We start from the raw sequence: 60948 nt of genomic DNA, 5'->3' as shown, positions 1-60948 counted from the left end.
AAATCTTCCAAAAAGGTTTTGGTTCCTTTGAAACGGTTAACAAGTAATTTATTAAGCTGACGTGTTCTGCACAAAAGGCGTTATTCAAACTAAAACAAGTGGAGCTTTCTGTGACCCCCATCATGCTTCCTCCACCCTCCCTTTCTCCAAAATCCAAACAGTTTATTAACACCCCGACAAGCGCTTTGGTTCGGCTCTCCTTTTCTGGAATAACAAGCCAAAACAAATCTAAGCAGACATGGCCCTTCTTCAGAGTCATGCCGGAGGGTGGTTGCTGCGGTAACCGGCTCCAAGATGGATGCTCCATTGTGAAATGTAGGCCATGAGGGAAGGAGCTTGGCATAAACCAAGAAAGAATGCATGAATGGATGTCAGCATTCACTGACATGCACAAACTCAAGGGACCTGACACGGGAAAAAGAACATGCAAGCTTACTCTATTCTCTCCATGGACAATGGGGGAGCGAATGCAGGGGGGGGGCAGGGAATGTTTTGTATGCTGCATGATTTAGGATGTTGCTGGGTAACCGTGTTTCTTTTCATACCCTTCCTCACTGGCAAATAAAAGAAATTGTGACAAAAAAAAATAATAACTAAAAACATCCCATTAAAAATATGGAAAATTATGTTTTACTAAACAATTGACAATATATTAAAATGTATCATATTACATGCTGTGGTAATAAAGACAGAAACGGGCGATTCCTTTGTTTCTATTTTTCTTTTGCTGAGACGCGCCATACTAGCCCCCAGACAGCGGACCTCAGTGTTTGACCGTGGTTCCGAAGACACTTGGACCTCCGATGAAGAACTATTGTTGGTGGCACTCAGAACGGTCTATCTGGACCAAGTCTTACGCTGTATGTGCCCTTTGTTAATGGAACTGTTTTGAGCTTAATAAACGATCCTACTTTCTAAGCATTAGATATCTCAAGCTCTCTACCGGACAGGTCCTACAGTTCTATATGTTGGTCGAACGTCACTCAAGAGAAACAAGTCTGACCCGGATCTAAGATCAGCTCGAAAAAAACCTGAAAAAAAAAACTTGCGCTGTGATAGATCTAATTTGAGATGCAGAATGAAACCGCTTTACTAAATGTAACTTCTCTGAAATGTTATCATTGTGTTATTTTCTTAACTCCAGATACCAGTAAATGAAGAAATGAAACCAGCTTCTTCATTTTTTATTTTTTTTCTGGCCGCAGCAACATCTCATTTCCCAATAACATTTGACTCATCGGCAGATGGTATTTTGGTGATTTATTTGAAATTTTAATTTCTGCTTTGCTCAGGTTGCCGCAGGCGGTAACGTGCTGACTGCTGACATAGTCTTACTGATTTCCGCTCCGAACATGCAAGATGTGGGCATTTTAAGAGGAAGTAAGCGGTTAAGCCAAAAGATGTCGATATGTCGCCATTTACAGCTTTAAAGGAATAGTTCAGCCTCATAAATTAATGTTTTTTTATTTATTTTCTTAAATCAAGCTGCATGTGAAGGTCAACTTGTTCTTAAACACAGCAGTCCCTTTATAGATGCAGGTTAACACCATTTTGGTCCTGGTAATTACCGTATTCAGTATCGTAGACGTTATACATAACGTCGAGACCCGAAACCAAAAAGTAACCGACAAAAAAAATGTGATTTCACGGCATATTATGTGTTTGTATTCTTTATTAACCGTTTTAGGTTTCTTTGCCTATACCTTTAATTACATTTGTATCAGAAATGCTATAAATTGTTATAAATGTATTCACAGCACCAGGGCGTGTTACGAAGAAACGATGGTAAGAAAGTTATTGCGGATTAATAATTTTAATGGAGCCAATCTGTCGCTAATAAGCCAACATTTTACACCCCCCCCAGCTTTCCCTTATGCTCTTTGTAACACATTGTATGGTTGTTGCAGGAAACAGGAAGTAGCAGGTTGTGTAGATGAATGCCCAAAGTGTCAAACGTATTATAAAGGAAATTGGCTGTTTCACACCTTTTGCTACAGATCTCAGCTTCCTTGAAATTACCCCTCAATTTTACAAGCGCAGCGTCTTCTACTTCTGACGTGCTTTCATCTTTTTTTGTAAACTGTCAAATTTTTGTTAATTTTCACGATTCCGCTCTATGGAATCTGCCGGCACTCTCAATATAATGTATCGTAAACATGCTCCCCAGTATGTTAATGTATCGACCGAGAATAATGTATTAACATAAAATAAATTTATATATACACATATATATATATTTATTGCATTTTAGGTTATTTATGACCCACTTGAAAGTAAAATAGACAAAAGACAATTTCAGCAAAAAGAAAATGCTTTATTTTTTTAAGCCATAATAGACCACAGAATCACCCTGACACCAGGTATAATTCCCTGAGCACAATTGTTAATTATCCATTTAGACATAAAAATCCATCAAATTATATATATATATATATATATATATATCAATAAAACCCCAGATACTGGGGCAATAAAATACAAACTCTTTTAAAAACGTATAACAATTCTTAATTCATCGGCAGTACGTTTTCTGATCCACAGAAAATAAAATCATATGCATAAAGAAAATTTGTTCTTATATTACGCACAGTAATAAATACTGTTTCTTTAAACTATTTACAGACATGCCCATTATGGGCAAATTATTCTATAACCCTGATTAAGTGTCACCTTGAAGTTGCCAACTTCTGTAAGAAAATGTGGGTTATGCTATTTTGGTCAGTCGAACAAGTGCTGAAAATAATAATAAGAATTACAATTTTTAATTAAAAATTAGAAAAAAAAATTAACTATATTCCTGTATTATTTCCAGAGTGGAAAGGTGAACCAACAGGTATAGTATTTTTTAACAAAAAACCCACATTTTCTACAGATTTATTTTTTTTTTTTTCCACTGAAAGAGGTGATTTTTTTTTATATTTTTTAAGCATCAAAGGCTTCTGTTTCGGTATAATTTAGCGAATCTGAATTTCAAAGTCACCCCCCCCCCCAATTGACACATTCTCTGCCAGAGAGAATCGGAGGCTTGTTAGCAAGAGAATTATAGTCTCTGAACCATTGTCGTCACCTCTTTCAGGGCAGGCAACAAAAAGGTGCTGTTAAAGAGCCCAGCTCGGAATTAAATCGCATACACACAGTAGCTTTGTATATCAAAGTGCGGCAAATACTTTAAAAAGCTTACTATCAGTGGGGGGCCAGAAAAGGCATTACCCCCCCCAAAAGGATGGAATAATGCCACCCCAGAGAAATACAGTTTCCCTGTTTTCTGGTAGATTACATATATTAAGTTTGTTTCATTTTTTTTTTTATACCAAGCAAACAGTGGTTATATTGAACCGTATCCCCCTATGCAAGCGGTAAATTAACGGTTAACAATATTTTTTAAAAAAAAACGGGAGAGAGCGATGAAGCCTTCATCTGGATGCCAATCCGGAGTCTAGAGAGCCTTGGCAGTAAAGACGGAGAATACATTTTTAAGACCAAAGTCTTGTCTTCCATAGGCAGGAAAAATAGATATTTTGTAAATTTTTTGCAACGGATGTTCTCTCCCGTTATTTGTTTTTTATATTTCTAATAGTATCAGGGTTTTTTTTGTGCATAATTGAAATCAGGATGCAAAAAATATCCCTGATTTCAATTATTAATCCCCTCGTTGGGTTAAAACCCTCTTCTTGCCCTTGTTGGGGAGGGGGGTGCATTTTCATTTAACCCTTTAAGTGCTATAGAAATAGTGGGCACCCAAAGGGTTAAAATCAGCACAGATAAATGTAGCTATGGGTAGCACACAACAAAGATAGGCAGTAATTTTAGCACGCAGGTCCTCAGCTTACATTCTATGAGAATTGCAGACACTGCTAAGCATATATGTATGTATATACAAAAATATATACACACACATATACATACAAACATACATAGATATAAAAAGAGCATTTAAGCTATCGATGAGCAATGTGGCCCTAAAGGGACCGTAAGAGCTTCAATATTCAGTCTCTCTTCCAGGAAGTCCCATCTCCATCTGCCACGGGAGGAGAAGCCACTGCTCTGTAGAAGCACAATCCCACCTTCTACGCAGGCAGAGCGAAAGAGCAAAAAAATTAAAAAAAATCGGCCGCACAGCAGCCTATGGACCAAAAACGCTGTGTGTTACGCACAGCATTAAAAATAAAAAAAAATAACAAAATCACGTGACGATCACAGCAAGAACGACGTACAGGTCCCACAAGCCCTTTGGATACCAGGGAAACTTGGGACGAGGTTTTCAGAAGATGTGAAGTCTTCTAATAAGTTTTAGTCTGCGGGCACCAGGGAGTATCTGGATATAGCAGGCAGTGAATAGATCGGAACCTAGAACAGATCAACAAAATAACGCCAGTTAGTTTTGGTCTGGGTGCACAGTAAGATACAAGAGTTTCTTGCCATATTCAGCACATTTAGGGCCAAAAGGGCACATAGATTCACTCCACCAGCATGCATTCAGATCCATAGCGTAATTCCAGATGATCTAGAACCCTGCTTATTGACTGACCAAGAACATTACATTCTTTGTCGTTTTCTAAATACTCAAGCATAATATATTTATATAAATTTAGTTTAAATTATTTATTTTTAAATTAAATAATAATAATAAAAAGGAATGGGTGTCTTACCGTGAAGGATCTTCTTCAACAGAAAATGCTCCCTTCATCAGAATGGCGTTTGTCTTGTTTTCAAACATTCCATAACTTAATGTGACCTGAAAGATCAAAAATATGCGTTGGGTTAATTTTTCTGGGTTTTGCTGTGGTTTTCTCACCCATCAACTTATCATTAGCCACTGGTGTTCCAAACTAACACTTTATTCATGAGAAAATTAATATTTGTGCTTAACTCTTTTATTATTTTAGTACTTTTTTAAAAAGTGTATCTGATTCTTGCTTTTTGTGGAGTTTTCTCTAGAGCCATCAATGCATTAGTAAAAAAAAAAAAGCAGTTCTGATATTTTGTTACAAAAGTACTGTTCTTACCTGATTGTGAATTTCACTTTGAGGAACTTGGTGCAAATTCTCCAAGTGGGAATGGAAGAGGTTACTGCGGATTAACTTCACCCCCAGGACAGACTCGATGATGTAACCAATCGTACAGTCATCAGGAAGACGTATCTTTTCGGCAGTGTTCATGAAATTTCCTCCACTGAAAAAAAAAAGAAAAGGAAAACTTCCATAAATAAACTGTTTCTGTAGCTAATATCCAATGTAAACATAAAAAAAATAAAATTTATAATTAAAAATCTGTTAGCCATTTGCTTACCTTGCCCAAGGACTCATTTTCAGTGCAAGCCCACGGCTAATGCAGAAGCCGGCACCTCCAGTGGCAAACCAGAAATTGACCGGACGCTGTAAAAATACAAAAAAAATAAAGTTTAAAAAGATGTTCCTGGTTTGCTTTTAGAGCACAGCTGAAGGCTTCACAAATTCCCTGGACCTCCAAGTCCCACAGCAGGTACCCCTTCCTTACCATTTGATTCTCGCTGATCCGCTCAGTTGCCTGAATGGGACGGTCTAAGCTGGGCTTCCCAATATAAATGTCATCGGTGTGGGAAAAGCGAGAAAGGAGTTTCACCAGAGTTTGGATGTTAACGTAGTTATCGTCATCGACATGGCAGAACCACCTAGAGTAAGAGAAAAAAAAAAGAACGTTAGATTGGAAGAAAAATAAGTGTCCGCCATGTTTTCCTTGTAAGATATTGGGTAGGGGTTAGCAAAGGTTAACCAGAGAAGGGAGCAAATGTCATAACTGCTTTATTATATCTAATTATGTAGACCCACGAATCTACAAAAGTTAGACTTAAGACACTTACTTCATGTTAGACTCTATGAACTTGTCATACTCCACGGCCATTTTGCAGGAGAGAGCCTGGCGGCTGTGAGCGGCAGAGCAGTTTGTGCTGATCACATTTCCTACGAGAAAAAAAAATAAGCAAAAAACATGAGTTTACGGCACGTGCATTGCTGGTGTTAAGAGCTAGGAAGAACCGATTACACACAAGTCAACTCAGATTTCCTCGGTAGCTAAACATCCATGATTTGGACTACAACCCTCATAATCCGCATGCTAGCTGCTGAGAATTACACGTTTCACGTTTGGGGACAATCAAGGCTTTTCTTAATTTAGAATAATTATATGGGAAGGAAGCACACAAAGGGTTAATTAGTGCTCCCCCCCCGCCCCAATTCCCTATGGTTTATATTCAAGATATAACTTTCCCGGATCAGGCCACCTGTTACTAGCCGAGCGCTCTCAATAGAGACGGCTTCAGGGGTCTGAATGGGATTCATTTACATGAGAAGAATGAAGGTCATGACCTAAGCTCAGTGGGGGGAAAAAAGTACACACACACAACGTGCATGAGTCCCAAATCCTCCCGCTGCTGGTGTCCCTGCCTCACTTTTCAGATTACTCCCCAGCAGCGTGGTTAAGGGGCTCATATAAAAAAAAAAGACGATAAGTAAAAATTGCACTAGATTTCAGGAAAGGGACAAGATACAGCCCCAAAACAAAACCCATCTATTATTAATTCCTTATTATTATTATTTGTACAAAAAATGTTAATGATTGTTTTTCAATTTTTAAAGCTAATGTAAATTTTCAAGTATCCATGAGTTGGCTACCAACAAGGTAATCCTGAAACACAAGATATCGAGTTCAGAAAAGCCATAATAAAGAATTTTCTTTAAACGCTGTGCTTACCTGTCTTATTTTGAAGCTCTTCATCCTCTCCATCCGTGAAGATAAAAGTCTGAAAGATACAATGAGGGTAGAAGGAACATTAGGTTTGTGTGGCTTAGAACATGCACCTGGGGCAGTATGGAAGAGAGCAGATGGTTAGAGGGGAAAAAAGGCATGTAATTTGCAGCTACCCAGTACAGCAGCAGCACAACCAGTTCCTTTTGTGTGGGATCTTAAAGGAATGACAGCTGCGTTGGTTAAAGAGCCTGGTATTAAAACCCTCTTCTTAGGGTGAATGAATGAGCGTGTTAAGGGAAGACGGGCAGGAGTGTGCACGGGAGGAGGGGTGGAATACCCCTCAATACATAGAGAAAATCTGCTGAATCGACTGTATTTTTAGGAGACCATCGCATCAGTTGGAACACCGTCTACATGTCCCAATGTAGCACTGATGGGGGTCCGTGTCATGTTAGACACGGACCCCCATCAGTGCTACATTGGGACATGTAGACATCTACCTGTGTAGACTCAAACCACCAAGGTGCTCCAGGGCCTCGAAATACCTGGAACAACCCTCCTTTCTAATTTTTTTTTACCTTTTCCACCTGCCTGGCAGCACTCCCTTGTTTACACAGCTAATGCTCAGCAGATGCCGGCTGTCTTTTGCGGTTAACAAAAAAAACACAAAAAGTAATTTTGATCAATTGTTGTCCTGCCAGATGTGGCCTGCTTTTTGGTTGTAAAGACTCAAAAAAAAAAAAGTGGGTTTGCTAAAGAAAACATACACACAAAGAATTGAAATAAGAGGTATCCTAACAAAGTGCATCGATGCAGCTAAAGCGAGGGGATTCAGTGGGAATTCTTTTTTGTAACCGACATGAATGATGGGGTGGAAGAAAGACGAACAGAGGAGTGGAGAATGTTCCTGGACAATAGCTTGAGTTTTCCTAGCTGACTTTACTCATTGACGTGCGGTTTAAGCCAAGACATGTCCACTCTTATTAGCATACAGCTGGCCTGGTTAAGCTTTTTGAATGGGGAGAGGAAGGGCCTGGTGGGGGTTGATTGATGTGTCTGTCTTTTCTTTTATATCAATTGATAACCAAAAGGAAGAAAACAAAAAAAGGGGAGCACGGAATAAAGGATTATTTACAGAAAGGGAATTTAACATAATAGCCGTACTTTTTTTTTTTTTTTTTTTTTTACAAGGAGGGTATTAAAAAGGATGCATTAACTCATCTGTAAACTGTTTACAAATGTCGGTTTACTCCATTCAACATTTGGTAGGAGCCGCAGAGATAAAACGTTGGCAGAAGAGCCGTTCTCGATGCAGTTAGAAGAGATGGAAATGTTCTTAGAACTCAAAGAGCTGAAGGCTGCTTTTGGGCAAACGCTTTTACGCTTCAAGATGAAAAAGCTGCCTACTCTTCTAAATGGAACTTTAAGCTCACCGGGAAGCTTTGTTACTGCTATTTATAGATTAAAGCAAACTGTTTATGACCCTTCCAGCTAGAAGGGTAGGAGACAATAAGATGACTTCTAAGCAGGGAAGAAGACTCCATCTTTCCCTTTTGGAAGTACAGGAAAGAAATAATGTGCACCCCCCTAAACTGGAAGGAAACTCCGGAGGTTTTGTATCTGGCCTGCTCGCACTTTGCTCTCTTGGAGGAAGGGACAGGCTGGAACAAAGGCCACCGAGTGTCACCTCTGGGGAGATATCTGTGATCTGCAGGCTTGCTGCCTCACACCCCTTCCTGCCAGACCCATGTCTTCAGGAGCCCGTCCAGGAAACCCAATTAAATCCAAACACAATTAACCTTTATCTGATCCCACTCCAAATAGTTTTCAAAGAAAGGGGACATCTCCTGGACTATCTACAGGGAGAACATTTTTATGGTAAATGAGGGTTCTTAATATAGATGCCTTCTTACTGCTCCCCAGAAGGCTCTAGGTTGACAATTAGATCTGGGTCCTGAACATTTAACGCATTAATTACCAAAAGGTACAGTAGAAGCTGATCGTAGGGCCTATAAAATCTTTCTACCGGCAGTAAAAAATCCGGTGACAGTCAGTCATCATATGTCATATGACATACAGGGTGTGTATCTGCGGTGGTTTAAGAAGTAACAATTTCAGTTGCAGAATACAAAGTATCTAGCTGACAATTCCAATCTGTTAAGGTCTTGGTTACTTTAGTGATCCACTCTTCTCCTTCCAGTAAGTCACTTCTGCTTATTACAGACGACTTTCGAAATCTGTTTTTTTTTTTTGGTAAAGTTAAGGTTTCAGTTACAACCAGATCAGCACAAAAAGTGCCCCTTTCTTTAGAGACTAAGCTGAAGGCAGAGGAAGCCTCATTGTTCTAGAAATCAGCGGTTTGAAGAAACACAGGATGTCTACTCCTCTTGTAACAATAGGGACCACCAGTGCTGTAGGTGTGGACAAAAGAGAGCCCCCCTCCCCATAAGGTCGCCTTCAGAGACGCTGGCACACAATGGATGGAGGTCCCAGTGTGCTACATTGTAAAGAAGAATAGCACAAGAATAGCTGTACCATAAAAAAGTTTAGTACTCCTTCCTGGGTTGTATACTAGAAATGAGTTAATTCTCCTGTAGATTGCCCCATTCATCATTGCCCAATAACCGATGAGGTGCACTTTAAAATATGATTAGGTGTAATCAGCAGGTGTGTGTCGGGCAAGTGATTTTTAAATTTGAATTTCCCGCTGGGTCACGGCAGACAGGTTTGACTGGATGATACCGGCTTTTTTAACTTGTTATAGTTCGAGCAAGTGGTGTGGGAGGAGTAAGGAAGATTTGTACCTGGAACACGCCGCGTACATTATCACCTGTCAAACAACCACGCACTCTCCTGTGTACGCAGAACACTACCTCGCCCCCCAAAAAAAACACATGACAGATCGCTTACAGTGATATAGAGCTCCCCACCTAAATTATCCTCATCTGATTCCTATATAATCAAAATGCAAGGCTGCTCAAAGCAGGATTCCGAGCGCACCTTGCCGCAGGGTCATCACATCTCTCCGCTAGATAGCCTCGTGCTATAGAACATACGCATAAATGTCAACATTATCGCTATGAGCGACCTTTGAAAAAGCATTAGCCATCGGAACGCCAGAGGGTTCAGACACCCATTGGGACAGATGCAAAGGTCTATCGGTAAGCTGTTTTCGGGCTAACCTGCAGGCTTAAGTAGGGAGGTAATAACCAGTTATGCCCGGATAGATCTGACTTCTCTGGACCACAAACACGCACCTGTGTTTAGACTATAAACACTAAGGACTCTGCTGATTCTGCTTTGTTGATATGTAAACAGAGAAGCACGTCAGGAGCATGTCTGCCTAGGACACGCCTTAGCCGTTACACCTAAGGACAACACTTGGCACACACGTTACTATCATGCCACGGGGGTCTGGATATGCCGATTCTGGGCAGATCCATCTCATGAAGAACCCATTTTTTTGGGTCTTCACATATTGAAGAATAAGAGACATAATGCAAGAATACTCTATAGACTGCAGTATAGTGACTTTCCCTTTCTATCCCTAAAATGACAAATACACGGTTTCCTGGCACACCCTTAGGGAGGCATCACGCTGCAGTCTTGGCATCAAAACTCAAACCGAATGAACGTTATAAACTATTCCGTGTTCCGAAAAATGCATTTGCTTTTAAATACAGATTCTGTGCCAAGTCCCTGTTCCCTAGCAAGAAAAAAGAATAAATAACGCAAATAAAGTCTCCAGCTGAGGTGCCCATTTGCTTTGTTTCATGTGTGGTCACAATGGCAATTGAAGACGACTTTGGACAACCTTATCACTGCTCGATAAGGCATAGAATACCTTAGCTTATAGGGGTGATCAAAGGGGTCATTGTATTCGTGGCTAACCTCGTTCCTCATTACTTTCGCATTTACAGATAAAATCAGACAAAAGTGAGATGGATAACACTAAATTAACCGGTTAGCTGCCAGAAGGTCGGAGCCTAAACAATACCCACCATATCTAGGCCTCTAAAAATAAACACCCAACTCTTATCAACTGATTCTTTTGAAGACAGAGAGTGTATGTACTTAAGGCTTTGCAACTATTTAATTAAAACGAAATAATGATTCCTAGAAGTCCTTCGGATCGATCCATTGCCAATTGATAGCCTTGCGAGGCTACCGTCTGGGCGTTATTAGGAATTACTGTAGAGGCTGCGATGTGAACCCTTTGGCGAGGTTAGAGGGTGGTGTAGACACGCGTGTGTCGGTGAGTTAGCGTGTCTGTTTTGGGTTAAACAATAAATGTTTTCTACCCAGGGGGTTATTGGATGTGAACAGACTGGAATTTCCACTTATACCCTCCGGTTTTGGCAAAAGCGAGTATTTTGAAAGAGTTGTTTACAAAACATACATGATTGCGACCATAAAAAGTTACTTTGAGCAACCACTTGTTTTAAGCGGATTTATTGGCTGGATCTCGTTTAACCAGGTTCTACTGTAGCTTTGCACAATAAAGATAAATACTGATATTTATTATTAGTAGAAACAGTAATTTGGGCGACGGTTAAACTCTTGACTCACAGCAGCCAAGATGCCTCCTCCAGCAACACAAGACCTCGTAGTCCTATTAGTTATCATGGGCTATGGGAAATGTTGGGGGGGGATGTTAATTAAGAAAGGGTATTAAGAAGCTTTCAGCTTTCCCAGGCACTGGCGCATCAAAACCTTACAAAGCTTAACTAAGCTGAAGCACCAGGATTATCAAGGCAGATGTCAGGTCTGGTGGAATGCACCTACTTTACGCGGTCAATACCAAAGCCTTGGATTCCTACTCAATTGTAAACCTGCTATGAAGAATTTTGCCTTTAAGTCCCCTTAGAAGGGTTGTCAGACTGTCAAGCAGTCCTAGAGAGCGTCCCCCCAACCCAACGCCTTGCCCCCCTTCTTATGGCTTCATTGGCCCGCATCTCTAAGCAACATGACCTGGACACCACTGCGGTAGCTTGGGCTGGAGAGTTCCCATGAAAAGAAGCCTCTTGCAAGAGGCGGCAAACCTATTCTCTAGGCTTGTAGAAAAGGATCATTGTTAGCAAGCACTGGAGGACAGCGTGAGAGCAGATACTTCGTCCCTGGGAACTCAAACCGCTTGGAAAACCGAAGACAACAAATAAAAGCCAAGAAGAAAGCGGTGGGATCTATTCTCATGGATGTCATTCTATAGGGGCCTGGAAATGTATCCGTTCTCCCCTTGTCGAGCGATTCATAACTTTTGTTTCCCCTTCTACTTTAGAATTCAGAAGAAAAGCAGAACTTCAATAGCAGATAATACAAGGCCAGGTACGAATAGAGATGGGCAGGGATTTGCCACCTTGGTATGGTGGGCAGCTTAACCCTCTAAGTACCAGAATGTCTCTCCACTAGGACTGGCTATGCTGTATAAGTGTTCACATAGGAGTTCTGTATAGGCAGAAGATAGAGGTGTCCTAAAATGTACAGTCACTAGTCAAACAAGGACATCTAAATAAAGAGAACTCTCTTGCCAGAAAATATACATTATCTCTGATGAAAATCCCCAGGGGGTGTCAAAGCCTCTGCATAAAATTCTTTCAAAAATACATTTCTTTTAAACTTACTAATTGCTAAAAAAATGCTCCGACTGCTTAATCTTCAATTAAAGAATTATAACAAAAAATGCTTTTTTTTAATTTAAAAATGCATCCACTTTAGTTTACTAACCGAGACAAGTTTTTAACAATTGGATGGCAAAAGGGGACAGGATGCAGACATGCAATTAAACACTGTCACACTCCTATACCATGTCACCACTGAGGTGACCCACCAAGCAGACCCCAGGCAGCTGAAAAGGAAGCCATATGACCATACAACCCCCATCACCTGTTCTCAAAAAGTCTCACTTAGAGGAACAATGAGTTAGGTATACCAATTAACCCTTGCAGAGCTGGGGGGGGGGATGCTGCCACAGCAGATGATAGTCACCGCTGGGTTCCTTGTAGATCTTCTGGGAAAAGGTCGGGGTAACTGGCATTTAAATGGTTAATAAAAATCCAATAATCATAAAAACACATATATATAAGATAAGAGCTGGAGCTTATGCCCTCTTCTGCACTAAAAGGGTTCAAGGGTTCATCCTAGCAGATCTTAATGACCCAAGACGCAAGGAATGATAGTTTAAATATTAATAGAGAGTTGTTGACTGACCTGCTCTTTATTTCTGGAGATCCATGTGTCCATCAGCAGATCCATCCTTGACCGGTGGAACTTCTTGGTGGTCTTCACAGCTATGAAGACGTCTTGAGCTGCGATCTCTTCCACCACTTTAGGTTTGGTCGCTTCTGCTGTAGAAGGGGTTGCCACCTGGTCGATGTCCCTTCTCACCCTGGTCAGCTTGTTGAAATAAGCAGAAAAGGACCTGGGGTCTTTGGCCACGTCCTGACTATTGGCTTCTTGCTCTGTAGTCTTGGGTTGAGATGACCCGGGAACCAAGGGGGTGGCAGGAACATCAGACTCTTCTCCAGCCTGGACCTCTACGGAACGATGAGTCTGCTGATCCACCACCAGCACCAGCAGGCAGGTCAACGTAGCGCCCACCAGGGACAACAGCAACTTTCTCCCGCAGTTCTTCAGCATCTTGGTATCTTTCTATACACTCTGCAATGTCTTGATCTATACAATCACTAAGCCTACTGGCAGCGCTCTGCAGAAATCCTCCTGATCACCATGCGCTTTCTCTCCGAGACCCTCTCTATCAGAGCGCTATTACAGCCTGGCTTCACAAAGCGGCCGGCAGGGATTTAAAATGTATCATCCGTGACCACGCCCACATGGGCGTGGGCTTTGTACAATGTGCTGAAGCAGAGTCTGGAGATTCCATTAAGGGAGGGGCGTGACCACAGTGTCACTCCCACTCTGCCTGGGATCCCCAGTGGGAGGCGTGACCGTCTCCGTGTGTCTCCCACGTGGGTAGGAGCTGGCTGAGATATCTTGGCATCCGCTCCTGGAACGAACTGCTATTTTGTATGATTAGTTTTTCCAATACAAATTTAAATCCATGTTTTTCGAACAGTTTTTATTTCATAGAATCATGAAATCATTACTATTATTTTTTCAGCCAATTTAGGTTAAATTGTCATCAAATTCAAGGGGGGGATTTTAAATGCAAAATGTCACACTATACCTTAAACATTTAATCTTCTGCATCTGTGCTGCAGTGTTGGCTTTTTACTTACATTTTTTTAAAAAAATGGTGCAATTTCTTGTAAATACAATGTAAATAAATAAGCTTTAACCCCTTGCAGTCCTGTAAAGTGCATGTAAATTCTTTTTTAAATTTATTTTTTATATTCAATTCTCAAAACCTAAATAATAACAATTATCCGCGCTCTCGGCGTGATCAGCTGCGCTTTACTGAAAAGCCCCTGGCAGGGAATAGGTTAATTCCCAAATACCAAAGTGATCCTGGCTGCAAGCTATTAACTTTTTTTTTTCCTTTGCTTGTTTGCTCAGTCCCCAAGGTCCCTTAATTGTATCACATATATAAAAATAGATTTACTGTTACACAAACAGCGATTTGGGGCCCCTAAAGCCTGTCCTTCCAAGTGTCGTTGCCAACACTTTTGCTGATCTGCATTGAAAGCGGAGTGTTTGTTGAAGGGTGTCATGTGTGCCTCTCCTCCGCCTTCTCCTTATTTTTATGATGGTTCATGAACTGATAAGGCCCTATTAGCATGTGCATGTCAATTCTCTTGGTATGTAACACACTGGTAACAATTCCAACACCTCCGAGGCAGCCCTACACACTTTTACACCAGGTGCGAGACCAGCTTGTGCCTCCACAGCTGGTTTTGACCTTATCACAGCAGGTCATGGTAACAGCATTATCCACCAACTGGCAAAGGTCACATGGAATAGTCACTATGTTTGGTTTTCTGTCTTTCTATCCTGTTGTACAGACTACTTTTTTTTTTGTACTAGGCTTTAAATTCTGAGTGGGCTGCAAAGGGTTAATTGGCAATCCAAATCTAAAACCATAACGGTGGCTCCTCAGAAAAAAAAAGAATTGCACGTGTTGGCTGGCTTAAGGAACACAGAATTACAGATATAAGAACAACTTAACAAACCACCCTATGGTGCATCTCAAGCTCGTCTGTGTAATTACAGAGGACTCCACTGGAACATTAGTCTAATCTTGTGGGATCAACCTGGAACTAACATGTGCAGGCAACTTTCTCCGCATGAGAAAATAACGACCACAGACATGTATCACCACCTGCATAGACTACATCATCAAAACATGGCCGACATGCGTGAGCAAGGAGGTCCACTTTTATAATTAAGGTGATCCCCAAGATGTGTGAATAATGTGTTGTCACATGAGTCCAGACGCCAACCTTCTTGCCCACACAGGAGTGAAAACGAGCATAATGTTGCTGTCTATGCTTGGTTTGGTTTTCGTATCGCTTTATTTCTACTTTCTGTCTTTGGCGGACATTGGAAGGTTTATGTAAATTATAAAGGTCACTTGGAAGGTTGGATCATGCTCTATTAAATTTTGGAACCATAATCATCCGAATGTGGTGTAAGTATCACCAGCGATTGGCTATGGCCAGTAATGGCGCAAATCTCACTGTTCACAAACACTATGTTTAGCTTGTTGAGCACGTGTGGTTTTTGATTTTAGGATTCACAAACATGGTTTTGCATTGAAGATGCCAGAGTGGAGCCGTGTCCTCGAAAACTCGGTTTCGGTGGTAGGAGTGAGCCATGCCTTTTGGCCGCTGCTTCAACTTAAAGACTTAAGCGAGTCTCCTCTTTTGGGATCCAGCCCTCCCAAGGTTCTCAGTCTTGCATGGAAGAAAGGGGCTGCAAATCCCCTTTATGGTTGTGTAACCTCAGAAGACAAAGATGGAGGAGCCCTGGTATCTACTGTGGCCCTACAACAACTAGTGTTGTTCATGACGAATGGGAAGCACAAGACCCTCAAGCTTCGTTGTTATAAGAATGGTGAATGGGGTCTACTTAGAGTAGGGGTCAGATGATGATATAAAACACTAGAACTTACGGGTATATGGTTAGCCTTATAAACTGCTTGGAGAACGGAGGTTTAAAATGCCTTACAGGCAGACCCACCACTACGAAGGTCAATGGCGTGATAGAGCTGTTTTTCTTTAGAGCCAAAGTGCCTTCTGGATTTTGGAAATAGAGACAGATGCACAGGTCAGTGACAGCAATTCCAAGCTCGGTGCACCAACAGCAGTGACATTAAACCCTCAAATTACCAAAAACAATAGCATACTTTGTCCTCCACGCCATGTGCAGATCCAGAAAGCCAAAGACCATAAACAGAACCCTCTGTTATCTTCAGCCATATCTCCTACAAACTCCTTTCCTGGGGCTTCTAATTGGAAAATTGCAGAGCGCAGCTGTACGCTAAATAAAAATCTCCCTTCCTGAATATTTTTAGATGTTTGAAAAGATGTTTTTTGTTTCTTTTTCCATGTCATTCTTACTTGTTCATTTCGGAGCCCATATGTTCTACCAGAGGAGTTTCTGCTTCCAGTGAGGAATGGCAGATGTGGAAATGGGGACAGTATGTCAGTATTCCTAATGGAAATTATTAAAAGGAACTGGTGCGGATCGTCCATGTGACAAAAAGCACAATTAAAATTAAAAACTTGTAATAAAATTACATTTGTGGCTGCAATTTGGAATAAAATAGCGATTTTGGTGCAAGGCTTCAAAACTGGTCTAATCACCTTGGCGACCAATGCAAATGGTCCGATCAGCAGGAACATTCCATTGGTTGCTATGGTGATCAGCCCACTTTTATTTATTCATAAATCACAATATGTAAATTAAACTGTGAGTCTTCATTTGCATGCCAGGGTCTTTTTGATTAGAACAGCAGCCAATAAGAAAAAAGTATCGTAATAAGTCACTTTCTGCTCAAATCTTGCAAGTATAAAGTACCATTATTTATTCCATTTGTTGCACGTATACTGTGGCTGTCATCAAACTTTTACACTCTAGGGTGTCTCGAAGCATTTCAGTGTTGCAGGTGGTAGCTCAGCCCTCCGTAGGTTGTTTAACCCCTTAATGACAAAGCCCGTACATGTACGGGCTCAAAATGCATTGTTTTCAATGGGTTTAGGGACCGCCCATTGTCCTTAAGGGGTTAAGCTTCACGGAGCATTAGGGTTACCCTTTCCTTGTCTTGGAAAGTTAAGGAGAGGTTGTGTTCCTTGGGGGTATTTAGTTGGAGTAGATACCACTGAGGTTGAAACAAAATGGGAAATTTATAAAGTGAGTGAGTGCCCCTTGATTTGAGTCTCTCAGTTCAATGGAGGTTTAGTCTTTGAGGGCTTGCTCTCATTTAGGCCAGACACCATGGGGAATGAAGGGTGAGAAGACATTCCGTGGTGCTTGAAGACCTTCAGTGTTGGATTATGGCTTCTCCATTGTTGTGGAAAACATTGGATCACAGGATCCTGGCAACTTCAGCAACCTCTCATCTTGATATAAAGGCAGAAGCACCGAGACGGCTCTCCCTGCTCATGTTTTTATTTAAATTATTTACAAAGCTAAACAGAAAACAAATTACTCTTATTTCCCTTTAGTATCCAGACTGGAGATCACAAGGTGGCCCTTGCACTTTAAGAACGGTGGCCACCAATGGCATAAACACCAATGGCTGGATATTACAGGCCGCACACTACATTATTTGTTAACGTAGCACATGGCTAGGCATATCCAGCTGGTAGCCACACACTGCAGTACCCAATTGGCTACTGGAACAATGACGGCCAGCAGCCCATCGGGTGCAAGACGGCCAGTATCTTACAGTATGGCCTGAAGAAACACCGCACATTGTAGGCGGTGTTTCTTCAGGCCATACTGTAAGATACTGTTTGTGAATATAGACTCATTTAATAAAAGTCAATAGGACTTTGGTTTTTTTTGGCCCCTCTGTGTAAAAAGTTTTAAAATTATAAGATACAGGAATCCTGCTTCCACCCAGAGGATGGACATATTCGTTATTGCATTATGGGGAACACCCCCCCCCCTTGTAACCCTGCCACGTATAAGAGCAGGGGGGGGAATGTTCACGCCGAAACACCAGTTGAGTCATGTTCTTCAATCGTACCCCTGGCGTGCATCAGACATCCCTAGATTTTTGGCTTGCCATCAAATAAGTCTGAAGGAATGGTTTGTCATGGGCTGGGAAGGCAAAAATTAAAAAAAAATATATATATGCCTGAAGACGAGACCTAAGTAGTCCTGAAAGCATGCAATGTAATTCAAATCAGTTAGCCAATAATGCTATCTTCTTTCTTGAATTTGCTTATGGACTAGTAAGTTATAATAACCATCATACGAAGAAAACGGAAGCAACATTCTAGACCTTGTAGTGTTGATTGTATACAATAATGAAATATTTTTCTACAGTTTAACACGATTTTTTTGTTCTTGTTTTTGGAACAGCCTTATTTATATATATTTATTTAGAAAATGGTTAACCAGGTACTATACATTGGGATGTATTTTGTTTTCCTGGATGTCCTTATTTTAGAAAATAAATTAAATTTAAATAAAAAGAATAAAAATAATGTTCACTCCGAAACAGGAAAAAGAGAAATTGATGATTTTAGGAGCTTTTAGTGTGATTTTAAGCCTTTGCACCTCTCCTTGGTGATATGAGAACATGTAGTTGTTCTGTAGCCAAAAAGAATGCATCATATCCTAGGTTGACTCATAAGGGCCATTGTTAAACAGCTGCAAGCGTTTCTTTAATGTAACCAAGTCCCTGCGTAGTTCGTGTCTGGACGGAATTACCGGGGAATCGAGCAGAGCCAACTAGCCATCACATTGTACTTTCCAAGGGATCCTCTCGAATATGAATTCATCCTTATCTGTTTCTCCTGTGAATTTTCTCATAAAATTGACTTCATTTCTGCCAAAAGCACAACACAATGTCAAAATAAAACGGAACACCATTGCATCAGTGGTGAAACTTTCATTTTTTTTTCCACTTTTTTTCCCAGAACTTTTAAAACAAGAATTTCACAACTAGTGCCAGAGGCTCTTCGTCCTTCTAATGGGAAAGTGATGAAACCTTCATTAAAATAGATCTTTTTTTCCAGTTCCATGCCAGATACGGAATACATATAAACTGTGGCGACTTGGTTTCAATGGATACAACTTATTTTAACAAAGAAAGACTGGGAGAAATGGGGCAGGATTTTGTTCTCCCTACTTCACCTGTCTATGTTGGAGACGCCTATCCCCTTTTCCCATGTTAGCCCACCATATCTTCCCTATGACCTCCTTTACCAAGGGCCTTCACGTTAAAGAAGTTCAGTGCCCCCACTGGTCCCCATATCAGAAGTTCCTGAAAGCTGAAAACAATGTATCTGTATTTATAGTAGGGCTTATCACTAGATCCCACTACTAGATCCCACTACTAGATCCCATATAGTTTTTCCTTTTTACTATGTTGCATGGAACCTCAAACATCACCTTGGCTTTGCCGTATGTTCTAGATAGGGATATGCTTATCTAGCACTTGCTGAAACTTCTATGCTGTAGTCACCTCTTCCTTTTCTACCAGAAGATTATTCCATGTTACCAGCCGTTTCACAGTACATCTAAGATCAGAGCCAGATAAAAACCCAATGCGGCCCTAAACAAGGTACCAATTTGGAGCTCCTCTCCCAATCCTAATTCTGCCACCACCCCAGGAGAATGGGAGCTCCTGGCACCCGTCCCTTCTCATACTCCCCATACTTAATAATCACAAATTTTGTATATCACGCAGGGTTCTCTGCAAAGTGTTGAACACTCTGTGTCTGGTAGTCAAAAGGTTAAAAGGCTTCAGCATCCATCTCCAGGCCTCGCAGATGAGCAAGTCAAAAGGGACCAGCCTATAAATCAAAATGTAACAATGCCAGAGTTTCTGGGGGATTTGAAGAATCTTTAAATCCTTTCATTGCCTTCAGTCCTCGGTCTGTCTCTGATTAACAAAGCGCTTTAAGACGCCAGCCATAAACTCTGATTTCTGTAGAATTTGTTCAGTGACATCTTGAGAAACGATGTCCTGCACGTAGAAAATCGGAGACACAATGAGGACCATGGATTTTGTTTGGATTAAAGAAAAGCATGGGGGCAACTGTGGAGGTACCCTTAACTCGCCATCTCAAAGACTTTTGTTCCCACCAGTAAAAGAGGGAGCTTTAACTCAGCTCTAGATGTGCTAACACATAACAGAGACCCAATGGTGTTGATTTAAGAGAACACAAATTCTCCAACCCTTCTCCCTTTGAAAGCATATGTCATGTCACATAAAAAACCCAAATACACCCTTTCTATGGATAATCCGACATTTTAAGATTGAGAAGATTACTACTCTTAAGGAAGAGGTCAACATGGCATGACGTGGCCGCTCTATCTCAGCCCCAAGAAATGACAATGATAAAGGTGCTTCTCATAAAAGAAAAAAACAACAATTTTAATACTAAGTCTTCCATGGTCCTAAGTCCTAAGTCTTCCACGGTGGAAAAATCGCTTACTTCCATTAGAGAAAAGTTCTGCAAGAATCGCATGCTTTCAAGTCAGGAATTTCTGCAATGAACATGGAACCTGCTGCATATTGTAGTAAAGTTTGTTTAACAAAGTAAAGCGGACACAACATTTCACGTGCACGTCTACATAACAAATAAGAAAAGGCTTTTAGTTGTGTGTGTGTATTGGGCACATTACCTAGAATAATGTAATGGTATGGAAACAAAGTTTAGAAATTAATAAAAAAAACAATAATAACTTCACCAGAATGTATAAAGTCTATAGAAACTGTAACAAACACATATTAAAGCGGAATCATTAGCACACAACGTTACTTTACATTCAATGGACACTAAACTCTTTTTTTAACATAGGTGACCTAGGAGGTTGCTGTTGTACCCGTGGTACAGCGCTGCAGAATATGATGGCACTATATAAAACAATAAATAATAATAATGATGTCAAGCAGATTACATTAACAATGTCATACCTTCCAAACATTAAGACCATGGACTGTTCAGGAACCCATTGGGCTGCTAACCAGTTACGGAAACCCAATGCCACAAAGAGTGACCACTAGCACTTGGATTCCGCCATAAACATGCACGATGATGATGATGAATTCAACCGGGCAAGTCCATAACAGCCTAAACCAAGTATTATTTCTGTTATTCCTTATGTTATTGGAAAGGAACCTTGGGGTTACAGGTTTCAGACCCCAAATCAGGATAATTCTTTCTTACCTTGGACTCAGATCATTCTCATCGGTCCAGGGGCGTTCAGGATTTTTTATACTTTAACACCCATCTTAAGTATATTTTTTCCCCAAAAAGTAGGGAATCCTACACTCATGTTGTTATCATAAGGCATTCAATTTTGGTTCACAGTTTTAAAGTTAAAGACAATGAAAGCCTTTCAGCAACCTGTCCACAGAATCACCGGTCCGTCTCCGCTGGACAGGTTACTCCACTTTGTCTGCGTCTGAGTGAAACGCAGCATAAACATTAACTAATCTTCACCCCCCCCCCCAAAGTCTTTCTGCTTTGGTTCATTACATCAGGCACCGATTAACTTGGCGTTAAAAGATGTCACGGGAAAATGTAACCGTCTCGCTGAGCCTTACAATGTGGGAGAGAAGCGAGATACCAGTAGGGTTCAGCTGCCAACAGGTAAATGAATCTGTACATCCACAATGCCAGCCTCAAGCTGGAGTGAATATTATGTTACGGGAATATTATCCTTACTAGCGCACGCGAGCTAAAATGTAACTGTTGATAATCACAGCTGTATGGGTTGTCTGTTTTCATCAAGTTTAAATGATGCATGGGAGTGGGTGTGGGAAATAATGCTAGAATGGGGAGGAAAAATCTAATTTTCATGAAAAAAAATGATGCGAATGTATAATGAAATCATAAGTGAAGCTTTATGTGGAATTTCAGTAAAAAATGCGATATACAGGATGACTGTGATCATCAGAGTTTTGTAGCAGACCTAATGCATTAAAACTAGCTGTAGCTTGCATTCTTTCTTCGTTGATTACTGTCATTCTTTTAGAGCTAAAAAGTAACTTTTTGGACAATGCCTACTTGACAAACGGCTATTGCAATGGTTTTCCAAGGCATGTCCATGGAATTCCATTTTTTGGGGGGTGGCCATAATGTGTTGGAAGACGTGGTTCCAAAACTCCAAAAAGAACCCTGCATGTTGACTCAATAGGCACCTCATTAGTCTGTCCATACTGTCAGGGTAGTCCTGGTCACCACACAACTGGAAGACCAAAATGGTCCATCTCTAATGAGAGGCGGACGTGTGCAGTGCATTGTGCTCTCCCCTGGCATTCAAAGAGTTATTTGATCTTGGGCTATGAAGTCATTTTTTACAGCTCTGTACGTATCATCACTACATTCCCCGGGCTGCGTTAAGAGATCCATTCCCAAATCCCCTCTGTTGCGTTCCTTTATTAAATAATCTGAAATACAAATTTACGAGTCTGAGTCACGGATCCCAGTAGAGGAAGAGGCGCGACAATTATTCCGAGGTCTCTGGAGGCTGCAGGTTAGGAAGGCCTGCGTCTGGAGGCAGATCTGGTGTTACTCTTTTCTTTTTTTCTTGTTATTTTTGTATTCTGTAGTGGAACTCTGCTTTTGTAACCAGATCAGACACTGTAACGGGATATTTGGAGGATAAGAGCTCCTTAAATGGGGACATGTCACCTAAAAATCATGACATTAGCCAAACCAAAATACAAAATGGCTTGTATTTAGCTTTTTTCCACAAAAATATTCAGTCGATTTTAGAATATTTTTACCCCCTTTTGCAAACAGATTAGGAACACATGAAATCAACCAAGAGGTGGACCTTCTCTTATACAGTATATTCCAAGTTACTAAAGAAGGAGCATTTACTGATCCTAGGGGTATTAGAGGTTGGTGGGGCTGTTTTAATTATATGTGCAAGTATGTTAACCCTCTCAGTAGCGGTGTATTAATCTTCAGAGCTGCCTTTTTCTGAACATGGGTAAATTATGTCATATCCCGGCACTCCACCTTTCAAGGACACGCCACGTGGAACAAAATTATAGAGTCTGTGCCGGCATTTGTGTTAAGAGGCCTGTTGGCGAGACCAGTGACCCCCCTTCTAACTGGCCCATTGAGCCATGGCGCTACTGGGAGCGTGATCGAGTGATTGGCCCCCTGTTTAGTCGCGGAGGGACTGTCGCAAATCTTGACCTCCCACCCTAGTCCAGGATACCCACTGTCTGTATATTCCTCCTGTCCCCATTGAATCTGTTTCTTCCTAGTGGCAAGGAAAATAGATCTTTGTCATTAAAGATGAAGATTGGTAACACTCCCCAGCATTACCTGTGTCCCCTTTGCTCGGTTATTGAACACAGTGATTGTCGGACTCATGCTTTGTATATATCCCGTATATCCGGTATTTTGTATGGCACCGTATCACTGTTGTCTTATTATACGATAAGCCTCTGTACAAATAGAAAGACAAGCTAGATAAAGACGCGACATCATTTCCAGGGCTTCTATCTCTAGATGAGATCATGGATCAATCCTAAACTTCCTTCCGGCATCTGTATTGCTTGTTGACCTCTGATTAGCAGCTCACATCCTGGACAACTATTTATACCCCGTGATATACCCTGGAGGTAGGAAAATGTACTGCAGGTCAAAGGTAAAACAAAGGGCAATAGAGGGAAATCAGCTAATTCCATATCCAGCAGATCGCAGCAACGCTACATAACGCTGTGCAACGCTACCCAACGGCAAACCCAGTTCATCGAGTCCCAAAATGTATAATAGTTTTAATTCTTACCGAGAATTTAAAGCAATGCCAAAATTCAACAGCCCACATTATATTATCAAATGCCAACCCGCTGGCTGGTTCCTTAACTACCCCCTGGGCCAATATTTATCCACATTTACCCCCTGCATGGAACCGCATTGAACAAGAGGATTGGATTAGGATTCCAACAATGGTTGGCTATACAATAACCCATCATCCGGAACAAAGGGAGCTACTTGTTATAAGGTGTACTTCTTATCATTAAGGTAGAATGGTGAGAATGAATATAACGCAATTATATCTTATATGATATCATCAACCCCAGCCTGATTTCCAGTATCCTGCTAGAACTGACCTGGCGTTCTCCTATTCCAATCGTAATCATGCACTGCTTTTGTATGGATCAAGGTAGCCCTGTTACTCAAATGATGGTAATCGGGGTGTAGGCTTGAACCTATAGAACCTACAGAACCTACAGAACCTATAGAACCTATAGAACGTATAACTATGGCTACTCAGCAGGTCCACCTAGAAACTAACAGTCTTGGCAAAACATGGGGGAACAGAAGTGTATAAAAAAAATCAAATGTTTGGTTTACATGGAAAACTGCAAATATTTAAAAAAAAAGTTTTAGAAAGACACCTAAAGACATAGACAGAGCACCGATTTTTGTTTACTTACATAGAATTTGAACCATTTGCCCCCTATCTAGCCCAATCTTTCCTGATGTAAAGACTCGTCTTAGATATAGGAGCCATATGCCTGTCCCATGCATGTTAAAATCCCCTCAGTGTATTAGCCTCTACCACTTCTGCTGGGAGGTTGTGCCACTTACCTACCACCCTGTGACTATCCGTAAGAATGGAAAGTTAGCCTTACATGGACTTTTACGGCAAAAACTTTCTGCAAAGGCTTTCCTGCCGCGGATGCTCACTAGCTCTTTTAAAAGATAGATGGAAGGTCTCGTCAAAACACGAGAATATATATTTTTTTCCTTCACTATGAAGAACGGGGTGAAAAGACTTATCGCTATTAGTCAACAGATGCTTCAATAGCTGCATTTTTTGGCGTTTTTATGGCAGGAATGTAGAAGTGTCTATTCCGTAAGTGCTGCAGAAGCTATGATTTTTTGCAGTGACAGAATGTATCATTTTGTCCAGTTCCATGCTCACTTTGTATAAACATTTTTCGGCGCGCATTCTTTTTTAAGGGAGAACATTCACCATTCACTTAACAATCATTATCCAGATCGCGGAGACAGCTGCACCCCCTGCCCCCATGTTTTCCAGCCCCGCTCTAACATTTCGAGAGAAATCCGACTGTCACGAGACAAAGCGGCATTAAAATCCTAAGGTCAAAAAAAAAATGGCATTCCATTCCCATTGCCAAAATACTCAGATCGCGTTATAAGTCACTCTCCGTAGACAGTAATCTCCAAGCCCATTGAAACCTCTCGCATACAATAATGTCCTGTGTCTGAAAAATGACCAGTAAACGGGGGGTTAAAACTTCCATTAGAAGGAATCTGCTTTCTGTAAAAAGTCAGCCCCCCCCCATTAATTATATTACATGGAATGGAATTATATTATAAGGTCAGAAAAATTAGTCATTGTATAATTCATGGAGTGTGTTGGACGATTAAAGAGGTAATGATATATGCCCTATGGATAATCCTTCGGAAAACTTAATTATGTTGGTTTGTTGCAGAAGGACGGCGGAGCAATATGGCAGCCGCCCAAGAGACAACGGAAACAAGCGCTTTATAAATGAATTTCATTGAATAAAACCTACGATCGTGACCTGTCCCTGGAATGAGTGGATTTTAAAGTAATACAGAATACGAAGATAACGGGTATATCTACTGTAAAAAAAAATTTACTTTTCTCTGTAATAACAAAGTGGACTGAAGTCAACACATTTATCAAAATTCATTCATTTCTTGGTTTTTTTGGATTGTCAAACAAGGTTTGTCTCTGTTTAGCTGTGATCTATGGCATAAAGTGGCAAAACCAGCATTATCCAATTAATTTGCTATTCTCTTCTGATGATGTCATCAATAAACTCACCTTCTGATGATGTACAATAAATATTTAAATGATATACATTTTAACGAGATATAATCCTGTGTTTGATTTATTTGTAAGGACAAAGGACGCTGACAGACAATAGAGTAAAAAAAAAAGAGGGCTTTTGGGGTAGAATCAAAGTAACTAGAGTTTTACACATTTACTCCGACAACAATAGAGAGCGGGGCCGAGTTTACATGGCAAGTAAAAAAAGAGAGAAGGGTCCTCAGAAGGTCAGTGCGCTAAAGGACGACGCCATGGATAATAGAACTGGTGACAGTTACAGAGGACCAGAGAGTAGTCCGTGGTCCTCACGCCTTTCCCAAGATCACTCTCAGGGCAAGCAGTGTTTGGTAAAACGTGCATTGTTTTTGGACTCCTCAGTTTAACCCATTATGTTGGACGCTGCTTTGGTTCTCAAGGGAGAAAGTATAATTTCCCATGATAGACCTTTAAATGCGCAGCGATTACTGCTCTAGATGGTATCACCGTTAATTTAGAGAAGCCAACAATGGTCTACTAGCTGACCTCAAAAAATATTTTTATCCATAGATTCCTGAAATAATATTTTTTATATAGAAGCACATTTAAACTGTTTTAGTGTTCATTATGGGTCTTCAGTAACACCCCCCAAAAAAAAACGAAAAAAAAAACTAGAGGATGCTACCAAAAGAATGTAGCTTCCATGCTTACCTGAGCACAGGTGGTTCAAGTAGTGGTGGATCCACCTGCGCTAACAAAGCAGCCACCTGTGCAAATAAAAGATCCACTGATGACCTTGTGATCCCCCGGGCCTTAATAATCTAGATTTTCTACATCACAATTTAATAATAGGATTTTTCATGAAATAATATTAATTTCATACAGTTCTGAGGCCTTTAGTGTAACTTAAAAGATCCACTTTTGATCATGTAGGGAGATCCCTATGATGCACACAGAGAACTATGGTATATACTACACCCAAATATGCTCTAATTTAGAATATTTGCCAAATTATGTATTTTTTCTTATAAAATCAGACTATTGTAAGTAATTAAAGTTTATTTAATAAAAGTAATAATTAAATAATTAATTTTAATTAAAGTAATAGCAACAATAAAAATGGATTCCCGACACAAAACAACTATACATCTTAGAAATAAAATTAGAATTGTGAGTTTCAGGGACTGAATTCTTCTCCCATGTCTATATGTTAAAAACAATATTGAATAACGACTAATTTCAACCCAGACGGAGAATAAATATTTTTGCTTTTAAATATGTTATGCTTTCATGCTAGAATTAAATGGTTCCCGTGGCAACTAAAATATTTTTTAGATATTGTTTTTACAAATTCAAATTTTTTTATGTGATTTTAGCCAACCCTTCTCTTCAGGGGGTGGTTGGAGAGGCAAATATAAAAAATCCCTGTTGGTGTAATGGTCAGGTGTCCTAATACTTTTGTCCATATAGTGTATATACCGTGCTGTGCAAAAGTTTTAGGCAGGTGTAAAAATGCTTTAAAAAAAGACATGTTTATTTTTATAATTTAACAAAATGCAAAGTGAGTGAACTGAAGGAAAATCCAAATCAATTCAATATCTAATGTAAGCGAATATATCTTGCATCATGAGCGTCATTATGCCAAGTCAAATGTTGTCATACATTTGCTTATGTGACAGATAATGGGTACAAAAATATTATATAAACGGGCAGACTAGATGGGCAGAATGGTTCTTATCTGCCGCCAAGTTCTATATTTCTACTTATTTCTCTAGACTATAACCGAAGAAGTGGTACGAGGCTTGAAAAGGGGTGTTATCGCCATAGCAACCAACAGAGCTCTCTCGTTAGTCACGTTCAACGGGCTGCTTTGGCGACTTTTTCAATTCATTTTAATGCGCAGTTGATTCTTTCCAGCATTTTCATGGTTAATAGGACACGTCATTGACTCCTCCATTAGTCCTCCTCTTAACTGGACAGAGTCCCATCCATCGTCTCCTGGGGTCCGCTGCTTGTTTCTCTTCTCTCGGCTCAAAAGAAGGAAAATTGTGACCCGATTTTGCATTTGTTTGTCTTTGAAAGTTGAGGCTTTGCAGATATTAAATTATAATCCGCTAAGAATTTGCTTTGTCAGGGAATAAAGCCCACATGTGATATCCTACTTCACGGACGAAAAGGAGGGACGGGAAAAAAATTACGGAGGGAAACGGTTGTTTTTTTTGTTTTTTTTATCCCCTGGGATTTCTGTTTACATTTGCCAAAAACACAATAAGCAGATGGTAGTGGAGTTTTAACACAAAACTTGAGATATCCCAGGCTCCGCAGACACCGAAAATCATCTGTACTAATGGATCATAAAAATCTGGTGTTATTGTGACCTCCTAAAAAACAAAAATTAATTTCAGATTGTTTACTAGCGTTACACGCCGAAGAATGCATGGGAATCATTTTATTTTCCCACTGTTGTTTTCTTTTATTTGAGTGGCATACTGGTTTTAACCCACGAATTGCCATTGGAATACTACCAGCGGTGTTTTAACCTTGAGAGCTGACCTAGGCCTGACCCAGGAAAGCCCCCCCCCGGTCACCTGTCCTAGGGTCAACCATGTTTTCCAGGACACGTATAATTTTTCCATATTGCTGACCAGCCCAGATAAAGTGCTGCCCTGCAGTATGTGGGATGTATAGACTCATGGAAGGGTTCCAATTATTTAGTTATACGTCCCTGATATGGTCACCGTACGCTGTCCTCATCACGGAACACTTGGATATGATGTCATATTCCGGTGCTCCGTGTCATGCTGCACCTTTTAATGCATCTTATGGAGGTTTTGCTGGCTCTGCACTTATATCTATAGTGTAGACGGCCCGTGAAGCAGTGGCACGTTGGGGGGGGCTGATCACCTAAGAGGGACTGTTGCCCCCAGACCTGCTGCCCAAGGCCTAGATGGCTTTGGCCAGAATATATTGCTGGCTACTGTACAACCACAAAAATGCTGACACCATAAAGTAGGTGGAATTGTCCCGACTCCTGACATTGTGAAGAACGCTACATTTTGGCCACAGGACTCATGTTGGTTTTGGGAAGGATTATAATGTTCATTTCTTTTTGGTATTTTGAGTCTGATTATACAAGAAACCTTATGGTTACGCCGCTTCTTTTTCTTGTGCATGGGGAGATTGCTTGCAGGGTTTCTTGGTTCTGGTGGCTCAACCACACTGGGAGCTGGTGGTCTACTAAGTGCAGAGAGATAAATACATATGGAACCACCGGCACAGGAATCTCTCTCTGCTAGTAAGATTATTGCTGTGTAGAGCAGAAAAGATAATGATAATACGGTAATTAGAACAACAGGGATTTTAGTCCTAATGATGTCTTATTGTGTGTAATTTGGGGTAAAAGGATAGAAATCATGGGGGCTCGAAAAATGTTATGAACATGCAGCTCTCCGCCAAGTGTTGAGAATGTTCTGATCACATGGAGCTTTAAAATGTTATGGGGTATAGACAATACGAGGCATTATCTAGAATGGTTTGGGGATTATTACCTTTGAGATGTAGACACTCTGACAATCAAATTAGTTCAATTTCCGTGAGTTCATTCTGTAGCAAGAAAAGAAGAGCCTCTATGCCTTAAATTGGAAAACAAATGACAAAAAGAGGGAAAAGTTTTTTTTTTCTTTAGTTGATTGTGTTGTTTAAGCCAGGAATGTTAAAAATAGAAGTTGATTTCACACATGGTCACAAGATAATCCACTTTAGTCCCAATAGCCTTTATTTATATTAATGGCTTCATTGACCATAGATATTTCACATTCCTTTAGTCTGCTGTAATGACCATTACTCAGAACACAATCATTCTAGTTTAAGGAAAAAAAACACTTTAAATACATCACTGATCGGTTTGGATGTCTTTTTAAAGGAAGTATGCAGCAGAAGTATGTAGTGGAGCTGCTGGGAATCATTAAAAGCATTATTGGTAGACGTAAATTGTTTATTTGGGCCGAGAGATATTGAAGACCCCTTGGAATAACGGTTGGGATCTGACTTTAAGCAGTTAATACAAGGCTTATGTCCCAATGTCTCTTGGATTTTAAGCTATTTTGCACTTAATTGGGATATAGTTATCAAAATCAAATCTTCATACAGTTTCGTCAGTACCCCAAGAAAAACTTAGAATATAAACACATAAATGGCAAAAATTAAAGCGTTGGGCTTTACAGGGTTCCACCTATCCAAGAATATGCAAATAATGAACGGGGGTATTTTGAAATCATAGCAAAGGCCAACATTTGGCAGAAAAGAGGTAAATATATCTGTTTGTTTTGCAAATATGTCTCTAAACGCATCATTAATGTATTTTTTAAGCTACAGAAGTGTGCCCTTTGAAGATGGACACACTTCCTTCCAATGTGTCACGTACATGCTAATTGCAGGTGTGGTGTGCATTGTGACACCTACCAGAGACATACCTAGGGTGTCAATTTTAATACCGTTCAGCTGCCTTGAATTAGGGTGGCCAGATGTCTTTTATAACCAGGGCAAAATAGCCACACAAAAAAATTAATGCATGCTTGTACTAGACTTTTTCCAGGAGTCTCTGGTAATAGGGAATTCTGGTCACCTTAACGTAAATAAAAGGTTATTCATAACTATACCTGCTATATTATGGGTTCTTTACGGAGCAGTCCTGATCACAAGCTTATAGAGATCAGCCAAGCTCTACTTCTCTAGAAGACATCAGGCTGTAATCATGTAGACTTCAATGGAGTAGTATAGTGAGTTGGAGCCATTTCTGACTTTCAATATAATGCTACTTAATGAAGCTGATCGTTGTAGGAATTTTGGGTAACCAGGTTAGTGCATAATTCTCTAAAATTAAATTTACAGCCCAACATCACTGGTCAATTAGGAGACAACTCACAGCTCGATTGAGTAGAAAGTATTACATTTGCCAAGTCACCACAGATAAGGCTCAGAAATGTATACTTTTATGTTGTTACCAACTACCAAACTTGGTTAACCCCAGAAGTTTAGTCAAACACACAATGTTCTAATCTCTACAAGTGCTTACAAGGACTCAGTATGTATAATTTTTATACACCGCAGAGGCCTTTCTCTCAAAAAAAAGGCACATAATGGTTCCTTTGAGAGACATTTAATGCTCAGCTCAGACAGGGGTGTACATACAGGCAAAGTACTTCTTTTTATATTTTGAGTATGATGAGCATAAGTGTTGGATGCAACCTTACCAAAAAAAGGCAATGGCCAATATAGGAAGATGGGTAGATGTTTGTAAAATACAACAAAAACACCTTATGCGGTGTAGCAAAGACAAGAATTTGCCACATTAAAGTATATATAGGTGTCCCTAGATAAAGGGAGACCTGGTTAACTTTAAAAGAAAAGTAGAATGGTAGCCGAACGCTCACTTGTGCACCATTTCCTTTGTCCATTTGTGATTTTTTATGATTGCCAAATGTAAGGAAAGTGTGTCTTTTGAAGATGGACATTGGGCACACTTCCTTCTCTGTATCATAGACATGTTAATGAACTTAGGAAGTGTACAACACCTTATTGTACTCCATGGTCATTTACTGGGGGAAGGGGAAGTTGAATTATAAAACTGCTCAGCTCCTGAAGTCTTACATTTAATAAACAGCCTTGAACCAGGTAACATGTCACTTGTGTGGTTCCTTGGCTCAGTATATACACCGCAGTGCAGTTTCTGACCAAGTTGGGAAGAAGAATTCTTCTACTGGATTCTATGGATACATTCTGCTCTTGTGATGTTCTCAAGCTTCTAAGTTGGATACCTACTGGATGTTGTTCTCTGCATTGGAAAATGTTTTATCTATTAATACCAACTATTAAGGAATTATTGTCTGCAACTTGCTCTACACCGTGGAAATCTTTTCGTCAATGGAAAATATGTCTGCTGGGTTTCTCCTGGATTTGCTTCTGTCCATCTTTGTTTTCGGAATGGAGCTTGGATATTTACAGTGGATCTATCACTTTGGGGAAAAAAATCCTCTTTCTGATTGCTAATATAAATTTCCATGTTTTCATGTATTTCTCTTAAGAAAATCTACACATTTGAGAGATGTGCAAAATAAATGTGGTCACCTAGTGCTTGTTGTAACTACAGGACCACATTAACGACTGCAGTACCCCCTGGAGCTGATGGGATTTTTTTTGGAAAATGTTTTGGGAAAGTTATATTGACATTGGTAGAGAAACGAAGAGGCCAACACAGCACACAGCATGTAACCATTCAGTTGTTAATGGGGTGAGTATTGGGAACTGCTTGGTCACCCAAAGGGGTTGATTATACTTCTTTGATGTTTCCCAGAGCAGTATCTATTACTATTTATCTTTTTTTGCTGTTGTTTTTGTCACTGTAGGAAAAGTGTGTCCTTTGAAGACTGACACACTTCCTCAAGTGTCATAGACATGTTTCTACACTCAGGAGCTGTGAACTGTAGCACCTTTACTACGTTTGAGGCCCACCAGATGGCTTGATGAATATTCCTGCTGGTCCACTTTCCTCCTATGTTTGCCATTGATGTACGAGTGATGATACGAGTTTAAACTCACTTATTCTCTTGAAAGGTTCTTTTAGTAACTTGATTCATTTTGCATTCTCAGTTAAGTCAGGAATGAGTTGTTGAATGTTATTTAAGAGTGTGCTCAACTTTTGACTTAAGTTGGACTTAGTTGCTTCACAAACCTAACTCAATATCCAAACTAAGAATTTATTGAATAGCATATTTAGATGAAGTTCCTGTTTTTATCCCAAACTAGCCCACTAATGAGTCTACTTTAATTCCAAGACCAAATGTTGTCTGCTGACCTAGTTGTGTTGAGAATTCTGTAATTATCGGTCTTACAATTTATATATATATATATATATATATATATATATACTATGCACACTTCTCTTCAGTAAATGCCATTCTAAACATTGGTTCTCCTGTCACCTAAAAAGGGGGTTCAGGTACCTATGGTGTTAAACCAGCAGTTGAGTACATAAGACCTCAAAATTGTTCAAAGGACAAAGGTGTAAAGCGTCATAGGGGTGTCAACTCAAAAAATATTCACCATTGCTCTTTTGGAATGAAGTGTGTCCTTTGAAGGTGGACACACTTCCTCGTTTGTGTCATAGACATATTGAGGAACTTACTAGGTGTCCATTGTAACGCCTCTTTGTATTCATGAGCTGGTTGGATTGGGGGGGGCATTTAAAACCCAACAGATGTGTGAATGAGACTTTGAAGTTTCATAGGGACAAAAGGTATAAAGTAACACAGGAATGTAAAAACCAAAATATCCATATTTACAAGTTTTATTATGGCACTAAAGTGTGTCTTTTCAGAAGGGACACACTTCCTCATATATGCCATTGACATGTCAGACGTACATTATAACATCTTATTGTATTCTACGATCTTTTACTGAGAGGTTGGGCTTGTACATTAGCACAGCTCTGTTCTAGAAGCAACATATAAAGTAAAAAGCTGTGCACCATGGGTCTCTGTATAGAAAGGACAGTATTGTCTACGAAGAGCTATACTAGTTCTGCTGGCATCTCGAGTTGAGATGGAATTATGCTTTTTATATATAACCAATCATTTTAAATGGCTTCACACATGGATATGTGATACATTTTACTCTAGCAAGGATTGTTGTGTTTCATCAAGAGGACATGTCGACACCAATGGGAAATACAGCTAACGTTTTTTTTTCCTGGATCAATATTATATATGGCGTGGACCACAAGCCTTTATCGTGGATGTATCAGCTAAAAACGTCTTCTATGGCCATTGATTGAAAGTTTCAGCTCAGCACAAATGTCTGGATATGGAAAAAAAAATTCAAACTTATTGATAAAAGGCTTTTTTGAGAAGAAATGTGGATTACATTTGACCTCTAAAGGAGATGGCTGTATTACTTACGTGTTATATGATTATGGCGTATGGATTAACACAATCACATTGGTAATGTATCCTCAGTGGGCCTTTTTGAAGAAACGTGGTTTTGGAAAACCTCTGGAGACACTGGAATGCCAAAAAAAAATCGAATATTGTTCTACGGGTGAAGTACAATTGTTTTCTGCATGTATCCATGTAAGAGGTAAAGGGAGCTTCCTTGACCCTTAATGATGAATAAAGCAGATGATACAACAAGTGATTGAAGTTTCCCATGGTCAAAATAGCACAGAGGTGTGAACACCAAGTCATCTTGGATTTCTATTTGTTGTTGTATGAAAAGTGTGTTTTGAGGGACACACTTCACCCTGTGTGTCATAGGCATGTTAAAAGCCTGAGGAAGTGTGCATGGTGTCACCCTTTTAGGTCCCACGGTCTCCAGCTGCCATGATGAATATTATGCGGCTCAGTACAGAGAGTGTTGGAAAGTGTTTTTTTTGGGGGGGGGCAGAAGCATATTGGTTTCAGTTTAGAAAGTCTGGGGATAGCGCACTGCCCTTTCATAGGAAATCTCTGTCCTGAATCGTCCTTCATCTGAGTGCAGCTTCTTGTTGAAAAAAGTTGCCTTCTTTTTAAGTGGAAAGAACTTCTTAACACCCGTGGTGCCTGTGCAATTTTATACTTTTGATCCCTTTGCGTTCACACAGACGCCCCGCTAGCAAACTATCACAGCGTCATTCTTTCAAATGTCATCAAACCACAAATATCTTTATTTCGCACCCACTCACATTCAAGGTCAGAGGCCACTGGCGATGGAATCAAAAGGTCAAAATGAAACAAAAAAAACGCAAAATATAACATAAAATCATACAAAATGCAGGGGGGAAAACCGGAGGAGGGGAAGTGGCTGGTTGATAATTATGCGATTCTTTGTTGTCCGAGTCATATTCTTTAGGGTAAATGTTGTGAATATGGCTGTAATAAATGTGGTTTTACGTTTAAGACCATGGAACATGGAACATGATGGTGCTATATTAAACATAATAATAAGGGGTGTTGATGGGGTATCAAAGGCGTAGCTATGTAATGATCTTTTTCTTCTAGTAATGATCTTTTTCTTCTAGTCCAAAATAAAGAGGGCATTTACGGGAACAGCCAACACTGAATGCTGGCCATATTGTCGAGGCTTTCCTGGCAAACACGAGGTTAAATATCAACCTTACCATGCGTTTTGTCAACCTTTGACATACAAACTGGTATAGACTATGGTCCGCCGTCAGACTATAACGTAACGTCTAAACTTCATGAGAACCATACTCCACAGCAGTCCTAGCGTGCCTTTTTTTAGGGCCTACTACAGTCACAATACCAACAATATGGTAAAAAGGATAGGTAGAGAAAAAAAAACTTCCCTTGGCGTCAAGACTCATGAATTGCAGAAGGTTTCATTCTTGGTGTATTATTCTCCATTAACTCTTGTACAAAGCTCTTTTACAAGTACAGTTACATTTGGGAAGAGAGGGCAGACAGACTGCAGACAATGGCCAGAGCAGAGCGATACTGTAGACACTCAGATCAGGTGTCGTCCGAGGCAGGTAGATTCTTACTCTTTTCTAGGACAAGCCTTTTACATGTTTGATAGTTCTCGGATAGTTTTGTGTCCCAGGAGAGACCCGCTGTGTCTCCGTTTGTAAGGGAACTCTGTGGGAATCAAACTCTCTGCCTTTGTTGAACTGCTCACAATAGTAGGAGACTAAATGAGGTCCTGAACCTGCCAAATGGCACTTTATTTTGCTTATCTGTACTTCTATTTCTTTACCTCTTTATCTGGATCGTTTTCACAGTGTGTTTCTGCAATTAAATGTCTGAAGTTTATTTAAATGCGCATAGGTCTGCCAACTAACACATTTAAGTACTTTTTTGTAACTTCTTTAAATGGATAATGTAACCTACTAAAGTCAACTTTATGTTGCTCACTTTTATTTAGGTGGATTGTTCTGTCCTCTATAAACAATTTGTATTATCTGCCCATAAACATGGTTCTCGTGAAAGCAGTAAGTAGGACACAGACAGAGGCGTAGTTACCCTGAGCAATGCCCTAAACCTGACCTAAGGCAGTGTCCCCAGCTGCCCTATCTATGGCCACCATACATGCCACCGAGCGCCATAACATGAAGCAGTTACGGTTAGGCCATAATGCACTCGGCCCATTGACCAACACACTTGGTGGGGGTGCTAATCACCCAGGACAGCAATCTGCCTCTCCAAGCCCAATGTACCTGTTCCCCTAGGCCAGCAAACACATGCCCACCTGGCTCACCTATATGGTAGAGCTGATCTCTTACTAGGAAGGTGGTAGATAAGTGGAACACTTTTGCAGAGGAAGTGGTAGAAATGTATATTTGGGGAATAGATATATGGCTAACTCACAGTGGACTAAATGGGTCAAATGGTTCTTATCTGCAATGTCTGTGCTTTGGCTCACGAATCATATCATACCCACCTGCACCCTTATAATGTCTACAAATATTTTTCAGGCTAAGGAGGGTGATTTTGAGGCAAAGAGAGAACACTGTGGCCTAGAATTTAACTTTATTGACCATATGCAATTCCACAAAATACCACTGGGGGCACCAGTGATATCATCTGACACTTGCGCTGATATCGACTATAACATTGGGCTGCTCTAACATTCTAAGAGCTGCAGTCTACTGGGTTACCTCTTAGTCCAATGGATTGTTGGACAAAATGACAGAGCAAATGAATAGCCTATTTCACCATTTTCTGGCTATAGAGTAGTTGGCCAATTAGTTCCTTTTTTTTCTTTACTTACAACCCCTCTGCCCATTTTTTTATATAGTATTTCTACCCTCCATGTTCCACTATCATAAAAGCCAATAAGCCTCAGGTCGCCTGCGGCACAACTCATCAAACGTCGCTCCATGTCTTGAAACCTTGAAAGCCACCACAGTTTAAGAGACAGGAGTTGTCTGCCCCTGTAATCACTACGGCCTGATAAAGGTTCTTTAGCATTAGTGTCCCTTTCTCATAATCAAAACAGGACTAACTAGTTACTCTCCCTACGGGTCCAGAGACAGGTGGAGTTGTCTTGGGACATATTCATGATCTGATCCCCGACCCTTTTTACTTTTTTTTCAAGAAATGTAAATTAGCTTCTAATTACAGCCCCTGAACCAGTTTAGGATGTCACATGTGTAATTAACATAAACACCTTGGAATTCTATGTAGATTTCTATTCTGTGGACCCATTATGAAGACGAGCTTTGAACTTTTTTTTCCCACACAGTTTTTCAATGCCGTTGAGGAAAATCTGAGGGATTCATGGTTTTTCGCATTTTAGAGAAAATAAACAGAAAACCGCAGTGTAAGTGGAATCCCACTTGAGATAAATCCTACAGTATATTGATACATATAACACACTCACACCCAGTGAATATAAATAAACACAAATACTGATGCGGAGTCCATAGATAAGGTTAAAAGTTTAAACAAAGTGCTTCTCACATGGAAATATAAAAGGTTTAAAGCAACTTTAGCAACTTAAAAACCAGAATTAAAGGGATTTAGTGATGTGTGTGCAGTATCTCATTTAATTATGGATAATTTAGTTTTTTGGGCACCAGTAAAAACTATTATAGATACACAAACAGGGTAAAAGGGCAATAAAATACCGGACATTGAGATATTGGAGGCATTTAAAAATTGGGTTTAAAAAAATCACTGATAAGCAAACTTGATCTACTTGATTTATGAGTAAGACGGTGGAACCCATAATAAAACAAATGAATTGTTTCTATCAATCAATGAACTCTCCATTATTAATATTTGTATCTATATAACACCAACAATTTATGCAGCGCATCTTACAGTCCATACATTCAAAGGGTCCGAACAAACTAGAATTGACAGACTAAGACAAACCAATTGCAATGAACTCCTAGGGCAGCACCCCCAGCTGCTCTCCTACATCTCATTATGCCCCTACCTATTGTACCTGTCTCACTAAAGATGGGCATCCGTGTGTTGCCCCCTAGTGGACGTACCCTCCACCTTAACAGCCCAGTAGTTGTTGGTATTTTGGGCAAACCATGAAGCCCTAGTCAACTGGTTTGACCTACTAAAAACACAGCCCTAATAAAAACCTACAGCAGATGGTGATCTTTTTTTTGCCACTTAAGATATGTTAACCATTCTCTAAACATTTCATCAAACCAGTTCAGCTTCATCAAGGGTCATCTTCAATGTTTGTTTCTGGATTAACATGAAACTAAACACATGGCTTTATTGTACTTTTTTTAACTGGAGAGGAGCCTTATTTTGTTATTGTTGCCAATATCTTTTGCCGTCAATTTGTGTAACCAGAAAAACATTATGATCTTGGGGAACCTTTTGCACCAGGATTTTGTTGCTCTAGAGTGGACCAACGTACAATCACATAAGGAATCAAGACCTCTGAATTCCCTTGCATCTGAAGATCTAAGGGACCTTTGAGGCTGACCCACTAAAAGGTATCATAGAGTTCTACGGACTCTTACTTCGAAGAGATCACTCCATGCTGAATTAATAGCTGGAAGTAAGTTATCACATATTAAATGCACCAGCCTGGCTTAATACATAGACAATTCTGTGTACTCATCCAGAACCCAACCTGTGATTAATTATTGTGCTCATTGCAGGAAATCAACATTGCTTAAGGTATAGATGAGTACTCTGTTAGTCTTTGGGGATTTTCACAGAAATCATTGAAGAGTCCAATGAAGACAGTGAAAAAGGTTTTATTACAGATGCTTGACTTACATTGATGACTACTTAGGGGACATTGGTGAGAACAAGACCATACGCATTGTCCTCCCTGGCTCACGTTCAGTTAGTGCTCTGGAATTCTACATCGTTTCTGAAACCTTAAAGTTTCAGCATGTTAATGGGGAGGGGGGATTCTCTGTTCCAAAGTTACACTCCTTTGTGTTTGAATGCTTTTGGGGAACAACTCTCCGGAATGTTATGACAATGAGACCAGCTAGAATTGGGCCCATGTCCCAATTAAGCCTAGTTCTTAGAAGACCTCAACGCTAGAATTCAACAAGTTCCCATCCTTCCGAATAGGTATAAGGCGAATGGAATGAATCCTGGCAACTGATGCTTAATCCTGGACAAGCTAGAGGTTTCCAAACACATACTAATGAGCAGATAGTCCCCCGAGTCTTTGTGTAAGAGTTTCCTGGGAAACACGATGAACTCATTTTAGACACTAATATGCTTTACGATGTAGCAATTCATTCTTAGAAATACATTGAAAATCTCAGTCATTCATTTTCATTGGGCAAAGAAGGCTTGATCTCTGTGTGCCAACTGGGAAGATGCCAGTGTGAATTTGTGTGGGAAAAGGAAGTCTCTGACACCTTGCTGTTCTCTAACGCTTCCGTTGTTTCGATGGCATGATCTCACCAGCCGAGATGATCATCCACAAAGCACTCAAGGGTTCTTTCTTTAAGATTGTCGAAAGGTTTATATAAAGAACATGTGTATTTATTTTCCCCACTGTTATTGAGGTAGGACAATACCCACTAAACTGAAGGTATTGGCAAGAGAAACCTTGAGAGAGGTCAAGAATGAACCATTGGGCAACCACAAATATTGTTGGAAAGTATGGTTTAGATTAACAACAGGTAGGACCTTGGTTGAATTCACAAGAAACTTGATTATATAAAAAAAATGTATCCATTCAATAAGTTGAGGGCCAGGCACCTACTTGGTAGAGAGGTTTGACTTCTGTTTTTTTTGCTCTGAACCTGATTAAGGTCCCCAGGCCAAAGGACCCTCGGACAGCTGTCGCTTTTGTGCCATCTGGTAGCCTAACACAAATCCTTAGACATTCTTGAATGGCTTCTATCTCCATGTATGTATCCTATTTTGGATGTAAATGTCTGTGTCCTGGAAAGTGTAAGTGCGCATTTATGACATCTGGGTCACATTATATTGTGTCATGTTATATTATAAAACAAATAAACAGCATGTGCCGACTTTGCACAAAAATATGTTTGTAATAATGTTTGAAAAAGAAACAAACTATTTTCACATGCCTGACAATATGTAAATAAAAAAATAAATTCAAGGGCCTATGTTTGAACCCAGAGCCCGTCGGAACCCCTACTTCACAGAGGCATTGTGTTTCACTAACCAAAGTACGATATATCACCCTAAAAATATTGCATTCACCATGGTTGAATGGCTATTATTTCTGCACCCTTCTTGAAACCACAAAATTCTGTTTTTAGATAAAAACATGAAAGTTCCCTTCGTTCCTCTACAGCAAAATAAAATCAGTTCTGGAAATCGGCCAGAATATTTCCTGGAATTGGCAGTTGCTTATTATCACGCACTAAATCTCTCGCACAAGACACTGAATGGCGCGGTTACAGAAGTGACAAATAACCGCAATATTTAACGGCCACATTCAACACAATTTTATTTCAAGACAACACGGAGCTGACCATGCTGAAACAACCCTTTTAAACACAAAATAACAAAAAAAAGTGTTTTTATTTATGTTCATAGAAAGAGAATGTGGTAGAGCAAGGTAGGTAGTCTTTGCGGTTCTTATAAGTGGTCTCTTATTCTTCTTATCCCATATATTTATAATAATGTTCTTCTCACCTTTCCTTAAATGCCGCATGGTTCTTGTAGCATCTACACCTTTTAATTCCAACCTTGCTGTTAATTGAGGGCTTCCCTGCAGGCAAAGAAACTGCTGCCAGCTGGGACTTTTTAACTCATTATGCAGGGAAGCCTTTTAAATGAACACACCACATGCTACCCGAAGCAGTAGCCGAGGAACCGGGCCGAGACGTGAACCTTCCTTAGCTTCTTTTCTCAGCCGCTGCTTAGAGCTAAGGACCAGCTGCTCCTGGGAGACCCAGGGAGATCCCTGGCTTTGTTTAACAAGTTCAGAGTTAGGAACCAGATGCTCTGATCAGCTGTAGGGAAGCAAATCTGCCCATCATCATCATCAGATGCACCTGCTAACCCTTCTAGGGTGGTTACCCATTCCATTGTTAAGAGACGCAGAGGTCTTCAATGAGCCGCATACCCCTCGGTCAAAGAAAGAGTTAAATCAGGCAGCAGAGGGTGGAAGATAGATTTTTTTTAAAGAGGCGTTTTTTTAAGTTTTAATCAATATATTTAAAGATCCATCACTGATAGGATACATGGTCTAGGCACCGTCCAAGTGATAAGGTGATATATGGCGCACCTCCCTTATTTTCCATAGTCAATAAAATAAGACTCAGAGATAAATGGTGACCATTATTATTTTAATAAAAACTGTAATAAAATAACCAACACAAACGATAACAAGATATAGAATCAAAAACCAAAATGTAACATTTCAGAATAATGAACATAAAAAACTGCCTTTTCAATGAAACAATAGCATCAATAACCTCTATGGTTTAGCATTAACTATCCAGAATAGGTTTTAATAGAGTCGTGCACTTATAATTCCATTATTACATTAAATTCTATTCATATATGCTATACCAGAATATTTCATAGCCCTATCACAGTAGAAGAGAGTGGAAATTAACTATTACATTAATACTCGCTCAGAAATATCGGTACAGAAGGAGAAGGAGGCCCTGGTCTTTCGAGCTTACCACGTATTAGGAGGTTGAGGTGGAATGAGACAGCAGGTGAGGTCCCCAATGTAAGATTTCATAATAATTAATACAGCACAACTGCAGTTCTAATGAGACCATAGGGGGCAATTAGCTTTAAAGTGTCCCAAAACGTATCCATCAGCTGCATCCTACACCAGCCGCGCAGATCGGTATACTTTCATTCCACTGTTTAGCGGAAGAATCCAGCTCAAAAAAATAACTCAGTCACAAATATGTATGATCCATAGCATTTTTTCTATTTTCTGTGTCATGCCATCATGGTGGGCGAGATAAGCTCGGGTAATGATGGGGAAGAGCCTGGCAACCATGATGATATTGTGTCACCTTTTAAGGGTAAATGGAAAATGCTGGCGACTTATTACAGATAAATGGGCATCATAACAATAATTCCTTCAAGCTCTCGTGTTAGATTACCTTGTTGGCCTATCTGACAATGGTCAAGATTCTTATTTTAGGGGATAGTGGACCTCTACTACCCGACCTATTAGGGACCATGGCTTAGTCTCTGGTTTCATAGGAGTCAAAAAGATTAAATGAAGAAGGGAGAAGTCTCTCCAAGTGATTATTTAATCTTAAGATTCTTTTCTGTGAAGTAGTCTTACTGCAAAACAGATTTTAAGGTTTTCTTTCACCAGAGACATTTCTCACCAAAGTGTGTCAACCTTTTGAAGTAGAAGCTCTTGAAGGCTACAAGCCTTTTGAAGAGTTATCTGATGAAAGTGTAGCCAAAGAATTAACAAGGTGCTTTAGAACCAGTATCCTATATTCCAGCCTGAAAAAAACATGTTTGAAACCATTGAGGGCTCATGCTGGACATTACTTGAGCTAAGCCATGGTCCACAGCAGGTGGGGTTTCAGAAGTTGACTATCCCTTCAATGGGGCGAACAGTGCCCAACAGGGATATTGCTTTCCTCTATTTTATTCTTCTCACTGCTAAGCTGCCGCTTTTAAATATTTTTCCCAGAAAGTCTTTCCTTTTGGTCACATGGACGCTTTTCAGGGCGGCTCAGCTAAATACGAATCCGATTAGTGCGTCGTGGAGTCTTGGAGCGGTCGATGATCTGGATCCAGAGGTGCAACCTTCTAAACTGCAAGCTGTTCCCACCATCCACCAGCATGTAGGGAAAGCCAGGGAAATGACCCATGGCTAAATATGAGATGATAGCAGGGCTAATCTCAAGCTCCGTGTGCAGTGTGCGGTGGGCTTGTTAGCAACAAGTGGAGTTTTTACAAGAGCACATGGCTCTCGTTCAACTTAAAACAATAGGAGCTTTTATCGTTAGGTCTCCTTCCCACCCAGCGATGCACAGGCTTGGAAATACACAGCTGCAAAGTTATAAGGATCTACGAAATATGGTCAATAAATAAAAATTGGCTGACTAAACCATATACTGATCTGTTTATGAACCAGTATCAGAAGGCACATCACATTAACGAATAAAGAAATACCCCTTGGATTGGCTAACGTGCAACAGTCACAATTTTCATGTCCCATTCCATCCCTATGCAGTGCGCTAAAACTGTCTCTTAAAGCAGTAGATGCATGCAAATGATGGAGCCCATGTGACCATTAGTAAAGAATCCCACTGGCATTGATGGGCAGTCCCACCAACATCACACAGGACATGGGGTTTGCATGCCATCATGCCACCATGCCGCTTCTGTGACCTGGACATGTGATGGTCCCGAGCTATGACCATGCGGTGCCACGTACTACAAGCAAAACAAAATCCTTAATTTTGATCAATTTCCCCAGTCCAGAGGTTTAAGCCATTGTCCGATCCTTTCTGAAACCCCCTTTAGTTCTTTTTCGCTGCATTATTAAATGCTTCCGGCACCCCAGCTTACAAAGGTCTGCAGCCCCCACCATTAGAAACGTTGAACCATGCTATCCTATAACCTCGATCTTTTACGCCTAGCCTGGAACTGGGGGAAAAAACACATTAATTACGTTTATTGTATTACAGGCCAAATCATCCCCACCTCCCATCGCTTAAATATCCCACATCACTAGAAAGATTATTTCCATGATGAAAGCATCACAATGTATACACAACACAGCTATCTATTGATTGTGGGTCCTTCAATCTGACACGAAACCTCCCTCTTTCAGCGTGGCTTCCCTTACTCTCTAGAGAATGCCATGTAGGGGGGAACTTAAGACCCCCAGATATCCCTCAGCCCCCTTTTATACATTTAACTGAATTTAAGAGAACTTTAATAACACATTTTAACCTATATCATTTCACGCGTACAACTTTATATTTACCGTCATGCATCTTCCCTTCTTTTTCTTATTGACTCATTTTTTTTAGGTTTTTTTAAACATAACTCACTATATTGCGCTTTTGATTACTTTAAAGCTCTTTTGTGACTATACGTTTCTAACACATATTTTTTTGTAATAACTTTCCTGACATTTAATTTAAGACAAAACACGTTTAAAATCAAGAAATGTTTCACAGAACTGGGACCAGAAGGGTTAATACTAAGAACAGGCAATTTGGTTTTCTTTTAAAGAGACAGGCGCGCTTGCCGTTGTGCCCAGGGAGGGATGGGGCTTCGCCATTCTTCCTAAGACACTTTGTCTGAAGCCCTTCCTGTGGTTACGACTTCCTTCACTCGAGGACAAGCTTTTTTTTCTGCTTTTGCATGAAAACGGCTAAATTGTGCTGAATTGCGTTTTTATCTGACTCTAGAACAACAATAATTAAAGGAACGCTGCGGTTTAATACAACATACACATATCATAGAAACATAGAATTTGCCGGCAGATAAGAACCATTCGGATCATCTAGCCCATGATGTAAAGACTCAAATCTTAACCTCAGCCTTGTCTTAAATTCAAGGAATCCATATGCCTTCCCCATGTATATTTAAATCCGCACACTGGGTTAGCCTCTACCACTTCTGCTGGGAGGCTGTTCCACTTATCTACCACCCTCTCAGTAAAGTAAAACTTCCTTACATATCATCCAAGTCTCTGGCCCTCTAGCTTTAGATTATGGCCTCTCGTTCTAACATTTAGTGTCATTTTAAATATATATTTTTTAAATAAATATCAATTTACCTCCGGAAGTCTCAACGAATACTCATTTGCATAATCTGTAAATGTAGCGTCATAGGGGTATTTTTTTTTTTAATATGGACTCTTGCGCTCTCTTGCAATCTTAATTATTAAAGCTATAAATTAAGAAATTAGGTAATATTTATATATTATACCACAATCACCCGCTACCGTATGAGACAAAATCCAGATCAGATTCTCTACCAAAAATGTGATTTTTCTGGCATTTAGTAACGCAATTAGCCACACAGGCGTCTTACGATGTTAATTTTCTTAACGAGTTATTAATATGGGCCAAGGCTAGTTGACTAACCACTTTAGCGTAAGCGGCTTACGCTGGTTTGCCCTGATTGTAAGCAACAATACTGAAATTTTAAGAATGTGTTTTGCATTGAGATGGAGACGCGTTGGATTACAAAGGACAAAGACCTGGTTTTATGGCGAGAGCGCATTCTAATGAGCGTCTCTGCTCCTGTCTCGGCATTGTGCTGGAATATAATAAGCGAGAATGCAAATCGCCAGTGCTTGTCTAACGCAAGGCTGGGATGCTCGCTGTGCAGCTGTTTAGACAATCGGCTCCCAAGGGGGGATGAGCAGCCTGGACACCCTAACCCTTAATGTTCTGGTGTCAAACAAGCAAAATCTGCAACATAAAACAAGGAGACAGCCCAAGTTTTCTCGCAATTGCCGAAACTTATGTAAAATTCTATGATGTTGCTTTAAAAAAAATCAGATTTTTGATAATAATCCCAACGCTTGAGTATAAAAATTTGTGGCAATCTGATTGGCTTTGTAACATAACTAACATTAATTATTATTATTATTATTTATTTATATATCACCGTCATATTCCGCAGCGGTGTACAATGGGCAAAGAGGACATAAGTAGTGCATCACATAACAGTTTGAACAGTAGAATTTTGAGACATCTACACCACTTAGACGTGTCTTACCCCGTTAAAGATTATTTATATAATAGGACCTGCAATAATTCAATATAATAGTAACATTTTTCCCTTTAATTTCCTTTAGACGCCCGCTCCGGAAAAAATGGGTCAAATTTCCTTGCTTTGCTCCAAGTGCCACTTGAAGTAGAATTAAAAGGAGGTCAAGCGATGATATCAGTTGATATCCTGTGAGCGCGCCTTACAGATAAATGGTTTTACTTTTCCTGTATGAGGAAGAAGCAGATTAGGTTTTCAAGAGGCAGAAATATAGCCCAAAATAAACCATATGGGTCAATGTTTTTTTAATATATATCGACATCCCAGAAACTGCTATAAGGCAGTGGGCATGGGGTAAGACGTGGTTCTATGGAGTAAAACCAAGTCTTACCCCGTGCCAGCTGCCCCCATCTAGCGTGGTGCAATGCTTTGAAGCCCTTTGGGAGTACCCCATAGGCTACATTCAGACCTGCCATTGGCATGGGGATGGTCAGAGGGTTCCTTAATTATTTTAAAATAATAGATTTTCTGGCAGCTCGTGATGTCTCAAGTCATGTTGGGGTGAAGTGTTCTCCCCCCGAGGGATGGAAAGGCCTCCTAATTCCCTTTTGTTTTGTTAACATGTTGTTTGTTTTTAGAAGGGACATGAAGAGGAGAGCGCGTCGCGCAAAGATGACTGTCCCTGCTATACCCTCAGCCCGGACGTGACCTGTGCATACGAGGAAGGACATGACTTTATTTGTAGACGATGCTCATTATTAATTCATTCTTGTGACCTCTGTTTCTAGAACGTCTTAGGGAGGCCTTATGAATATTTTTATATGCATTGTTAAAAGTTATAAACAAAAGCAAATGTACTTACCTGAAGGAGAAGCTGCAGCGCTCCCCATCTCCTCCATGGTCTGACAATTCTCGCCACCACTCGAAGCAGACAATCAATATTAACTTTTTAATAGTCCATAGTGAAAATTTTATGCAGCGACTCTTAAAATGTGTTAACCAAATGGATCTTATACTGGCCCTCATGGGAAACTTTACTTCTCATTATTCAAATATGCACTTATTTGTGTCATCTGCATTAAAGTAAGCGTATCAACCATTATATACTGGTATCAAAAGCACTGGTCAGAAGGCTCCGCTGTCATCAGAGCTATGTGACTATGACTCTGATGACAGCATCATTCCAAGACTCAGGAACGAACCAGAGTTCCCACGTATGATTGTATCTTTGCTCATGCTTTTGGATGTGTTAGTATTAATCAATGGGGCCAAGATATGGTGCCACATGATGGTCCTCTTAGTTCCCACAATCACAATACCTCTCTGGGTTTGCTCAGGAGGCTCTGGTTATCAAATCGATTAGGCGGTCTCCATAGCAACCACCCACTGCCAGCTTGATTCTACCCACTTCCCAAATATTCCCATTAACTATGCACCCTGCAAGTTAGTCCCACCACCCTTGGCCTTGCTCTTCTTTTCCTGACTTATATATAGGACAGAAGGGGGATACCTCTGGGGTACATACTTCCAAACTTCCTAGGTATGGCCATCAAGCAGTCAAACGAGGAAAAAGCAAACAAAGGAAACACAGACACTTGTTCTGTACCACGGCTTTCTCCTTGTCCAAGAACATACCCGCAAAACTCAATATTCCTGATCCTACATAGACTGAATATTTTAGCGCTGTCAGAGAAAACCACAATCTTGTTCCAATTTTCCCATTTTCAATTTACTGTAATACAAGCTCCTTTGACCTGTCAGCACACATCCTTTATATACGACAGCTATTATATAATGCATTGTAAGAACACAATGTATACACCAGACAGTAATGAAATGTCTTGGAATGCGTAACACTAGCATAAGCCAGTATCTCTGACGCGATATATTACACAAAAGGCCGTGGAGTCTTTGATCTCCGGGGTAATAATTCGAAGGAGCATAAACAGACTGACTTGCGAATATGTTTCATGCCACTGTAGAGACAGAGATTCTGTACCCGCTCCGTCCTTCTAAATGGAACAGCTGAACAACGCTCCTTAATGTGACATAAATATACACACTTATCAAACCCTATCGAGTACTCAGACAAACTAAATATTGCTTTGCTCTTTGTTTCGTTCACGAGGTTACAATTCTCCTTTCATGTATTGTGCGCTTTGATCTGTCTCTGTTATCGTAAAGAATTATAAGTGACACATCATAAGGTCGGAAAAAAATCTTAATTAGATTTCATGTTAGGTTGTTTAACCGCGCGGAGCTCATTTGGAAACAACATTTGTAATAATCTAACTACGACTCGAGCTGGTTGGCGGTAAGTATATAACATGGCAGGAGATGTGTTGGGGGTCTCTAGTTGAGATACCCCTATGTATTTGCAAGGTGAACAGCATGATAGTTTAAAGGGACCTCTCAGCTGTCATATACATTAAAGTGCATACGATGGCTGGAGTGTCCATTTGAAACAATGGTTCCTGTGGCACCAACATGAGTGGAAACATTTGGGAAATCTTCTTACAATGGAAAATATTTAGCAAACCATCCCAAAACCGATCCAGCGTTCGACAACAGTGATTTTGTCCTATATTTAAGTCCGGAGTCATTGGCCTACAACCTGGTTTAGAACAAAAAACCCATATAAGTGTCCTAGGTTGTACCTACTGTTGTGCGTGGAAGGTTTCCTGTGGACGTCAGTCCCAACATATAATCTAAATTGAGTTTTTACTTTTCTGGAAATATCCAGAATCGTTACCCTCACTTCCTGGATCAGTAACTAGACCCCAATCTAGAATTTTTGATGTGGCCACCTTGACTGCCAACCTAAGATCACTTGACTAATGACTACTTTCTATATTTTTAAGCTTCATTTCTCCTAATAGAAAACAGAGATGGCGGCATCCATTTATTGATTGTACCAATTTATGGTTAAATATTTCAGAGAATGCGTATATGAGAGCATTTCACGCTTTTTTCACGTTCAGTTATTTTAAAGCTGGAATGAGCCATGTTAATATTCACAGCTTTGATGAGACATTGTATCACGTCGTCTTATTCTTCCCTGTTAAAGACTTTGAAACCAATATCTTTTGGAGCAAGGCCGACATTTTTATTTCTCTTCTTTAAATACTCCGCACAGTATATGGTAGCTGACACCTTTAATAATGTCTGCAAACACATGCAGTATCATTCTATCCGAATATTACAACCTTTTATATGAATAACATTGCTAGTATGCAACTTTTTAACTGTTTTTACTGTAGGATTATTGTTGGAATGGGGCCCCTAGGTCCAAGAGGCTCAGCAGCTGTAATCTCCCGCTATCCTCACTACCTTCTAATACAGAGTTATGGAGGGGGGGCCAATACACACAAGGGATAGATCTTCTAACCCCGTTCCGAACAAGAAGGTATGTAATATGACATGTGATTGGGCAGGCCGCCAACCTCCATCTCCAAATTACACTTTTCATCGTGCAAAATAAGAAAATGACGGAGTGTAACATATTCAGGCATTAAGAATTGGCTCAAAAATATAAAAACAAGTTAAAAATGAAATCCATCCTCTCCCCTTATGTTACATTACAAGCTGCTGTGTTAGGAATCGCAAATGAATCGGAGCACCTGGAGATTTCCCATGTCGGAAATGTTAGGCGAGTAATAAGTCTCCAAAGGAGGAGAAAACACATCTGCAGAAGTAATCTTGAGAAAGAATCCTTTCTTTACGGTGTCTTTTGGGATGCAGAGAATGACATCATCCTGCATGTTAATTCGCTGGCTACTCCGTACGGTTAAAAGAGTTTCCACCCCATACAATGACCAGCTTCATGTGATAGGTGGGACAGCCGATGGTGCCAACGTGTACCCCAGCGGCTCCTAGAATGCTGGATTCCAGACATTTATACTTAAATTATATTTTAGTAACCCTTTCGATGTTTGTTTGTGATGGAAGACAGAGTAAGTGTATGGTAGGATTGATGAACCTCTTCAGGGACCCTCACATTTTAGCCCTCTGAACTGGCAAAGTGACAGGATCACACAGCTGACTCCATCATATTCTGTATTATATTAATGATATCTAAGCTCAGTAATAAATTATGAGCATCTTTGCTTGTTTTCTAAAGCGGAGACCTGCTACAGTAAGAATGTAACTTGTAAATTCTAGCAAATTATGGCTTCTAGGAGGAAATGCATTTGAACTGTTTTGTTGCCGCGGTTGATACATTCTTTAACCAAAGTTGTTGTAATTTCAGGGGCGCCATTGTTTCTCATTCAGGGCCATTCCGTGGAGGAACTGTACCGTTTGTTGCCCCAATCCCTGGTGTCTAGCGGAGAGAGCAGAAGATCATGAGAGAATAAGGGATGATGTCACCGTGTTTACAGGATTTAGAGGAGAGACATCTTTGCCACAGAAGAACGGATCCGTCATATGTTTTGATCTGCTATGACCTTTTAACTTGGTTTTGAAGACCGTTTCTGGAATACATAAAAGGAGGGCTGCCTATATTATACGCAAAAGATCACACCTGGGAACCTTCCATCTTTTGTGGGAGTGGCTTCATGAGGGGGAGTGGTTAGCCATGCATGGATATAGGACTAGCCATGTGTGGGGCAGAACTAGGTACGCTAGGCTTAGCCCCAGACAACCTTAAATAAACTGGGGTAGGAGGGAAGTAACCCAGAAACGCAGTGTTTTACCCGGAGACCCCAGGTCAAACCCAGATAATTTCCAGGTATGGTAGAAGAAAGGAGCTGTTTCTCCAAATATTCTGTTCTGTTCAAATAACACTCAAATTAAACAAACATCTTGAATTCATATACCATATTTAATGCACAAAAAAGCTCTTCTCTGTTAATAATTAATTAATTAATATTTTTTATATATATATATATCTTACAAACCCAAGCATCAGGAAAAAAAGTTCTAAAATCAGACTTTGCGATATGTGGATTTAGTTCTTATTAAAATTGGTGATCAGCTTGCATTGACCACAAAATAGTTAAACGATTGCCCTTTGCATTGTGACACACCTGCAAGAATACGTTTGATGGTTAAAAGAAGAACAGCTACTGAGAGATGAGTTCAGCCCATTCCCGAGGGCATGTTTTCTGAAAAAGCATATTAAAAAAAATAGTACAAAAATACTTCATTTTTAAAATTCCATTTACCTCTACCGGATATAAATTAATTCTAAGCACTAATTTTGGAACTGTTCTAAAAGCCCCATAAGCTTATTGTTTCTATGATGATTGTTTGGAATAAAGGACACTTGATGGAATCGAATGGCTCTCTATAAATAAAATGTAATATTAATAATAATAATACTATTATTTCCTAATATACTACACTTGATTCTGACCAACATCATGTTTAGCATAAGTAGTCCAAAAATAAAGGATTTATTCTGGCCCTTTACATGAAAAAAATAGATAGTGGAGGTCTTTTTTTCCCTTCCAGGTATTAAAAAAGGGTATGTGGCAGAGCACTGCAGTGTTGTTCTGTCTACCATTCTCTGGGGTATCTAAAAGGTTTCAGAATGAACACAAAATTGTTGGATGACATAAAAGAGAGTTCCCACCACTTTATAAATGCACAGAGAATGCCTACCACCCAGTGACATATGTCCCGACTTTGGCCAGAACCTTTGGGGACATCATGGTTGACACCCTCAGAATTCCTGGAACAATGTTGACTCTTCTCGTTAAGTCATGGCTGGTTTAATAAGGGGCGCCCTGGCAACAACAAGGTTTGGTCATTCACTTAAATAACCACATTCAGTATTCTACGTCTAGAAGAAAAAAGGCACATACTATACACCCTCAGCCTTTTCTTCTCTAGAAGCAATTTGATGGAAAAAGAAGAAAGCAATGTGGATGTCAGACGTTGCTAACTCAGGAAACATTTTTTTCAGCCCTCCTCTGCTTATTCTGGAAATAAAATAAAGCATCGGAGAGGAAGAATGAGGGAGGCGGGTTCCCCTTAACTAAACAGTTTGCACAAAACTCTGTTTTAAGCCGGGGTGACCATTGATATTGAAATAAGGCAATACATCAGCTTTTAAAAAAAAAAAAGATCCTCTGATGGGTAGACTGAAAGAGGGGGTGGAAGACACCTGTCAATGGGGAAGGACTGACCAAAGCTTCCAGGGCAGGGATTGTTTTTGAAGGAGAGGGGTTGATTCATGTCAGGATTTCTAAAGAGACAGTTTAATACAAGGTGTTGGCACCGGCGAAGCTCTGACGTTTGCCTCTTTTGTGCAGAGTAACCCAGTTAGAAGACAAAGGAATGAATAGACCTCCTTCGGATCTCTTTCCACTATTCTGTAACACTGCCTGCGTCCCAGTACAGTGGAACAGGTCAGCCCCGCTTCAAGAGCCAAAATGAATGTTTCCCTTCTCCAACGCAACCACTCAGATCCGTAGAATAAGTTGATTCTACAGACTTTAGAAAGAAGTGCTTGTCTTCATTAAAAAAAAAAAAAAAAAAACATCTGCAATAAGTTAATTTTTGTCAGCTGACCTCCGATAGATCCCTCAGAGCATAGCTCACAAAGATGAATTATTCTCCCTAGGAACTGGAAGGAGATTTTGACCCATAGCCTTTGGTTCATGCTATGGTCCAGGGCCGTCTCAAGAGCATTGTAGGCGCTGGGTGAAGCAATGCACTGGGGCCCCTACCCATCCAAAAAAAACCATGATGTGACGCAAGGATTAATCAACAGTCCGGAGCGCAAGCACGGGCAAATAGCCTAGAAGTAGCGGCGGCCCTATCATGGGTCCAGATGGGTCCTTTGGACCCAGGCGGCACTTGGCCTTATAATGTAAATGCTGTTTATGCCAATACTAGATCCAATGTGAAATAGTTATTTGGTGATTAATGGCAAAATGGACCAATCATGATTGCAAACCTTTCATCACTTTGTTTGGTTTGGGATTTTGTAGTTTTTGTCACCTTATATCATGTTAATTGAGCAGCCCTGATGCTACCCCTGTAAAGTTCTTCAGGAATAATTTATCATGAAATAAAGGTTAATAATACATAAAGCATTTAGACATCACATATCAATCTGGCAATAGGCATTCAGATCATTATTAATATTGACATTCATGAAAATATCACATTGGAAGTTCCCTACTGTTTTGTCGATTAGTGGAAGAAGCGATGTTTTCTTTTGTTGTTTTTTTTTCAAGAAACAGGAAGATGAGAGACAAGAATGTGGTCAGGGGGTGGTTTTGTAATAATGAAAAGGAAATTAAGATTAAAATATATGGGGTTATGGATCAAAGACAGGATGGGGTGACATTCTGTAACATATTTCTTTTTTTTCTGGGAGACATTAATATTCTTTTGATCCGGCATCTAGAACATGGGATTGAACTATAAACATGCTACGTGGACAAAAGTATTGGGACACACCTCTTAATTTTTGAAATCTGGGTTTGGGGCCTTCTAGTAAAGGGAAATCTTAATGCTTCAGCATACCAAGACATTTTGCACAATGCTATGCTTCATACTTTATGGGAACAGTTTGGGGAAGACCCTTTTCTATTCCAGCATGAATGCGCCCCAGTCATGCCGGAACTTTACCGGCCCTCACGGAGCCCTGACCTCAACTCCATCAAACACCTTTGGGATGAACTAGAACGGAGACTGCGAGACGGGCATCTCGTCCAGCATCAGTACCGGACCTCACAAACACTCTACTGGATGAATGGGCATACTGTCCGAGTTTGTATTACGTGTTTTTGTTGATATTGCATCTTATTGATATTTTAATTTAATTTAATTTTGTTCATTTTGTCTTCTCCCGAAATAGTGGTCCATAATGTCTTCTATAAATGTCACTCAAACAGAACGGCAACATATAACGATAAAATCTTGCGTCTTCATTGGAATTAGATAAATGTAGCGTGAAGTGAATACATTGTTTATTTTTTCTCATCTCAGATGACCACAAATTAGGCCATTTTATGCTTCATCAAAGTGAGTCACCAGATCATTTTCATCGAAGGACTGCCAGGGGGAGAAGCAAGAAGTTGGAGAGTAATAAGCTATGCATTGCTAGGACATACAAAGGGTTAGCATTAAAAAAGTTTGGCTAAACCGTTCTGGAACAAACACAGACTATGACACATCATTGATAGAACACATTACATCATGTTGTGAGAATCTATGAAGGTTCTGTGCACTGTATGTGTTTTGATTTGGAGACCCCAACTGTGTTCTTTAACCAAATGTAAGGAGATGTGGAGCACCGCACTGACCGGTACTGTTGACCATACATAATATGGGTTTATTTCCTTAATGTATGTGTAATAATAGGTGTCATAGAGTATACTTCTATATATTTGAGTGAGGGGGGAATCATAACATAGAATGTTGAGCGAGTCACCTGAAAGGTAGTATTTTCCTGCTGAGAACTTTATACAAGATCTATGACCTAACAAGTCAATTGATGACACACAGTGGTCTCTCCGATAACTCCTATGTTTTTAATACAAAGTTAAACCAGGCAACCGTCTCATTCTAAGCGTAAGGACATTAGCCTGATAGACAAAAGAAGGTCCATTAAATGGTCATCCATCTAAATTATCAGCTGAACATATGGGTGATCCAAACATTAGGATCCCCACTAGCAGACCTGATACCTGTCTTTCTTGGAAAAAAACTTATTAGAGCGCAGTGAGACGATCGCTTTAGGTTTCAATCACAAGCGCAAGTCTTACATTTGTGACAGTTGGCTGCCACTCTATCCTACCGTTTAACCCCAAGGTATAAGAAACATATGAAGTTTACGCTTAAATCTTGGTGGGAACCCTGTCATTGTCCTACACCCAGCGAAAGATGGATAGCCACCACTTACTAATGGCCACAAGCTGCAGGAAGCTCATTCCTCGTACAGCTGAAAAACAAACACACATCTTTACGTTGGGTTGTGACGGATGGCAGTTTAATAGGTCACAATCGCCTTGTAGGGACCATCTGCCAGTCTAAAGAAAAGGGGGCAAAAGATACAACAGAGGAATTTGAGGTAATGTAATGAGAAGCCATCCTGCTGCTCTAAGATCCATGGGATATCCCTCCGGGCTTCTCTCTGAAACATGACACCGTGTGCATTGCGGGAAGACATTAACACTTTGATTATCGTGTACAATGTATGGCGGTAATCAAAGCGTTAAAGTACATGAGCCAAAGTTCTGGATATTTGAATGAAGAATCGCTGCCGGATTAATATACATTTTACGAGGGGATTTGCGTACCAAAAGTGTAGATTCGTTCCGGAACTTTGAATGCGTCATTCTGTTACAGATACACTGCTCACAAGTAACAAAGGGATTGTAACCACCCATAGTGCTGTATACTCATAAAAATATAAATAGTTTTAAGAGGAAGCCCCATAAATAATATTTTCCTCTGGAGCCTTAAACCCCTTTGCTGTATACATTAATGTAGGCCAGCAGCAACAAAAACCTGCTTTAATCTCATTTTTCTCCAATAAGCTTCCTTTATCTGCAGATCTGGAGGCGCCGTTGCTGTCAGTCATGTGATATTTTGGGTTGCTTTCCCGGCTCAAACACCACACTGTGCTGATGCTTTATGGCAATGCTAATGAAGTCAGATCCTCCATAGACTTTCATCAGTCAGAGAGTCCGACTGGGAGATTAAGATTGAGTCATTCTAGAATGACAAGAAGTCTAGTAGATTTTTTGTTTCAGTTTCAAAAAAGCAAACAGCACAATACTTTTAAAAACGAATTTTTAACTTGATACCAGTGATAAAAAATAATGGTAATTGAGATTTTTTAATGAAACAGAGAATGGTCCCAGGGTGTTGGGTCAACATAAACTCCAAATTCCTAGGCGGCTACAAGTAATCATTTGATAAGGTGTACTCCTCTGAATATTATATCTATGTGTGCAGGACGAGTTGTAGAGTATTTTAGGTCTGTATTTAAAATATAGATTAATAAAAAAAATGAAAGAAACAAAAAACGTACGCATTGCATTGGTTTTCTACATGATGCATCTTTGGAATTTTTGTAGTTTAGACATGGAAGCGCGTTTCGCCCATCTGGCAATGCAATCAGCGCTACGTCTTCATATTTTTGCTTCTCTATCACATCCTGGATAGCAGGACACTGCAGTCAAAAACGGCCAAAGAAAAGCCAGGAGATCACGTTCCACAAGGTGACTTATGTGACCTTTCTTCACCCCTAAAGAGTAAAGAATGCTCTTTTTTTTTGAGGATTTACTGAATTAGTTCTGCTCGGTGGAGATCACAATACTGAAGTCAGCACTTTGTTCCAGCAGAGAACCCTTCCTTTCCTACCGTTTATTACATAAATCATCGAGAGCAATATATTGTTTCATTTCCTTTTGCATGCATTTTAAGTAAAGAAGGCCAAGGAATTCTAAATTTTACTTTTACTTTCACTGCTTTGTATTTATTTCTAGAATTGACCTTGATGAAGATCCAGTTAGGGTTTTTTTGTGCAAATTCCCACAATTCTACAGTGCCACGGAATATGATGACGCTATATAAAACAATAATAATCATTTTTATTTCACAACAAATAAAAATATTTTAAAAAAACCCACAGATTTCATTATATTGGCTCATGATCAACCAAATTTTTGAAGCTTATAAAATGCACCAAAGTAAATTCATAATTACAAATAATATTATAATATTTTATTGATTTGAAATAAAGTGGTTATCTGTTTTTATATGATCATTATTTAAACAGATAGCAATGTATTCTTTGCTAAAAAGGGGATTTTTTTGTGTCTATAATGTCTTCCGAATGCCAGACTTCCCCATCGTAGAGACAGCAAACGGCTCTTTGAAATGTCGGTGTTTATTTAGAGGGTTACGGGCTTAGATGTAACGTAACGAAGTTCAACATTACTGGGAGAGTGGTAGATAAGTGGAATACCCCAACAGGGCAAATGGCTGCAGCAGAAGGGCTACCACCCCTATGGGGCTGCCATCCTAGACCCAGTTGGCCGTAATATGTCACTGTATACTAATATCTGGACCGTAGCTTAGTATCCCCCCCCCCGCGACATATTGTCCCCTCCCTATAGTCCTCCTGCATCAAATTGGTCTTGGGTAACAACTTGGGTTATATCTTTATCCTACAAAGTGAAAAATATGTCCCTGGTGTGACAACTAATTCCAAAGCGTTACGCTCCCAATAGGATTACTTTAAAGCCCCGTTACGGACGGCTCTATGTGTCGCCAACAGTAGTGGGCAGGATGTACGCTATGGTCCTACTTCTTTCTAAAGAAAATCCCACCTTAGCTATTATCCCTTCTGGTGATTCCTCAATATCATGCCCCGGTCCTGTAATCGATACCATATGGATATTTCTTTTTTAAAAAAAAAGCAAAAAGTAAGACTTTCTTGAAACAATCCCGAATAAGGTTATTAATCAAATGGATGTCTCTTTTCCTGTCCGTTTAAGCCGAGCCGCCCGCCCTCCCGCTTCAGGGCAAGCAGGGCTTGGGTGAACCGGTGTTATCAGTCGCGGTATAAATCACGAGATACTTCTCATCTCATTAGACAGTCTGTAAAGACAGATGTTAGGTGGGACCCCCGATGAATAGAGAGATCTGCCTCCTGGTCCTCCCCTGATTACATCTTGTGCTCCGTGATAATAGGGCACAACATACCCTAGACAGAGGGACCTTTTGTTTCAATTACCCATACTACTCCCTTAGATTGTAAGCTCTTGAGCCCACCATTTCTGCTTTGTGTAAAAGTACCATGGCTAGAGGGCAGATCACAGGCCGGGCACACAACTCCTGTTGTGTCTGTATGTATTAATGTATATTTGTTATTATATTTGTTATGTATGCGATAAATGCCCCCCATTTACATTGGACAGCACTGTGTACTTTGTTGGCACTTAGGGACCCAAATCTGCATTATCTGTGTTAAAAAGGGACAGATTGTGAATTATAAATATAGAGAGGGGGCTTCACTGATGTCGTTAGAAAATATTTCCATGATTAAACTAAACTGCTTGGGGCTATGAAATTTTTTAATCTCCTGCTTACTCAAAAATTCATAAACTCCCATCATTTAGGAGGCCAGCACAGCGTTATTAAATAATAACGTGACTTTCTACGATTTCTAACCTTTTTTTATTCATAATATACAATAAAATTATTTACTAAGGTGATTTAGCTTATTTAAGGCAGTTATAATTTGATACATAGCTTATGGCAACAATTGTGGTATTTTGAATGTAAAGCATGGTTATTTGCTCAGGATTAGATCTTTCTAGACAATTCTAGAGTTATCCACCCAACTCTTGGTCCAGTCCATCCTAAATTATTATTATTATCATTATTATTATTATTATTATTATTTGTATGCCGGTATTTTTTGCGATCCATAATGGTTTTTTTTCCCCAGACTGCTGATGTCTCTTCTCTTTAATTATTCAGACTTTACTGTAAAAGAGACGTCTTCTGTCTTCTAGAAAGGGCATTGTTTTTGACTTCCAGACGTTAGTGGTTTAAGGGCATCGGTCGAGCAGCGTCCCGCGTATTTGCTGTTCACCCGCAGGTCAGCAGGCAGTCAATCCCAGATGGAGAAAGTCATGGCCGAGCCTTTAATCCTTGTGAGTTTGACAGAGACCCACTCGGTTTAGTTGGACTCCTTCCAACTCCCCAAAATATTTTTAATGGGCTTTTGAAAATGATTGGCTTGTGCAGCTAGCAGTGGCCCTCGGGGCTTAGATCGACACAGAGATTTCAGTTCTCACTTAGAGCACATTCACGGGATATATTTAACCCTCTTCAACTCAAGTCAAGTCCTCTGCCAACAAAATGTTTTATATTTAGAGATTTTTTTTTAAAATTGTCTCTCCAGCTTGTCGGCTGAAATATTGCTGCCTTTATCAGCTAGCTGGGAGCTACACGATGGCTCCATCACGGCCAGTTCTCCAAGGCCATATCTGGTGTTATAGTCTGATCGTAATAAACACAACTGGGGCGAATTCAGCATGGAATTTGGATCTGGGGGGCGATAACAAATCAACGAGAATAAAAAAAATCCCTAAATCTTTATGCATAAATCACATCCCTAATACCATATAGTTTAGTGACCAGCTGGTAGCGCCATGCCAAGTTTGCTTTTCAGTTGATTTAATTTTTTGATACTCGTGCCTTCTGCTTATCCTGAATCTAAAAATGCGACTTTAATTCTTAATTATATTAATTAATTAATTATATTAATTAATATTAATATATATTTGTTTTCTTTAGGAATATAATTTATTGGTGGATACAGAGGCAGGTAGATGGAACATGCTTAATGGCTAGTTGTTTTTCTCTTGTCCTGTATCTCACGGTCAAGCTTGAAATATTCACCCCAACGCCCAATGGCCCGGAAATATGGTCCCTCAGAAGAATTTTCGGCAAAAATAGGGATTGGCTAGCAATCCTAGGGGGGGCAGCAGTCCCTCTGGCGCTAATGCCCCCGGGCACTAATGGAACCAGTCAAATTAGAAATGTTGCCCAAAGAAATGTCTGCAAATGATGCCGTCATCCTTGTGGCTAATCAGGGGACTGCATCTTTAAAAAAATTGTTATTAAAAGTCTTCAAATCACAGCAGTTTAAGCTGGAAACATATTAATTATTCTTATTTGTTTTAGAACGTAGTGCCAGGTTCTAAGATTAGTGATATTTATATATTGTATGTTTGTGAACATTGGATATTAGAACCGTGGAAAATACTCAAAGGAAAGAGATGAAAGCTGAGGTGGGATCCCGTCAACCTTAAACATAAATCTAACATTTGATCTGTTTAATCAATCTGGTTTTTTGGAAACCTTTCTCTGGTGTTCGGGTTTTTTTCTAAGCAGCTTTTAGAAGGCGTTTGTTTGTGACTAATTGAATTTTATGCCCTGTTTGATGGAGAAACAAGATGCAGAGTTGCTTTGAAATCGAGGTCAGGACTAGGTGATGGAATTTCTTAAACTTTTTCAAAGACCGCGTTCCCACAATGTGGCCCCTTTACAGCGATACTTACATTCCTATAAGCCACCGCTGGCCATGTTTTAAAATGTATGGCGAAAGAGAGGGGCTTTAAATTAAAGCCAAACAGCCCTGGCCTGGATTTCTCACTTTTAGATGAGACACCTAATCCATGAAAAATACCATTAAATGAGGAATTCTAAATAATAACAGCTTTTCTACCAATTTCGTGTTCTCGTTTGTTCTCCAGTTTGCTCCAAAACTGATCTGATGCAACTGTGTAATTAAAGACAGGTAACAACATGTAACTAATCATTTTTCATTCGTTATCCAGTTTGGATTGCATTACCCAAAAGTATCCACTGAAAATAGCGCTTCTTGTAAACTAAACGTGTTGAAAAGACCCAAGTTGAACCAGGACACCCCCTGCTTAACAAAACCACCGCCTGTGTCTTTGGGGGCTGTTGTCTTGTTGTGTAAAAGAGGGTCAGCGGGAGGGGGGCATTTATTTGGTTTGTGTACCAAACCCCCTTTGGGGTCATGAATTGACCCTTCTTCTCTCTTTATTCAATTATGCGTTGGCAGGTTGTTGATTCCCTGGCCTTATTCCTTTTCTCCATTTAGGGACTCGGAGAAAGCCATTGAATAGCTCGATTTAAGGAGTTTTGCATGAATGAAGCCCAAGCCCACAGTAGCTCCAGTATGACAGATTTACAAGAATTCTACAAACTCAAACAATTCTAATAAAAAAAAAACATGCTTGGTTTCACGGTGAGCCATAGGCAGTAGCACATCCTTTTGATTGATGCCACTAGGCATGGCTAGTGAGAGGCTTAGTTGTTTTGTGTGAAATACCTAAACTCACGGGACTGTATTTAACTTGTTGACATCATGACAAATGTGATGATTAGGCTTTGTTGATGGTCACAAAAGTAGACCAGAAAGGGCTGAGTTTCACACAGGGCAAAGGGGAACTGACCTAGGTCCAACAAAACTCCACGGCCCATAGCTGGTCTGTTTTGACCAATACCTCCTAGTTACCAGTAGAAGGATGTCAGCACTGGTTACACATGCCATAGACTGCATGTTCATTTGAAGGGCCATCACTCCCTGGTCCAGCAAGATTAAATGCTGGGACATTACAATGCGTAAAGCCTAAAATGAGCCTAGCACACGCACAGCTAACAGAGTCTTAGAGCTTCATAAGTAGTAAATACAACCCGACTCGAATATGTTTTGGAGAGTTGACCAGAGCATGAGGCTAGCAGTGGGTGAAATCCTTTGAACACAGAACCAAACTCCATAATCGGTTCTCACCGCCATTTTGGTATTTCAGAAAAAGCAGCTCGCTCTGTGAAGTCAGGAACAGAAACTGTAGGTTTATGTCCGCTATCATGCACGTCATTGCTCCCGCGGTCCATCCACTGAAACATTGTTGAGAACATGAAGAACATCCCCAAACTTTTTTGCTATGGCGATCATTTTGTGATCATGGTCCATTAAGACCCTGATAATGGCTCCTGAACATTTAACAATGAAGCCAACTAATGGCCACAAATACTACCAATGGCGAAGAAATTTGGCTAACTCCTAACCTATGTCAGCCTCAGAATACATATCAGAAATGTGGTGGGTCTTAGGCAAATATCACAGGCTAAAGAGGCTTCGTTTGTGGGTATTTAAGGATTA

At 40.1% G+C, this 60948-nt stretch overlaps 1 protein-coding gene across 1 annotated transcript; it reads right to left on the bottom strand.

Moving 5' to 3' along the window:
* Positions 1-2293: 2293 nt before the first annotated feature.
* LFNG (LFNG O-fucosylpeptide 3-beta-N-acetylglucosaminyltransferase) lies at positions 2294-13497 on the bottom strand. The gene is made up of 8 exons (XM_053472175.1): positions 12934-13497; positions 6730-6778; positions 5840-5939; positions 5497-5650; positions 5290-5375; positions 5007-5172; positions 4650-4735; positions 2294-4347 (listed from the first exon to the last, which is right to left on the bottom strand). Exons 1-8 carry the CDS (start codon positions 13360-13362, stop codon positions 4281-4283), a joined length of 1137 nt encoding a protein of 378 aa, XP_053328150.1. The 5' UTR covers positions 13363-13497; the 3' UTR covers positions 2294-4280.
* Positions 13498-60948: the final 47451 nt, after the last annotated feature.

This window comes from Spea bombifrons, chromosome 7 (genome assembly GCF_027358695.1).
Source record: "Spea bombifrons isolate aSpeBom1 chromosome 7, aSpeBom1.2.pri, whole genome shotgun sequence".
NCBI classification, from domain to species: domain Eukaryota; kingdom Metazoa; phylum Chordata; class Amphibia; order Anura; family Pelobatidae; genus Spea; species Spea bombifrons.
The sequence above is the reverse complement of the archived record's forward strand: the minus strand, read 5'-3'. Positions and strand labels throughout refer to the sequence as shown.

Excerpts from the sequence above, each read along its gene's own strand:
- LFNG (XM_053472175.1), bottom strand. The coding sequence starts at position 13,362 with ATGCTGAAGAACTGCGGGAGAAAGTTGCTGTTGTCCCTGGTGGGCGCT. Across the intron at positions 5,940-6,729 it reads AGAGCTTCAAAATAAGACAG|GAAATGTGATCAGCACAAAC; the intron begins GTAAGCACAGCG and ends TTTTTCTCGTAG. Across the intron at positions 5,651-5,839 it reads TTCATAGAGTCTAACATGAA|GTGGTTCTGCCATGTCGATG; the intron begins GTAAGTGTCTTA and ends CTCTTACTCTAG.